Source organism: Nerophis lumbriciformis, linkage group LG25, assembly GCF_033978685.3.
Source record: "Nerophis lumbriciformis linkage group LG25, RoL_Nlum_v2.1, whole genome shotgun sequence".
NCBI lineage: Eukaryota > Metazoa > Chordata > Actinopteri > Syngnathiformes > Syngnathidae > Nerophis > Nerophis lumbriciformis.
Window position 1 is genome coordinate 29,563,013 of NC_084572.2, and position 60,948 is coordinate 29,623,960.

The following is a 60,948-nucleotide window of genomic DNA, read 5'->3' on the forward strand; positions in this document are numbered from 1 at the left end:
TGCCAGAACACTACTGCAACTTCTATGATACTCATCCTCACCACTATGGCGGGAAATAAACAAAGTTTCTTCCAAGTATCATTCACACTGGATGACTAAAGGAAAAGGACTGTCTCGGCATGCTACACACACACCTACAAGCCAACCGCTGAGTAGGGGTGATCGAGCCAGATGTTGATGCAATTGATACCTAATATAGTATTAGTATATAAACCAGTGGTCATCAACCTTTGCGAGCCCAAGATCCCTGGTCTTAGCCAAAAACCAAAGCAAGATCTACCTCTACGTCAACTATAAATAAATATATGTATATATATATATATATATATATATATATATATATATATATATATATATATATATATATATATATATATATATATATATATATATATATATATACATACAGGACTGTCTCAAAAAAATTAGAATATTGTGATAAAGTTCTTTGTTTTCTGTAATGCAATTAAAAAAACAAAAATGTCAATATTCTGGATTCATTACATATTATTTTAATATTGCTGATTATGGCATACAGCTTAAGAAAACTCAAAAATCCTATCTCAAAAAATTAGAATATTTCCTCAGACCAAGTAAAAAAAAATATTTATAACAGCAAAACAAAATCAAACATTTGAAAATGTCAATTAATGCACTCAGTACTTGGTTGGGAGTCGTTTTGCACGGATTACTGCATCAATGCGGCGTGGCATGGAGGCAATCAGCCTGTGACATTGCTGAGGTGTTATGGATGCCCAGGATGCTTCAATAGCGGCCTTTAGCTCATTTGCATTATTGGGTCTGTTGTCTTTCAGCTTCTTCTTCACAATACCCCACAAATTCTCTATGGGGTTCAGGTCAGGTGAGCTGGCAGGCCAATCGAGAACAGTAATGCCATAGTCAGTACACCAGTTACTGGTGCTTTTGGCACTGTGGGCAGGTGCCTAGATCATGCTGGAAAATGAAACCATCATCTCTATAGAGCTTTTCAACAGATGGAAGCATGTAGTGCTCTAAAATCTCTAGAGGCGTCTGACTTGGGCTATGGAAAAGAAGCACTGGACAGTTGCAGAGTGGTCCAGAGCCCTGTTTTCAGACGAAAGCAAGTTTTGTATTTCATTTGGAAGTCAAGGCGCTTTTTTAAAAATATTTTCGCGATCGACTGGTAAACTCCCAAAGATCGACAAGTTGGCGACCCCTGATAAATTAAGTGAGTGTAGCTTAAAAACAGGTGCACTCTATATAGCCCAGAAATTACGGTAGATCGATGTTTTTCTTTTTCTTAATATAACACTTTTTTTGTTTTTATTTTTTTTGTTTTTATTTTGCGGAGTAAGAGCCTGGATAGAGGAAGACTTTGAGGGGAGCCAAGAGTAGTTTTTGCTTTTGTTTACCTATTGTGCACAAGCCCAGTGGACCATAGGACCATTGTTGGGCCACGAGCGCCACCACCTACAGGTCCGGCAAAAAATATTTGTTTCTCTGAAAATATCTGTTCCATATGGGCAACAGCAGTACTCTATACTTTTCCACCACATGTGGCAAAATTACAATCACAAACAAACAAGAAGACTGGAACTAAAGGTGGGTTTCATTTATCTCGGAAGTTGGAAGTCGGAGATGGCAATGACGTCACAGCCGAGTTGTGAGCGTTGCAGTTACGAGGGCGGAAATCAAGATGGCCACATCCAGAAAGGCTATTTTTGCGCTTGCCTTGTCTGACTATGAACAACTTATAGGAAAATATGCACTATTCTTGCAGCCTTAAAACACGCTAAATCATGTGTGTCAAACTCTGGCCCGCGGGCCAAATTTGGCCCGCCGTGTAATTTCACTTGGCCCTTGAGGAGATATCAAATTAACACTAAAGCTGGCCCGACGCGGTAACACCGCATTCACCGCTAATTCTAGCGGGAGTGACTTCAGCTACCCCTCCCAAAAATCGTCAGGTCTGCTTTTCAGCCAGTCCAACGAGTGCTGGCCCAGTCACATAACATGTGCGGCTTCTGCATGCACACACAATTGAATGCAACGCATACTTCATCAACAGCGATACAGGTTACACTGAGGGTAGCCGAATAAAAAACTTTAACACTGTTAGAAATATACGCCACACTGTGAATCCACACCAAACAAGAATGACAAACACATTTCGGGAGAACGTCATAAACAACATAAACACAACAGAACAAATACCCAGAACCCTTTGCAGCACTAACTCTTCCGGGACGCTACAAAGTGTCTGTGTGTGTGTGTGTGTGTGTGTGTGTGTGTGTGTGTGTGTGTGGGGGGGGGGGGGGTGTATTTTGTAGCGTCCCGGTAGAGTTAGTGCTGCAAAGGATTCTGGGTATTTGTTCTGTTGTGTTTATGTTGTGTTTATGTTGTGTTACGGTGCGGATGTTCTCCCGAAATGTGTTTGTCATTCTTGTTTGGTGTGGATTCACAGTGTGGTGTATATTTTTAACAGTGTTAAAGTTTTTTATACTGGCACCCTCAGTGTAACCTGTATCGCTGTTGATGAAGTATGCGTTGCATTCACTCGTGTGTGCGTACAGAAGCCGCACATATCTTGTGACTGTGTCTGAACGATGTTAGAATGGATGAAAAGCGGACGTGACGATAGCTCGTAGAGTACGTTAAAGGCAGTGCATTTAAGGCACGCCCCCAAGACTGTGGTCCGGGTGGACGAGACTGTTGAACACCTTTGTTCGATAATGAAGGTTGCCTCAGCTCAAAGCCTGAGCCCCGACATTAATGAACTAGCATCCAAGAAAAGATGGCAGGTATCTGGCTTGGGCACATCAGATTAGATCAGTGTGTTGCAAACTGAGCAGTTTAAAGTCCTGAATGGTTGGTTTATTCATTGTTATTTTATTTTCAAATGTATTAGCCTGTGGAAAAAGTTAATGTTGATATTTACCTCAGAAGGCTGCAAATAGAAAAGAGGCATTACATTTTTATTTAAATTGTATTTGATATGCCATTGATATTTTTTAATTATTATTATTATTATTTGAAACTCGATTTTGCATGTCACTATAAAGTTATATAAGCCTTGCTTGTTCAATATTCAATGCAAAACTTGTTTGGGTCCCTATTAAAAGGTTAATTTGTTCAACCTTGGCCTGCGGCTTTGTTCAGTTTTAAATTTTGGCGCACTCTGTATTTGAGTTTGACACCGCTGCGCTAGATGAAGTGAAAATACAGACGCTATAGCAAGCAGTGTAGAACGTATGTACACTACAATAATGTTACCATATAGAAACGTCCAACAATACATCGTATACCACTTATTTAGTGCGATAAAAACTAATGAGAAGTGCTAATATTGAACATATATCATTGTTTACATCCAGAGCAGCCATTTTTGAAGCCAATTTGGGATTAGTGAGGATGCTCCGACTTTCAGAGTCAGAAATCCGCCCTCGAGGGGTGTTCAAGTTGAAATTATCACTAGGAACTCGGAAATTCTGACTTCCTAGTACAAATGGAACGCACCATAGAGATGTTACCTAAGCGCAAAAATTATGACTTAAGTGGTGAAGCTATATTTTTCATTTCAACTTTCATCTTATTGACACTTACGTTAAACATATTCATTATTAATTTTGTATGAAATTGTATGTAAATGTATTTTTCGTCAGTTATTTAAGGTCTCTTCTTATGCAGTATATTTGGCTAGTGTTTATTTTTCTAAATAGCCTGAGCTCTAAGCCTAAGGTTTATGTGTCAAAAAAATTAAAAGATCTTGGTGATTGAAACATGGTTTAATATCATTTGCAAAGGTTGTAAACTGTAAGTGGGTTATATATGATTAAAATCAAGAGTCAAATTTTTAATCATTTGTTAATATTTGATTGGGCCAAAGGTCAAGAAGGTTATGAACCACTGCACACATTGTTGTTTTAAAAAATATATATTTGCATTGAATACCTCAAATTGATTACATCATCTGATTTACTACAATACGAGAAACAATTCTAAATGTAATAAGGTAGGACTCATAAACATATGTTATTGTGTTTACTTGCTCACCTGATAATTAATCTGCATCATCTGAATGAATATGGAGAGTGGCAGGCAGAAGATCAGGTCGCTCACCCTCAGCCAGCCGCTGCCCCTCTCTCTGTGTGGGGGCACAGGCGGGATAAACCTCTTCCACGAAGGCTCATCGGAATAAACTACCAGGAAGACATAGCAAAAATATGACATCGGGTTTGTTAAGTAGAAAAAGTGATCACCCACGTTCTCACCTTTTAGTTCACACTCGGACTCTTCTGCTGCGAAACCAGCCATCAGTTCTTCATCGCCCGATGACGCCACATCCATATTAAAGGTTTCAGAGTCAGGGGGGCCGCCGATGACATCATCAGACGACTTCGTATTTGCGCCTTCGAGGTCCTTGTCGGCGCCTGGCTGAGTGTCTTCTTGCTGGTTGGCCTCAGGCACCTCTCCGGGGGCTGCTGTTGGTCCTGAGGAACTTTTTTGCATCAGGGGATGGCCGTAGATGATGTAAAAGAGGAAGCTGTGAAAAACATGCAGGCGATGCATCTTCGGCTGGAAACCCAAAGTCTTTCCCAGTCCTCGCACTACAAGGTGATAGAGAGAGAGAGAGTAAAAGAGGGAACACAACAAACCAAATCAAGATTCCACCATATCACCTCTTGTGGGCTTGAATTCCAGTTTATGGATTTTTTCTTTCAAGCATTCTTCCGTCATCTCGCTGAGGCTCTTCAAAGTTTTACTCGGCTCTTCTTTTGTCACTTCGGGTTCTTTGCCCGGCTGCTGGCTGCAAATACCGACAGACAGAAGAAGAGGTGAAGGTTGGCCGTGTGCCTTGCGTGCACTGCCGTGTGTGACTGCACTTGTGCTCACGATGTAGGGGTGCAGGAGTTGGAGATCATGAAGCGGACTTCCTTGATTGCGGCACACACCAACTTGTCGTTAGGCTGCATGTTTGGATGAACAAATAGCTCAACCTGAGTGGGAAAGAGTCAGAACAGGTAGGGCCGGGCAATTAATCGAAAACATTTTTCAAAACCGACATTTAGACCTTCAAAATTAAGACATCAAATGTGTATTGTTTTTTTTATTATTAATAAACTGTCCCCTTAAAATACACTTTTGGTTGTGTATTTTAAGTGTTCATTTTGTTGACTAAAAATGGAAGTTATCATCAAGGACGTATTTTCCTCTGGCTAAAATAGGACGATAACTAATCAAAACTAGAGATGATAAATGCTTTAAAATGTAATATCGGAAATTATCGGTATCGGTTTCAACCTCCCAATTTTCCCGGGAGACTCCCGAATTTCAGTGCCCCTCCCGAAAATCTCCCGGGGTTACCATTCTCCCGAATTTGTACCGATATCCACCCGGGCAACATTATTGGGGGCGTGCCTTAAAGGCACTGCCTTTAATGTCCTCTACAACCTGTCGTCACATCCGCTTATCCTCCATACAAACAGCGTGCCAGCCCACTCACATAATGTATGCGGTTTTTACACACACATAAGTGAATGCAAGGCATACTTGATCAACAGCCATACAGGTCACACTGAGAGTGGCCGTATAAACAACTTTAACACTGTTACAAATATGCGCCACACTGTGAACCCACACCAAACAAGAATGACAAACACATTTCGGGAGAACATCCGCACCGTAACGCAACAGAACAAATACCCAGAATCCCTTGCAGCACTAACTCTTCCAGGACGCTACAATATACACCCCCCGCTACCACCAATCCCCCCCCCCCATCTCCCGAATTCGGAGGTCTCAAGGTTGGCAAGTATGCTCTAGTATACTCTGGACTGAAGCGGTGTGCCTTCATTGTTTTTGTAGCTGTTGATTTGAGGAATGTTTAAAAAATAATAATAATAATAATGCACTTTGTGAAAGTCAAAGTATAGTATTTTCCATAGTTGTAGTGGGTATTAGGATTATCTCAGGGAGAGCATGTCCCAAATTCCAAGTTGCTGTTTTGAGGCATGTTAAAAAAAATAATGCACTTTGTGACTTCAATAATAAATATGGCTGTGCCTTGTTGGCACTTTTTTCCATAACTGGAGTTGAAGTTGCTCTCTTATTTTGGAAAACGTTGTTTTTGATTGATTGATTGAAACTTATATTAGTAGATTGCACAGTACAGTACATATTCTGTACAATTGACCACTAAATGGTAACACCCGAATAAGTTTTTCAACTTGTTTAAGTCGGGTCCACGTTAATCAATTCATTGTAAAGTTACATTGTTTAATGCATCCAGCGGGGCATTACAACAAAATTAGGCATAATAATGTGTTAATTCCACGACTGTATATATCGGTATCGGTTGATATCGGAATCGGTAATTAAGAGTTGGACAATATCGGAATATCGGCAAAAAAGACATTATCTCTAATCAAAACAAATGAACATTGGCTAAAACAATGACAAAATTAATTGACAATTCATTCAACAAAAAAAAACGAGACAAAAATGTTGACAAAGATGAAATGCATCCATCCATCCATCCATCTTCTACCGCTTATTCCCTTCGGGGTCGCGAGGGGCGCTGGAGCCTATCTCAGCTACAATCGGGCGGAAGGCGGGGTACACCCTGGACAAGTCGCCACCTCATCGCAGGGCCAACACAGATAGACAGACAACATTCACACTCACATCCACACACTAGGGCCAATTTAGTGTTGCCAATCAACTTATCCCCAGGTGCATGTCTTTGGAGGTGGGAGGAAGCCAGAGTACCCGGAGGGAACCCACGCAGTCACGGGGAGAACATGCAAACTCCACACAGAAAGATCCCGAGCCCGGGATTGAACCCAAGACTACTCAGGACCTTCGTATTGTGAGGCAGATGCACTAACCCCTCTGCAATCATATTTAATTTCGTCTTTGGGCAGGTGGGACAAGTTAGGAATTTTTTTAAATTTTTTATTTATTTTTTAATTTAATTTTTTTTGTCATAAAAAAATACAATAATGCGTGCTTACGGACTGTATTGATCTATATTGATATATAATGTAGGAACCAGAAATATTAATAACAGAAAGAAAAAACCCTTTTGTGCGAATGAGTGTGAATGAGTGTAAATGGGGGAGGAAGATGTTTTGGGTTGGTGCACTAATTGTAAGTGTATCTTGTGTTTTTTATGTTGATTTAATAAAAATAAAAAAATAAAAAATTATTTTATTTTAATTTTGGTTGGGGACCACTGTTCTACACCATAGGCGAGCTTGTCCGGCAATTTAATAGGCAAGATACCTGTACAGTGCACTTTAACTTTAATCGATGTCCTCGGCACACTGTTCCGCTTTAAATTGAGCAACTTGACAACCCAAGAGGGGGGGGTCTGAAAATAAACTACCTCTCCCAGAATCCTCTGCGCAGCGCGGGGCCGACAAGGTGTGTGTGGGGTGAGGGGCGGAGGAACCCCTTAGGCATGAAGTTTCCAAGCCAACACAGAACCAGCCGGTCACGTCGCAGCGCAGAGAGAGAAATCACCAAAAAAAACAAACTGTACACCATATGAAATAGAGGAGTAAACTGCAAATCTACTTGACAAATCCTCCATCCATTTTTCCACCGCTTGTCTCTCTCGATGCCGCGGGAGGTCTGGAGCCAATCCAGTCGCACTCGGGCGGAAGGCAGGATACATCCTGGACAAGTCGCCACCTCATAAACCGTCGCCCAGAAAATATATTTGAAGCCAGCGAAGCCAAACATCAGTTTGTGAGGTATTTACATTATTAAAAGTTGAATTGTTTGGTAAGAATTTTTCAGTGTTAGAAATGTATTTAGAAGTTTGCATCAAATATTTATACTTAAACTATTTGACTTTTAATCCCTACTTTGTCGAAATAAATGTACCACAATCAGGCCCAGAACAAATTAACAGTGATAAATGAGGGATTAATGTACAGTGTAACGCTGCACTTGTCCAACTATGTCCCATTCACAACGTAACATTAAGGAGTAGGACAGGAGAACATACACGTTAACAACACTAGCATAGCTATGTGAGCTAAAGTGCTAACATTGCACTAACATTTCACCAGCAACATCATGCTAGGTTAGCAGCTAACTGCTCCGACGTGTGTAGCTGATAGAGATGCGCGGTTTGCGGACACAACCGCGGAGTCCGCGGATTATCCGCGGGTCGGGCGGTTGAAATAAAAAAAAAATAGATTTTTCCGCGGGTCGGGCGGTTGAAATTTAAAAAAATTAGATTTAAATAGATTCAGGCGGGTGGCAGTTAAACCAATTCGGAAATATATATACATAGTTAAATGTTGTTACCCACATACGAAAAACGAGCAGGCACCTGCAGCATATGCCACAACAGAAGAAGAAAAAAAAAAGAGATGGCAACGCCGGCAGCAAACGTGGTACGCGACAAACTAAAAAAGGGAATACTAAAGACCAGGGGAAAAAAAGGCCAGAAAAGTTCAGCGTGGACTCGTTTTTATGAGGTTGTAAATCAAGATGATAGTAATGCTGGCTGCAAGAGCTGCGACGCTGTTTATGTCTACGACAGTCACACAACCGGGACATCTAACATGGTGCATCACATTTGTGCAAAACCCCGAACCTCCACAAACACCCTGAGCATGAGCAGTTTCGTCCGCCGTGATCCCAGAAGAGTGCCACAGGATGTTAAAACAAGATAGAACGTAGCTGCCTGCAGCAGTTTGAGTGGCGCGAGCGCGCTTGGAGGTGCGCGTAGCGCGGCTCCCAGATGATTGCGCACTAGTGTGCGTCTGGGCCGTGACAGCGTGGCACGCATTGAATGTCTCTGCTCCATTGGATCAGTCTCCTTTCTTTAACAGGCAAAAGCTTTATAACCTCACTAATGCCTTGCATCGTCTATATTAGATATATAACAACGGGCGGGTGCGGTTTTGATTAAATGTTAGTTCGGGTGGATGCGGATAGTTGACGACTTTTGTGATGCGGTTGCGGATGAAATAATTGCCTATCCGCGCATTTCTAGTAGCTGACCAATGGACAGTTGGCAGAGCTTTAGTTCAAGACGCTCAGTGAAGACTTGTTTTTTAACAAGTTGGTGGGCGTGTACACGAAGTGGGCAGGTCAGAGGTGTTTTAATGCCAATGAGGTTTTTCCTTCATGATGTCATTAAAAAGCTTAAAAGTTGTTTGAGTGCCTCTTCTCTAGGGATACATTATTTTCATATAATGCAAAGGGTAATTTTGCATAACAGGACTTTAAAGATTACTAGAATATGTAATTCCCCGATGTGCGAGGGCCAAACTGAAATGCTTGAATGTCCAGGGTGAGTGGAGTGTGTACGAAGAGGTTTGTATATTGTTTGTTATTGCCCATTTCATTTCAATGGGGAAAAAGTCCTGGTACTTCCGGGTAATTTGGGAATTTTTCGAACCGGTTGAGAAATGTGGGAGTCGTAGAACTTTGAAAATCGCCATTCATTTGAATGTGAATTTCCTGGAAATTTGGGAATTTTGGGGGAAAAAATATATCACAATTGTCATAGATGATATTAATGGGTGAGTGTTGACATTATTTGAATCGATCTAGAAATATTGACAGAGTAACACTTTGTAATTGAGAATTGGTATTTCGGAATTCCTGGATTTTTGGGAAAACCGGAAATTTGTACGGAAAAAAATAGTAACTTTGATGGTGGTTAAAATGGGTTGAAAATTTGTAGAAGCAGAAGCCTAAAGAAAAAAGGGTGAAAATAGGACTTTGGAAAACCGGGAATTCTGGGGACTCCTGGAAATGTTTTAACTTAAAAAATGGTAGTTTGAATGTGCAGGATGAGTGGAATGTGTTGAAAGTGGAAGAGTTCGAATCGGGTGGGAAATAAAGAAATTGTGCAGGTTTGAAAATGCATTTTCAATAGGGAAAATGTCCTGGAAAACCTGGAATTCTGGGTAATCTGTAATATTTGGGAAGTTCAAGATAGGGTTGCCATTGATTACCGGTCGAGTCGCACATTTTGCTACTGGAACGGTTCCGATCAGATAAAAACTGTGGGCGCTGAATAAGAAGAAGAGTGATAAATTGATAATAGTATTGGTGTGATTGCTTAGGCATCACTTTCACTGCCACGATTTGGTTATCTGTGAAATTTTTGATTAGCACTTATAATAACAATATCGCTGGGTAATGTTCATGTCCATCCATCCATCCATTTTCTACCGCTTGTCCCTTTTGGGGTCGCGGGGGGTGCTGGAGCCTATCTCAGCTGCATTCCGGCGGAAGGCGGGGTACACCCTGGACAAGTCGCCACCTCATCGCAGGGCTAATGTTCATCTCATGAGAGGTAAATGGAGTATTGTTGTTTTGGATGTTTTTTAAGACTTAATGGGCGTAATAATGTACTCCCATTAGCTACATTGTTCGCCACCTCGTACTTTACAACTTAGAATGCATAAAAAAAGGAGTGTTTTTGTCCTATATAGGGATTGTGAATGATAGGAACAATTCCAAAAAAAGTGCAGATCCCCTTTAAAGTACTACACACAACTTTAGTATCAATGTTGTGTGTGACCGTTGGTACCTTCTTGCTGATGCCGTCTTGTATGACGGTGGTGTTGAAAATCCTAATTAGGCCCTCTCTGGACAGAGTGAGGACGAGACGCCGTGCCGTCTTCTTGCAGCATTTTGTCTTCACTCCTTGGCCCTTCTCATCATCATTGATCACCTTCTGTATCCTGGAGATAAGCTTATTTAGCATAATAATCACATGTTGAGGGGACGAGTGCAGACTGACTGAAAAAGGCCTTCTATGATTTTCTTCTTGTGCACAGTCTCGGTAATGATGTTCTTCCTCCTCAGCAAGCGGTAGGTCTCGTGTTTTTTCTGCAAGCGTTTGGATACCTGCAGCCATCAAACAGGTGAGGAGTTCAGTTGCACTTTAGCTCCCAATGCTTGTAAGGAAATAGCAAAGACACCAACCATCTGCTCGGAGACGTTCTCCACAACCACGATGTCCATCGTCGGGTCTGCAGTTTTCTTCTCCAGGCTCTGAGAGCTGGATGCTTCTTCCTCGTCATGCTCACATGGAACTTGCTCTGAAAGGAAAAGGCGGGTTAATTTTTTCAATGAGCCATAGAGGGGAGATGCGTACCTGACGTGCTGGCAGGCACAGCGTCAGGCTGTAGTTGAACCGGGGTTTCACCTGAGTGATGAGAAAAAACAGGATAAAAACATTCATCCAGTAAAGTAAAGCATTGATGAGGTTTAGTACTCACAGTTAACAGGAGCATCTTCAGTCTCAGATGTCGCTTTCTTCTCTGCGCTCTGTCTTCTCTCCCTCAACTCTTCTTGGACTTTCTCTTCATTCGCTTCGTCATCCAAACTCACTTCCCTTCCCGCCTCTTCTTCCTCTTCTACTTCAAAAGTTCTCACTTTTCTTTTCCTTGACTGCTGAGGTTTTTCAACCCTTTTGGCCGCCGACTTCTTTGAGTTCGATGGCGGGCGACGGCTACGGGACGCAGCGTTGGGGGTGCTCTGCGACATCGGTGACGAGTCAAAAAGCTTTGTGCGTTGCCTCTCTTTGGCAAAAAGCTGGAGCTGGTCGTTGCCACCCACACACCTGCCAAAACAACCAGAGTTCTTCTATTTGCCATTATCTGGGTACACTTCACATAGTCTGTACATTTACTGTGCACTGAAATAGTCATTCATGTGTAAATATCTGGCAACACAAGTGAGTACATATCACAGTACACATGAACATGACAACATCACTACTAGATCTGGTGGATGTTTCCTTCCGTCATGATGACATCACTGCTGGATCTGGTTAGATGTTTCTTCCTTCATGATGACATCACGACTGGCGCTTGTGGAAGTTTCCTTTCTTCCTTCCATCCTTCCTTCATAATTACATCATGACTGAAGCTGGTGGATGTTTCCTTCCTTCATAATGACATCACTACTGGAGCTGGGGGATGTTTCCTTCCTTCCTTCCATCATGATGACATCACTACTAGAGCTGGTGGATGTTTCCTTCCTTCATAATGACATCACTACTGGAGCTGGGGGATGTTTCCTTCCTTCATAATGACATCACTACTGTAGCTAGGGGATGTTTCCTTCCTTTCGTCCTTCATGATGACATCACTACTGGAGCTGGTGGATGTTTCCTTCCTTCATAATGACATCACTACTGGAGCTGGGGGATGTTTCCTTCCTTCATAATGACATCACTACTCTAGCTAGGGGATGTTTCCTTCCTTTTGTCCTTCATGATGACATCACTACTGGAGCTGGTGGATGTTTCCTTCCTTCATAATGACTTCACTACTGGAGCTGGGGGATGTTTCCTTCCTTTCTTCCTTCATGATGATATCACCACTGGATCTGGTGGATGTTTTCTTCCTTCATAATGACATCACTACTGGATCTGGTAGATGCTTCCTTCCTACATGATGACATCACGACTGGAGCTGGTGGAAGTTTCCTTTCTTCCTTCCATCCTTCCTTCATAATTACATCATGACTGAAGCTGGTGGATGTTTCCTTCCTTCATAATGACATCACTACTAGAGCTGGGGGATGTTTCCTTCCTTCCTTCCATCATGATGACATCACTACTGGATCTGGTAGATGTTTTCTTCCTTCCTTCCTTCATGATGACATCACTACTGGATCTGGTGGATGTTTCCTTCTTTACTCCCTTTCTCTCTAATAACATCACTGCTGGATCTAGTGGGTGTTTCTTACCTTCCTTCATGATGACAACACTACTGCAGCTAGTGGGTGTTTCCTTCCTTTCTTCATAATGACATCACTACTGCAGCTTGTGGATGTTTCCTATCTTACTTTATAATTACATCACTACTAGAGCTGCGGGATGTTTCCTTCCTACCTTCCTTCCTTCATGATGACAACACTACTGCAGCTGGTGGATATTTCCATCCTTCCTTCATTATTACATCACTAGTAGAGCTGGGGGATGTTTCCTTCCTTCTTCCCTCCATGATGACAACACTACTGCAGCTAGGGGCTGTTTCCTTCCTTCCTTCATAATGACATCACTACTGCAGGGGGGGATGTTTCCTTCCTTCCTTCATAATGACATCACTACTGCAGGGGGGATGTTTCCTTCCTTCCTTCATAAAGACATCAGTACTAGAGCTGGGGGATGTTTCCTTCCTTCCTTCAAAATTACATCACTACTGGAGCGAGTGGGTGTTTCCAACCTTCCTTCCTAATAACATCACTAATGCAGCTGGTGGATGTTTTCTTCCTTCTTTCCTTTATAATGACATCCCTACTGTAGCTGTGGGGTTTTTCCTTCCTTCCTTCCTTTATAATAACCACTGCAGCTGGTGGATGTTTTCTTCCTTCCTACCTAATAATGTCACTACTGCAGCTGGTGGATGTTTCCTTCCTTCCTTCATAACATAATCACTACTGGAGCTGGTGGATGTTTCCTTCCTTCCTAATAACATCACTACTGGAGCTGGTGGATGTTTCCTTCCTTCCTAATAACATCACTACTGGAGCTAGTGGATGTTTCCTTCCTTCCTTCCTAATAACATCACTACTGGAGCTGGTGGATGTTTCCTATCTTACTTTATAATTACATTACTACTAGAGTTGCGGGATGTTTCCTTCCTTCAGGATGACTACACTACTGCAGCTGGTGGATGTTTCCATCCTTCCTTCATTATTACATCACTAGTAGAGCTGGGGGATGTTTCCTTCCTTCATTTCTCCATAATGACATCACTACTGCAGGGGGGGATGTTTCCTTCCTTCCTTCATAATGACATCAGTACTAGAGCTGGGGGATGTTTCCTACCTTCCTTCCTAATAACATCACTACTGCAGCTGGTGGATGTTTATTTCCTTCATAATGACATCACTACTGTAGCTGGGGGATGTTTTCTTCCTTCCTTCCTTTATGATAACTACTGCAGCTGGTGGATGTTTTCTTCCTTCCTTCCTTCCTTATGACGTCACTGCTGCAGCTGGTAGATGTTTCCTTCCTTCCTTCATAACATCATCACTACTGGAGCTGGTGGATGTTTCCTTCCTTCCTCATAACATCACTACTGGAGCTTGTGGATGTTTCCTTCCTTCCTAATAACATCACTACATGAGCTGGTAGATGTTTCCTTCCTTCCTTCCTAATAATTCATTCTCATTATTGTAGATAGTGGATGTTTACTTCCTTCCTAATAACATTACTACTGTAGATATTGGTTGTTTCCTTCCTTCTTAATATCATCACTACTGTAGATATTGGATGTTTCCTTCCTTCCTAATATTATCACTACTGTAGATAGTGGATGTTTCCTTCCTTCCTATTAACATCACTTCTGGAGCTGGTGGATGTTTCCGTCCTTCCTTCCTAATAACATCATTATTGGAGATAGTGGATGTTTCCTTCCTTCTTAATAACATCACTACTGTAGATAGTGGATGTTTCCTTCCTTCCTAATATCATCACTACTGTGGATATTGGATGTTTTCTTCCTACCTCATGTCATCACTACTGTAGATAGTGGATGTTTCTTTCCTTCCTAATAGCATCACTACTGGAGCTGGTGGATGTGTCCTTCCTTCCTAATAACATCACTACTGGAGCTGGTGGATGTTTCCGTCCTTCCTTCCTAATAACATCATTATTGGATATAGTGGATGTTTACTTCCTTCCTAATAACATCACTACTGTAGATAGTGGATGTTTCCTTCCTTCCTAATATCATCACTACTGTGGATATTGGATGTTTCCTTCCTTCCTAATAACATCACTACTGGAGAGAGTGGATGTTTCCTTCCTTCCTAATAACATCACGGCTGTAGATAGTGGATGTTTCCTTCCTTCCTAATAACATCACTACTGTAGATAGTGGATGTTTCCTTCCTTCCTAATAACATCACTACTGGAGACAGTGGATGTTTCCTTCCTTCCTAATAACATCCCTACTGGAGACAGTGGATGTTTCCTTCCTTCCTAATAACATCACTACTGGAGACAGTGGATGTTTCCTTCCTTCCTAATACCATCACTATTGGAGACAGTGGATGTTTGTTTGCTTGCGTTCTTCCTTACCTTCCCCACCAATGTTTAATTGTGTTCAGGAGTGGACAAGACATACTTGTCCACTCCATCGCCTTCATCTTCCTCATCAAGATGTTATCTTGGAAGTGTGCTTGGACTCTTTATCATACTGGAAAACACCGATGTGACCAGTGTCTGCTTCACAATGTCACCGTGCGTGTTGAAATTCATGTTTTTCTCCGATCAACCGCAAATCCGCCGTCACGACAGACCACGACACAGGACCACAATTACAATATCTTGCTACTCAAAGGCACTTGTGCTGCCACATATTTAGTCAATAATGGCTGTGTACTGATTTATGTCCATCTATACTGCCGTATAAGCTGTACACAGACTACTCTAAAGCATATGCAAGTTTATTTTCTATACGTGATCTACACATTCCAATGTCAATTTTAGAAAGATCGACCAAAAATCCAGAAAAGGATGCACACCTGAGGCTGATGAACTTTGTGGTCCTCTGCCGGCCTTCGTCTACCATGAAGCCCTGCAAGGCGCAACAGGTGAGATACATTTGACAGCTAAGGAAACACATGAACAAAAAATACAATAATGTTGAGTAAAAAACTTGATTCTTACTTTGCTGCCTTAACTTTGCTGTTCATTTCTCGCAAACGAGAAATTACACACATTGCATTTCTTCAAAAACAATTCCACCTCGGTTTCCGTACGTCCTATTTTTTCAATGATGCGGTTTTCCACAAGATTTTTAGTTGTTTTTTTCACCCCAGTTTTCATACTGCTTTGGTTATCGTACCTCCAAACATTGCACACAACAAACTAATTATTTGTATTTATTTGTGTATTATTTCACTGAATTATGTCGTTTATTGAGTACAAATACAAAATAATCCACTATGGGGCAAAGGAAGGTTGCGACTACCAGCATTCTGACAAAAAAAAAAAGGTGAGAAAAAAACAGCAAAGTACGAAGGTGGCGCTCTCCTCCCCCTATGCCATCAAGAGTCTTCAATAAAAGGTAAAAAATTATGTCAAATATTCATTTATACATTTCGTTCTTCATTTATATGATTTTTGCATTGAAAACTATAATTTTCTCTATAAAATGTGTTTTGGGTGTCTGGAACCGATTATTTGGATTTACATGACTTCTTATGGAAGAACTGTGTTAGTTTACCATAAATTGATTAACGTGGACCCCGACGTAAACAAGTAGAAAAACTTAATTCGGGTGTTACCATTTAGTGGTCAATTGTACGGAATATGTACTGTACTGTGCAATCTACTAATAAAAGTTTCAACCAATCAATCAAAAGTTTTCGTACAAAATGTTTTTAGACTACTCAGGAAAACGCGGTAAAAATGGTACTTATTATTCAAGTTTGCACTTTCCACACGGCTCTAAGCCAATCGTAATGCGTATCGATGAGAGATTGTCTTTTTAAACTCAAAACTTGAAAAAAAAATGGCACATATCTAACCTTGACGATGTCGTCCCGCTCCATTTTCCGCCAAAGACTGCGAGATTCTAGCTTCCCAATGTGCATCCGTGAACCGAGTGCGGACTGAGAGAGTCCACGATCCCCACTGGACAAAACTGCAGGAGAGAAATGTGTTACCAAGAATCCGACGAGAGCTGCATTGATTTGGTGGCGAGACGCACTGTGATTGTAGGCCTGGGACATTAAATCCTTCTCCATGATTCGGCCCATCGGAGGGTAATCTCTCCTCTTAGAACCGTTGGTTTCGTCCTCTTCGCCATCATCCTCATCTTCTACGATGCTACGCTTTCCCGTGTATGCCTTGCGGTGTTTCAAGCAGCGCACCATCACTTTTTTACCTGACATGATAAGAACAGCTCACAAATAGGTTGTGGATCTACTTTTGTAATTCATTAAACATTTTTGTTTGTGGGATTGGTTTTGTTTTCAAATTTTGATGTATCAGTATTTCAGTTTTTTGCAATTATTAGTGTCATTTGTACTCTATTTTCATATTTTGGTAACTATTTTGGTTTATTTTTGCTTGTCTGAACATTTTCTACAACAATTTTTTACATATCAGTATTTAGTTTTTACATTTGTATTTTTATTTGCGTTAATATTTTTGTGTACATTGTTTCAAGTACCGTAACAGCATTATTTACAATTTTTGATGTATTAGTACTTTACTTTTATCCTTTTTTAAATAAACATTTTGTCTCCAATTTTTGGTTTATTAGTATTTGATTTTTATATTTTCGTAAACATTTTTAATGAACATTTGTTTAGAATGTTTGATATATTATTTGATATACATTTTTATATTTTTTGTTTTTATGAACATATTGTCGACAGTTATTGATGCATAAGAATTGTGTTTTTATATTTTATTAACAGTTTTTAATGAACTTTTTTTTATGAATTAGTATTTTATTTTTAGATTTTGGAAACTATTTTTTAATGAGCATTTGTTTAAAAATGTTTATGTATTAATATTTTATTTTTATATTTTTTGTTTTTATGAACATTTTGTCTACAGTTATTAATGCATAGGAATTGTATTTTTATATTTTGTTAACAGTTTTTAATGAACATTTTTTTACAATTTTTTATCAGTTAGTATTTTATTTTTTAAGAAAAAAGTTTGTCTACAGTTTTTGATGCATCAGTATTTAATTTGTATATTTTTGTAACTATTGGTTTTCTTTGTGTGAACATTTTTGGACAATTTCTTTTAATTGTCAGTATTTAAATTTTTATATATTTTGTCTATTTGTGAGAACTCTGTCTACATTTTTTGAATAACATAATTTATTTGTTATTTATTTGTGTGAACCCTTTGTCTACATTTTTTGAATAACAATTTAATTTTGTTTATTTGTGTGAATATTTTTGTCTACATTTTTTAAAATATCAATATTATATATTTTTGGGGTTAATTTGTAGACATTTTTGTCAGATCAAAGTTAATGTAGCAGCATTTGATTTGTATTTTCTGTAATTATTTTTGTGTGAACATTTTAGTTGATAATTTTTTAAGTAGTAGTATTTTATCTTTTTTGTACAGTGTTGTTTTATTTGTGTGAACATTTTAATCTACAATTTTTTTGAATATCAAATTATTATTTTTTTTGTTCAATTGTGTGAACATTTCTGACTAAAATATTTCAAAAATAAAATTTTACATGAGTATTTATAGAGATACAGTAAAAAAAAATACTTATGAGCAAAACATTGACAAAATCATCTCTGCTAGATTAAGTTTATTTCAAATGGAAGTAGCCAAACTGAATCTGGATTGCATCCAGATTGCACATTTTACTTAACATGTTTAAACTGCATGTGTCAAATCTCATCATATAAGATTATATCATATTGTGTTTATCTAACATTTTCTTACATTGTGTTGCCAAACATTAAAACCCATATTTGACTTAGCATTCGGATATTGTTTACCTAGCACAAATCTTGAAAAAGAGTCAAATGAATGGATCATTGTGCTTTACCTCTTCTATTAACTAAGGACCCGCCCTCGTCCACCAAGTCCTCCAGGGGCATGCTGCAATAATCCACCAGCTTGGCTTTTTCCATGCTTTGAAACACGCGCTTGCACATGTCTTCTGGGACATTCTGCAGAACACGCAAAGCCGTCAATAACACGACACGGGCACGACAACGGTCGCTAAGCAAGAAGGAAAGACGCACCAGGTGTTCCCTAACGGTGACCATGGCCGCCAGTTGGCCGGGTGTCTTCTGCAGGAATTCGGACACGAGCTGCATCAGTAAGTCGTTCTTGGACCTCCTGCAAGGAGCACATGGCCAAGTCAGACATTCTTTAGGTGACAGTTGTGCGCAGCACGCGAGTAGCGCAACATTCCGAAAGACTAATAAAACGATATCCCTATATATCGCGATAGACCCAATAGATATCAATAAAAAATGAAGTCGATTATTTTTTCCTGTTCGTTGGAAGAAAGCGGAAGTGGCAAAGCCAGGTTGGTTGCGTGAACAAAAACACTCGCTCTCTGGTAACCGAGCAACGCAGGAAGTGATAACTGATCAGTGGGAGTGACACGCTAACAGTCAATCAGGTAACAGTAACAACTATCATGTTTGGTTGTGCCATCTTGTTGTCCGGCGGTTGATTCTTTGCATGGAGTGAGAAGAGGAAGTAAAAACAAAAACAAAAAAGGATACGAGAGGAATAGTCACCTGGACAGTATGGCACTTTTGTGGATTTAAAAAAAAATGGACCGTAGTCAGACCAATGAGGTCTGTAAATTATGCAAGGCGCTCGTCCCCATCAAGACCACTAATACTACACCACCTTAGCCGTGCTCACCCTTTAGAGCACAGCTGTAACTTCTTGGCACTAAACCTGCAGAAAATAGTTCTTCTTAGGTTTCTCTATGTTTACATTTTCACACTTTGCACTATTTTCTTACACTTTATTAAGCATTTCTAGCATATTCCTTATTTTTGCACCTTCATTTTAAGATCTTATTGTTAAATGTTCAACGTGATTTTACAATTGTGTTTACATTGGTTGAGTGTTTTCCATGCTTGTGTGGACATTTCCTTTCTTTTCTGCCTTGATAGCTGAGGGGATTATAATCAGAGGAAGGTTACATTTGAAATAAAAATACATTTAATATATATTTCCCCTGGTCCTAATTTTCCATAGGCCATAGAAATATCAATAATTAACAATATTGACTTAAATGTAAACAAAGTAGATTAATACAAATATCAACAGTAACGATTAAGGGGAGTCAAAAAAAAAAAAGATTTTCAGATGAACCGCAATTCTTATTTGTAACGATTCTTAATCGATTAAAACATTTTTTTTTATTATAACTATTATTATTTTGAAACTGTCCTGTCCAGACACTCAGGCAAATCATATTGTTGATGTAGATGATCACATCTGCTGTACAGAGTTACTTTAAAAAAGACAAATGTTGGATATTTCCCTTGTTACCTTATTTGATTTGACTTTATTAAATGTTTGGGTTTTATTTTGTCAATCAAAACCAATTTTCCTTTAAGAAATATAGAAATTGATCAGAGCTGTTTATCTATTTTATGGAGGAATGTAGTTAAGCATAGAAGTGGCACCCACTGTTATTAAAAAAGTATTGACTTTGAATCGAAAGTCGATTCTGCATCGAATCATCAACCCTAAGAATCGAATTGAATCATGTTTTCATTCACAGCCCTAGTAGCGATACAAAGTAAATTATTTAATACTTTTTTTATTATTAAAAATCTTTAGTTGTTATTGTTTACAAATTCAATCCTAGGAAATCATTTAGATATTTAATTGATAGTGTATGCTTGTGAATCTGTGCTATCCATTAAGTAAGACTACTTATTATGTTGAAAGGGGCAGGAAATATAAGATTTTCTTCATCCTGTTCCTTCTCAAGCAAAGGTGTGTAAATATGTGTTTAGTTGCTAAAGTTTAATTGTCTATTGATCAAAAATGCACATCAATGAAGGAGATAAATACAAAAATGAAAAATTTATATTGTTATACCCAGTGTTTCCCCCAGAAAATGTGTTAGTTAAGGTGGTGTTTCCAGGGGGAGGGGTCGTGATGGGGAAGGGGGTGAGTAACTCGGCCTGTCACCATCACGTCTCCACCTCATCGCTGAATGGCGACATACGAGTCCTAATTACCTGAGATACTAAGTATGTCATTATTATGACTAACTAAGTCAAAATAATGACTTACTAAGTCACAATAATGACAAAATATTGTCCTTTTTTGCTGCTTCAACACAAAAAAGGGTCAAGTAAAATAACTTAGTTGTTAACTGTAGGTCAATAATGCTTGTCTTTCTCTAAGACAGGGCTTTGCTGTCCGTAACACACGCATGCACACACACACACCGCACAGTGAGCTAACGTTACGCTAAAAGCTAATTAGCCTTCACCTCAAGGACTGCGAGCGAGCTGAGCTGCCGCTTATGTTTCTAGAACGTCAACGGCTCATAGTGATGTTACGTACTAGTAGTTGACTGGGAGGTGTTTATTATCATTTGGGGAGAGTCCGCTGCCTTACCTGCTAAACACCTTTCTGCTCACCCCGTCTCTCCTCTCTACATGTGCCGTGAGCACTGACTTTATGCGCTCTGAATGCGCACTGCTGATTGGCTGTTACCGCTCTGCGTGTAACCAATCAGATGGTTCTGTTGGTGTGACAATGCTTGGGGACAGCAGCGCAGCAGAGAGACGTACTGCTTGTTAAGACGTTAGTTTAGGCGGTGGCTCTTTGTTGTTAAGGCGGCCGCCTTAACAACAAAGCGCTGCGGGAAACCCTGGTGACACCGTCGTCTTATTATAATTTGGATTCAACTGTATCATTCAACAATGTTGAAAATGTGAAGAATACTGTGGATACTGCCAACACTTGCTATTGGATGGGGACACAAGCACACCATCTGTTTTGAGTGTCGCAGGATATCCACACATTCTTGCCATCTCTGTCGTAGCATAGCTTTCGTCGGTAAAGTGTGCGGAACAAACGTCCAATTACTTGCCACTTTCGCATCTTTGGGCCACTGGTGCAACTTGAATCCATCCCTGTTCGTGTTGTTACACCCTCCGACAACACACCGACGAGGCATGATGTCTCCAAGGTACGGAAAACAGTCGAAAAAACGGAAAATAACAGAGCTGATTTGACTCTGTGTTTGAGAAAATGGCGGATTGCTTCCCGATGTGACGTCACAACGTGACGTCATCGCTCCGAGAGAGAATAATAGAAAGGCGTTTAATTCACCCATTTAGCGTTCGGAAATCGGTTAAAAAAATATATGGTCTTTTTTCTGCAACATCAAGGTATATATTGACGCTTACATAGGTCTGGTGATAATGTTCCCCTTTAAGAAAAAAAACCCTGGCTGTTGCACAAGTGTCTTATGACAGCAATAGACACACTTTTTAAACAGATTTGTGTATTTTGGGCTAACCGAGGAGTCCAGCAGGTGTTCCCAGGTGAATGAGAGGCCTTTTGGGGCCCTATATTGAGACAGCTTGGCGTATTTTTGTGACGGCGAGGAGTCCAGCAGGTGTTCCCAGGGAATGGGAAGCCTTTTGGGGCTCTATTTTTAGACAGTTTGGCGTATTTTGGTGGCCAAGGAGTCCAGGATTTGTTACCGTGGAGTTGGAGCCCACTTGTGGACTAACGTTTGCCCCGGAATGACTTGCAGCGGTAGAGAAGGCCTAAAAAGGCCAAAAGGTCAACCAAAAAATGGTTAAAAATTTCCACTGTGCACAGCTTGAAATTCCACTGAATTTGCATTAAATGCCATCAGTGTGTGAATGTGTGTGTGAATGTGGAAATAGTGTCAAAGCACTTTGAATACCTTGAAGGTAGAAAAGCGCTATACAAGTATAACCCATTTATCATTTATTTATCATTTACCTGATGACGTGGAAGCGTTTGAGCAGGAGATGAATGGAATACTTCTGCTGTCCTGAGGCCGTGCATTGGGTAAAAGCCTGCGTGGAGATCAGCCCGTGTTGGACCAGAGACTTCCTCATGTAGTGCAACTTGCGGGCGTCCACCCTGCGAGACACAGTGTTGTTCAATGAGGACACCATTTGACATTGGACATGATTGCACGTACTTGTAGAATTGATAGGTTTGGACTAATTCGTTCTGGAGCTCCCCCTGCCAGCGCGCCCGGCCAATTCGCTCCAGCATGCAGTAGGAGTAGTCCACCAGTTTGATATCCGGGTCGCTCTCGCTGCCGATCAGCGCTCGGAACCGAAGCGTCTGGGAGGCCACGATGACGAGCTTCCTGCCGTGTCTGCGGGAGGAGACGGGAGTTCATCGGTAGATTTGTTATGTCACGATTTCAAGTTGACAATGAGTCAAAAGGCTGACTTTTTGAACGCCTCGTCCACGCTGACGAGCGGGGCAAGCGACTGGGAGCGGACACGCAAGGTGACGTCTTTCCTCTGGTGGAACAGGGCGCAGGAGCCCTGGATCCCGTCCTTGTTCTCCTGGAGGAGGTGCACCGGGTACACGTCCTTCCTGTCTTCTATGGACCCACTTTCAGGGGCGCGTTTGAACCTGAAAACGTGAAACAACACTCAGGATTAGTCGCAAATCCCGCACTTGCACACCTAAACGTACTACCGTAATACAAAACTCAAAACCAGTGAAGTTGGCACGTTGTGTAAATGGTAAATAAAAAGAGAATACAATGCTTTGCAAAGCCTTTTTAACTTATATTCCATTGAATAGACTGCAAAGACAAGATACTTAATGTTCGAACAGAGAAACATACATTGTTTTGGTGGTTAGGGTCCATCCCCGCACACTCACTTTTGTGGTCCGTGTTGAGCGAGTGTAACATCTGAGTGCTGACACTGCAGCAGTGCGTCTCAGTGAAAACTAGAGATGTGACGTTTGTGAACAAATCGAGTGTTTTGAACGGCTCTTTTAAGGGAACGATGAGAACCGATTCCCTGTTGTGTGCCGTTTTTTAAGCACAAGCAAAATCAGCGTGGGCAGTTGGCCACTCTGCACGTGCCACTGCACATAATTTTATGTGGTCCGCCACTTCAGTTTAGTGTTGCCATGCACATCATTTTAAGTGGTCCTGCAAGTTTATTTATACAGCCCTAAATCACAAGTGTCTCAAAGGGCTGCACAAGCCACAACGACAAAAAGGTAAAATGTATGACTTTTTAAAACGCCGCTGTACGGAGTGGTACACGGACGTAGGAAGAAGTACAGAGCGCCAATGAACCTTAAAGGCACTGCACACAAGTGAATGCAACGCATACTTGGTCAACAGCCATACAGGTCACACTGAGGGTGGCCGTATAAACAACTTTAACACTGTTACAAATATGCGCCACACTGTGAACCCACACCAAACAAGAATGACAAACACATTTCGGGAGAACATCCACACCGTAACACAACATAAACACGACAGAACAAATACCCAGAACCCCTTGCAGCACTAACTCTTCCGGGACACTACAATATTCCCCCCCCCCTTTTTTTTCCTGAGGGAACTCTCCTGAAGGAATCAAGTACTATCTATCTATCTACCTCAAACCCGCCCACCTCAACCTCCTCATGCTCTCTCAGGGAGAGCATGTCCCAAATTCCAAGCTGCTGTTTTGAGGCATGTTAAAAAATAATGCACTTTGTGACTTCAATAATAAATATGGCAGTGACATGTTGGCATTTATTTTTCCATAACTTGAGTTGATTTATTTTGAAAAACCTTGTTACATTGTTTAATGCATCCAGCGGTACATCACAACAAAATTAGGCATAATAATGTGTTAATTCCACGACTGTATATATTGGTATTGGTTGATATCGGAATCGGTAATTAAGAGTTGGACAATATCGGAATATCGGCAAAAAAAAGCCATTATCGGACATCTCTACTCAAGATCCGACTCCCTTCAAAGAGCCATAGATCCCATCTCCAGTGTAAACTCACGTACCTTAGTGTAAACCTGGCTATAGTCTATTAAATAGAAGATCCGGATTGTCGTCATGCTATTATGGCTGCTTCGTTGACAGTTTTGTGAAGTTTGAGCCTTCTGTCTCAAGTATAATCATTCCTTGCGTAAATCCCATGTGTTTTATTAATATTGTAACCTATTTTTATGGGCTTGCCTCTTTGTGATGTTAAGTTCCTGTTATAAGCTGTTATACAGTATATGCCTTGAGCTCTTATTTTGAAGGCGCTGAGAGCGGAAGTGGTGACACGTTGTAGTGGAGCGGAGGTTTTTGAAAAGAGAGGAAATAAAGTGGTCCTCGTGTCCTCTGTGTTTGTTATTTTGTAGTGTTATACAGTATAGGCGAAATATAAAACCCTCGGTTACGTTGTAATGTAACCGAGAGTCACCACTTCCGCTCTTAGCGCCTTCAAAATAAGAGCTCAAGGCATATAATGTATAACAGCTTATAACAAGAACTTAACATCACAAAGAGGCAAGCCCATAAAAATAGGTTACATAATTATTAATATGGTGTCACTTTAAAGTATTATTGGCCATTAGCACGACGCACGTACCTGTCGTAAAGCACAACATCCTCCCTCTCGACGGGCAGCAGGTAGAACGTCAGGTCGCCGTTGTCGACCAGCGACTTCCAGATGAACTCCTTCGTGCTGTCGTCCAGCTTCAGGGGGAACTTCGGCGTCCGGTCTTGGAGTCGTATCCACAAAGTGGGGATGGTAATCCCGTCCAGACCCTCCAAAGCCACTTCGTCCTCCGCCATACTCAGCGGGTCCATGGCTGGTGTCAGCTCGCCAGCTAGCTTGTTAGCTTAGCCGCTATGCTGCCCGGACGTTCGTGTAAAGTTGACCGCTTGGTGAAAAGTGTGATTTATTTAAAAAAATTAAATTAACACTTTTAGGAAAGTGTATTTACCAGTTTACCTACATTTTTTGGTGCGTCAACAAAGCTCATGCCGTTCCTCACGTCGTCTTTGGCATACTACCTCCACAAGATGGCAGTCAACGCGCGGCTTGTGTTCTTCTTCTGTGGTTGTTTTGCTGTTACTATTACTGTCACCTATCGGTAGGAAGTCTGTACTGCGACATTCATTTACATATTGTTGATCGATTGTATCCAACCTATAGCAATATTAATCACAAACCATTCCATATATATTTAAGTTGTACGAGTAATCATATAAACTTTTATAAAATTAGAGCGGCTTTTGTACATATTTAAAAAAAATGTTTTAGTTAGGTGTATAGTTATACACTTTTCCTTTTATGCATATTTGGCTGCTGCATGTGCAGCTCACAGGATCAATGTGTATTTTATCAAATTATGTATAACACAAATTGTGTATGAAGTCTTTCCAACCTTCATTTGTGTTGTAAACATTATTTTTTTAAGTTATTCTAAAAAAAAAATAAAAAAATTATACATATATATATATATAATATATATATATATATTTTTTGAATAACTTAAAAAATAATTAAAAAAAACAAAAACAAACATATGTATATATATATATTTATTATTTTTTGTTATTAAAAAAAAAAATTATATATATGTATATATATTTTTTTAAATAACTTAAAAAAATAATCACAAAAAATAAATATATATATACACATATGTATGTTTTTTTTTTTGTTTTTTTTTTGTTAAAAAATAAAATAAAATAAAAAATAAAATTATATATATATTTTTTTAATTATTTAAGTTATTAAAAAAAAATATATATATATATATTTTTCATAACTTATAAAATAATGTTTACAACACAAACGAAGGTTGGAAAGACTTCATACACATGATTTGTATTATACATAATTTGATAAAATACACATTGATCCTGTTAGCTGCACATGCAGCAGCCAACTATGCATAAAAGTGAAAGTGTATAACTATACACCTAACTAAACATTTTTTTTAAATATGTACAAAAACAAAACAAAACAAACAAACAAAAAAAATATACAGGTAAAAGCCAGTAAATTTGAATATTTTGAAAAACTTGATTTATTTCAGTAATTGCATTCAAAAAGTGTAACTTGTACATTATATTTATTCATTGCACACAGACTGATGCATTCAAATGTTTATTTCATTTAATTTTGATGATTTGAAGTGGCAACAAATGAAAATCCAAAATTTCGTGTGTCGCAAAATTAGAATATTACTTAAGGCTAATACAAAAAAGGGATTTTTAGAAATGTTGGCCAACTGAAAAGTATGAAAATGAAAAATATGAGCATGTACAATACTCAGTTGGAGCTCCTTTTGCCTCAATTACTGCGTTAATGCGGCGTGGCATGGAGTCGATGAGTTTCTGGCACTGCTCAGGTGTTATGAGAGCCCAGGTTGCTCTGATAGTGGCCTTCAACTCTTCTGCGTTTTTGGGTCTGGCATTCTGCATCTTCCTTTTCACAATACCCCACAGATTTTCTATGGGGCTAAGGTCAGGGGAGTTGGCGGGCCAATTTAGAACAGAAATACCATGGTCCGTAAACCAGGCACGGGTAGATTTTGCGCTGTGTGCAGGCGCCAAGTCCTGTTGGAACTTGAAATCTCCATCTCCATAGAGCAGGTCAGCAGCAGGAAGCATGAAGTGCTCTAAAACTTGCTGGTAGACGGCTGCGTTGACCCTGGATCTCAGGAAACAGAGTGGACCGACACCAGCAGATGACATGGCACCCCAAACCATCACTGATGGTGAAAACTTTACACTAGACTTCAGGCAACGTGGATCCTGTGCCTCTCCTGTCTTCCTCCAGACTCTGGGACCTCGATTTCCAAAGGAAATGCAAAATTTGCATGGTTGGGTGATGGTTTGGGGTGCCATGTCATCTGCTGGTGTCGGTCCACTCTGTTTCCTGAGATCCAGGGTCAACGCAGCCGTCTACCAGCAAGTTTTAGAGCACTTCATGCTTCCTGCTGCTGACCTGCTCTATGGAGATGGAGATTTCAAGTTCCAACAGGACTTGGCGCCTGCACACAGCGCAAAATCTACCCGTGCCTGGTTTACGGACCATGGTATTTCTGTTCTAAATTGGCCCGCCAACTCCCCTGACCTTAGCCCCATAGAAAATCTGTGGGGTATTGTGAAAAGGAAGATGCAGAATGCCAGACCCAAAAACGCAGAAGAGTTGAAGGCCACTATCAGAGCAACCTGGGCTCTCATAACACCTGAGCAGTGCCAGAAACTCATCGACTCCATGCCACGCCGCATTAACGCAGTAATTGAGGCAAAAGGAGCTCCAACCAAGTATTGAGTATTGTACATGCTCATATTTTTCATTTTCATACTTTTCAGTTGGCCAACATTTCTAAAAATCCCTTTTTTGTATTAGCCTTAAGTAATATTCTAATTTTGTGACACACGGAATTTTGGATTTTCATTTGTTGCCACTTCAAATCATCAAAATTAAATGAAATAAACATTTGAATGCATCAGTCTGTGTGCAATGAATAAATATAATGTACAAGTTACACCTTTTGAATGCAATTACTGAAATAAATCAAGTTTTTCAAAATATTCTAATTTACTGGCTTTTACCTGTATATATATATATATATATATATATATATATATATTAGTATTATTTTTTTTATTTTTTTTTTACAAGTGACGTCATTCAGTCCCCCAACCGGTTGGGTTGTGCTGCAAATTTGTTTTGTTTTGTTATTAACCTTTTATGAATCATAACCAGCCCCATAAAACGTTAACATGAAAACTATAATACTTAGATTTAAAAACAAAAAATTCCAGCATAAACGAAACAAACGAATGGGACAAGTTTGGGGAGATTTTAACAAGGTTGGTTATGAATTATAAAACGTGAGCAACATAAAAAAAAACTATTATACACCAAAAAAATTTGCAGCACATACTTGGGACGAGTTTGGGGAAATGTTGACAAGATGGCGGGGCGGGTTATGAATCATAAAACGTTAACATAAAAACTATAATAGACAAAAAATATTTTGCAGCACAAAGAAATCGGATAAGTTTTGCGAGATTCTGACATAGTGGGGGTCTGGTTATGAATAGTAAAACATTAACATAAAAACATTAAAAACGATAATGGTTACACACAAAAATGTTGCAGCACAAACGTAGCAAAAACGAAGGGGACAAAGTATGGGGGAGGCTTTGACATGGTGGGGGGTCTGGTAATGAATAATAAAACGTTAATAAATATGATAGTTACCGGTACACAAAATGTTTGCAGCAAAAACGATTGGAACGAGTTTGGGGAGATTTTTGGTTATAAATGAGAAAACGTTAACATAGAAACTATAATCGTCAGACAAAAAATGTTCGCGACACTAACGAAGGGGGGCAAGTTTTGGAAGATGTTGACATGGTTGGGGGTCTAGTTATGAATAATAACACGATAACATGAAAACCATAAAACGTTAACATTAAAATCTAATAGTTTCACACAAAAAATTTGCAGCACAAACAAATGGACAAGATGGGGAGATTTTAACAAAAAACATTGATATAAAAACTACAATAGACAAAAACATTTTGCAGCACAAACCAATTGGACAAGTTTGGGGAGATTTTGACAAGATGGATGACATCACTAGTCAGAACTTTTTTTTTTTTTTAATTACCTTAAAAACTGCAATGGCACGAATGAAAATGTTTGCAGCACAAGCAATTTTAAAAAAATTGGGGAGATTTTAACTTCAACATAGGTATAAAAATCTAATTTTTTGCAAAACATTGTGGAGGGAGAGTGTGATCAGCGTGCCTGCTGGAGCAAAGGTCACCGCCTCTGTCGACGGTGTTGAGGGCGGAGCACCATCGGATAGGGCCGGGGCATGTGCTGACGGCGAGACACAGCTGGCAGGTGATTAGATTTCACTGGTGGTACGTGTTAATCTAATCATCTGTTGTCTTTAACAGTGAGCAGCCGGGAGCAGAGAGAGAGAGAGGATACGGACGTGGCTGGAAAGTCACATTCTGCAGGAGAAAGACTTTGTTAAAGCAATTGACTATTAAAACGGCACGCTTGGCTCCTATGAAGTGTCTGTCAGTGGGACCGCTAATGGGCTCGTTGTCGACATTGTCCTTTTCCTTTTCAATTGGGCGCCAGATGTGGAAGTCGCTTCCTAGCGGTCCCACTGACACACTTCACAGGAGCCAAGCGTGCAGTTTTAAGTTAATTGCTTTAACAAAGTCTTTCTCCTGCAAAACGTGACTTTCCAGCCAAATCCGTATCCTCTCTTTCTCTCTGCTGCTCACTGTTAAAGACAACAGATTAGATTACCACGTACCACCTGTGAAATCTAATCACCTGCCAGCTGTGTCTCGCCATCAGCACAAGCCCCGCCCCGATCCGATGGTGTTCCGCCCTCAACAACATCGACAGAGGCGGTGACCTTTGCTCCTGCAGGAGCGCTGATCACACTCTCCCTCCTTAAATGTTATTGAACTCGTTAGCATGTACTGCAATACATGGGTCCAACACAGCAGTTGTTTATCCATCATCTTTATTATGAAGTACCTTTTGCAAAGAAATGTACAAGTGGAAGCAGCACATCAGTGACACCGTGGATGTGCGGCGCGGGTGAGAAAGGCGTGTGTATGAAATGATAAATGTACATATTTACAGCAGACCGTCATCAGGCGACGACGAGGAGGAGGTGACCGAGCATGTCTGGAAGCTAAAAAATATATATAATAATTACAATAGGCCTAAGTGAGGGGGAAAATAAACAACACGATAAAGAAAAGAGGGGAAAAAAAGCTAAGATAAAAAGGCACTGTGTTTTACACAAACTGACAACACAACATGTTGCAGTTTGCAGACAAACAATACATCAACATGGACATCTGGAAAACATTCCTTACAAAGAACATGCTTGGTGATTATTGAAGTTATTATTTTTTTTATATATAAACAAATCAGTTTAAAAAGTGTCATATCCAAGGATGGGTTTGAAAGTCAGTTTGGGTTCCGTTTGTTTCCCTCCCCAGGACAAAAAATAAGAAGTCACCAGAGGTCCACTTCCTGGTTGGAGAAGCACATTCAACTGCCAACAGTTTAACATGAAACCTTATCGCGCGCACACTCACGCACACACACACACACTCCTCCGTGCTGGCGAAAGTTACATTCACGTCCCAACAGACCACTTGGCATTCAGATTACGATGGGACGACTGGGAATTGACCATTTAGGTAATATTTTGCAAATGTTACCAATATTCCTCGAGTTGGCACAACTTAGCGATAAAACTCACTTCTTAAAAAACATATCGCTCTGTTAACGAACTCGAAATGACAGAATAAAAAAAATAAAATAAAAAAAATAAAGGATTTTGAGCGCAATTCATGGCTGCAACCAGCAGAGGCGCTGCCGATCCAGCCTGGGCGAGTTTGCTGTATGAAGAAGAATAAAACGTCGCTGTCAGGCTAAAGCAGGGGTGTCCAAAGTGCATTGGCCATTTTAAAAGCGTTACAAAACAAACATTAAAAAGTGGAATAAAAGAGCAAACAGGTGAAACGTAAAGAGAAAATGTTGCAATATTGGCTCTAATAACACAAAGCTGCCATGTTCTTTACTTTGAAACTGTCATTGCTCAATAAATAAAAAGTTATAATCGACAAAAACATCTGAATTTTGTTCTAGCGATGTCAGCATTGAAAATAAAAATTATATTTATATGTCTTATTTTTGACACTTTGGATCCCCGGGACCTTTAGTCCGTTTTATTCTTAAAAATGTCATTGTTCCAAAAATAATAAACCAAAAGCAATATACGTGTACCCCGACTTAAACAAGTTGAAAAACTTATTCGGGTGTTACCATTTAGTGGTCAATTGTACGGAATATGTACTGTACTGTGCAATCTACTAATAAAAGTTTCAATCAATCAATATTGTTATGAATTATTTTTCTATTTATGCTCCAATTATTTCACATCAAATATTCCACTTTGAACATTTTTGGGGGGCTAATATTGCATACTTTGTTTTTCCTATTAGGGTTGGGTTTTGACAAAGAGGGCATGACACATAAAAATAGTTTAAACTTTATGTCAACGGATATATCTTAAGTTCATCTCTAGATATTTAAGTGTTAAAATAAAAAATAAAAATATATGTATATATATTTATAGAATAGGGTTGTAAATTTTTGGGCACCACACGATTAGATTTGATTCTTAGGGGCAACGATTCGATTCAAAGTCAATACTTTCATAACATTGGGTGCCAGTTCTATGATTAACTACATTCCTCCATAAAATATATAAACAGCTCATATACATTTCTATATACCTTAAACGAAAACTGGTTTTGTTTAATAAAAGTCTACCCAAACATTTAATAAAGTGGTTGGACAGGACTGATTTTTGGGGAGAATTTTATTTTATTTAAAAAAAAAAATGTTTTTCATCGATTAAGAATCGTTACAAATAAGAATCGCGATTAATACGAGAATCCATTTTTTTGACAGCCCTAATATATACATGACTTATTTTTAACACTTTAATGACTGAGACCCTTTGGGGTCCCCGGGACCTTTAAATGGGTCACAATATTGCATTGTTATTGAAAATTAAAAATATTAAAATGGCCCCCGCATGCTTTCTTTTCAGTGTGCAGCCCGCAGTGGAAAAAAGTTTGGACACCCCTGCAACAAAGCATGCATCTCCAAATGTTAAAATGTGCTTTTTTTGTATACACATTTTTTTGAATAAATTAGTACTAAAATAAATCGTTAATTTAAGCATAACGGATAATTTAGTGTGATGACTTTTTATTTGATGGTTTAGCTTTCACAGTCCGTCCACTAGCTGGCATTCATTTCTTTTCATGCGACTCGCTGCCATGTGGCTTCCCGATAAAGAGAAGGACTTTTGTTTTCTCCACGTCCTGGTTAAAACGCTCAAAATGAAGAGAAAAACCACAACAAGTGTGTGGATTTGAACAACATTCCTCGTTGTGGTCTGTGGTACGGTACTCAAATATGGGACGGGGGGGGACGCGTGGTCGTGTTCTTTGGCTAGTTCAGGCAGATAAATATCAGCGGGCGTCACATTGCCAAGCGTTGGCTGGCTGGCGAGTGTGTAAGAATAAAAAGACGGGAGGAAGTTTGTTGGGTAAGACGAACAAAGAGATCCTGATATGGAAAATGAACAATAGTCATAATAATACCACATGAATAAGTCATAGTACCTGCCGTGTCAGAAGCATACTTGTCCCGTCAAAATAAAAGAGTAGCTTTGGTAAACACCTTGTGTAGAGAACTGTTGAATTGGAGAGATGGCAACGTGACGTCACAGGACTCCGTTTCTCCGAGAGGACCAGCTTCCTTTTCATCATCCGTCCTCGTAATCTCATGGCAAGCTGGTGAGGAACGGAGACGGGAAGGAGGGGGGTGGTCTAAGTGTCTCTGAGCACCGACTGAAGAGATCCTGTGGTCGTGTAGCAGCATGGTCGCGGTCTCCTCCGGAGAACAAGTGGAAGACTTTAGCTCCGCCCCTTTCCCTCCATGGCGGCGTCAGAGTGGACAGACAGGAGGTTTGAAAGGTCCGCAATGAAAGCAAGATAAGACGTGATCTTCCGGCCTGTCTTTGATCCAAACATCCTACACACGCTGCTCCTTCCATTCATCCCACTTTCTTTGCTTTTTCTTCATCTGCAAACGTACTCCGCGTGGCAACGGTCGCCGCACTTTCGCCGCCGCTTCAGTCCACCTTCTCCACCTTGCCGATGATCTTCTCCTCGAAGATGGGCAGTATGGCGTCGTCGTCTCGGACCTCCTCGAACACCACGCCGCAGTCAAACTCGTCGCTGACTTTCTTGAAGTAAAACCTGCGGGCGGGGAGGCAGGCGAGGCGTTGAGGTATTCCCGTTTGTTTGTGCATCCCCCCCGTGACCTTTCACCTCACCTGTAGTGGCCCTTTTTGGTCAGCAGCTCCTTAAACTGGCCCAAAGTCACCACGCGGCCCTTGACAGAGGTCCGGTAGGGGATCGGTTCGCCACAGAAGTAGTAGGCGACCGTCATGTTCTCACACACTTGCCGCTTTCCAGACTTGTGCCTTCAGGGGACAAAAAAAAAATGATGGCAAAAATAGTCACAATTGCTTTGATTGATATTAATTAGAGATGTCCGATAATATCATACTATACATTACCTTTTGCACTATATTAATTTACATTATTATGTGTTGTCAACTTTGTACTTTTTTATGTCATTGCCTGAAATAAATAAATGAATGAAAAAAAATAAGAAAAATGAATATCGGCCTGCCGATATTATCGGCCAATAACTCTTTAAAATTTAATATCGGAAATTATCGGTATCGGTTTCAACCTCCCGATTTTCCCGGGAGACTCCCGAATTTCAGTGCCCCTCCCGAAAATTTCCCGGGGCAAACATTCTCCCGGATTTCTCCCGATTTCCACTCGGACAACATTATTGGGGGCGTGCCTTAAAGGCACTGCCTTTAGCGTCGTCTCCAACCTGTCGTCACGTCCGCTTTCCTCCATACAAACAGCGTGCCGGCCCAGTTACATAATATATGCGGCTTTTACACACACATAAGTGAATGCCATGCATACTTGGTCAACAGCCATACAGGTCACACTGAGGTTGGCTGTATAAACAACTTTAACTGTTACAAATATGCGCCACACTGTGAACCCACACCAAACAAGAATGACAAACACATTTCGGGAGAACATCCGCATCGTAACACAACATAAACACAACAGAACAAATACCCAGAACCCCTTGCAGCACTAACTCTTCCGGGACGCTACAATATACACCCCCCGCTACCCCCCCACCCTCCCACCTGATTCCGTTTTATTGGCTAATTATATGATTTCATCCACGGTTACGTAAATGTAAAAATGCCCTCCTTTTTTTGTTAAGTTTAGAGATTGCTGATTAGGCATAGCTGTGTCAAATCAAAAGTAACAAACATGATGAGATCCCAAACTTCTTATTTTCACTAATTCGCTCACTCATCTGTTTCACCGTCAAACACTAGGGAATTTTTTTTTGTTATATTTTTTATGATCGCGAGAAGCGATAAACCAAATCAAATTAAAAATTTGATTAATCAGCAATATGTTCGAATGAAGCCAAGAGGCATAACAGCGCCACCTTGAGGCCCACCTTGGCTTAGCCTGCTGAAGCGCCGCCCTCCTTCGCTCTTCCTCCAGCCTGCGTCGAGTCTCCTCCAGCTGGGTGAGGGGGTTGGGTGCCGGGTTGGGGGGCATGGCGGGGTCCTGGATGAAAGGGTGCAAGGGCTGCACCTGCGCTGCCGCCGCCGAGTGTGGAGCGATGGCGGGTGACGCTGAGGAAGGGTTGTTGCGCAGCTGGGCCGAGACCCACGGATGGACGGCGCCGGGTCGCTCCACAGAAGTGGGACGCGGCGCCTCGCTGCTGGCTCCCGTCCGCCTGGAGCTGCTGGTGCTACCACTACAAGGGCGGAGGGGAAAGAACGGTCACTCTTGGAAGTGCTAGGTAATAAAAAAAACTGTTATTAATCAATGGTTTGCCAATCCAATACTGATATTAACGTTCAATCCGAGCACAGCACAGCAAAAAGTATCGGGACCATTTTGTCTTACGTCTAAAAGCGCTCCTGCAGCGTGTTCATTTGTGCTAAGCTGGACAGTCAGTTAACATCTAAATGTCCTCCAATAAACACACAAGGTTGGTCCTTTCTTCTATTTTAGTCAAGTTATTTACAAAAGGTAAACATGGTAGGTTAGAGGCTCCTAGGAACTAGCAGCTACACAACAGCTAAGCACACAATAGCACACAAGCTAGACATGTAATACGTGTCCTTACTTAATTGAACATTATTGCAGTCTAAAACAGCACATTTGTCAAAATAAACAAATATGAAATCATTATAGTTGCATATTACTTACACATACAAAGTCTCCAAGGCAGTAGCATATTACAAAGTATTCAGTAACGAGCGTGTCCGTATCAGTCAACTTACTGCGTCATGAGCTTAATTTACTTAATGTTTGTGGTCACTAGGTGTCGACAAAAAACAATTACCACTTCACTTCTACTTAAGAAAGCCTAAGCACATTCTAGACGGTTGTTGATAAATGGGTTGGTGCTTATCATACCTAACATTGTTCTGAGTAATTTTACAAATAATCCATAACACCACATGTATGTATGAATGATTCATGCTCATATTGTATCGGATCTACATTTTGGAAGACCCCACAAAGAGGGTGGAAGGGGTATTTTTTTTCATCAAACATAAATTAGGGTTGCCCTAATTTACCTCTTTTTTTCTTCCAAAGATTATCTTTAGATTTACAGGTACCATGTCTGCAAGCATTATATTATTTTTTTCGTAGTGATACTTTATAGTAAAGAACTTTATTTCAAGTGTGGTGTTTTATTTTATTCCAATGGATGACCATTCAGCATCTTTCTAGAAATATTTTTGCAATACGTACTAGAGATGTCCGATAATGGCTTGTTTGCCGATATCCGATATTGTTCAACTCTTAATTACCGATTCCGATATCAACCGATACGATACATACAGTCGTGGAATTAACACATTATTATGCCTAATTTTGTTGTGATGTATATTGTAGCGTCCCAGAAGAGTTAGTGCTGTAAGGGGTTCTGGGTATTTATTCTGTTGTGTTACGGTGCGGATGTTCTCCCGAAATGTGTTTGTCATTCTTGTTTGGTGTGGGTTCACAGTGTGGCGCATATTTGTAACAGTGTTAAAGTTGTTTATACGGCCACCCTCAGTGTGACCTGTATGGCTGTTGACCAAGAATGAATGCATTCACTTGTGTGAAAAGCCGTAGATATTATGTGATTGGGCCGGCACGCAAAAACAGTGCCTTTAAGGCACGCCCCCAATATTGTTGTCTGGGTGGAAATCGGGAGAAATTCGGGAGAATGGTTGCCCCGGGAGATTTTCGGCAGGGGCACTGAAATTTGGGAGTCTCCCGGGAAAATCGGGAGGGTTGGCAAGCATGACTGGGAGACGCAACTGCTCTGTACTTCTCCCTACGTCCGTGTATCACTCTGTACAGCGGCGTTTTAAAACGTCATAAATTTTACTTTTTGAAACCGATACCGATAATTTCCGATATTACATTTTAAAGCATTTATCGGCCGATAATATCGGAAGTCCGATATTATCGGACATCTCTAATACTTACCCATGTGAGCTTTTTCTCTGCCTGTCGCCCTCCATCATCCACTGGAGGATCTTCTGGTTCCTCTCCAAGTCATCTAGAGGTACCTGGGTATCCACGCCACGCCCGCCCTCGTCGCCCTTGCCCGACGTCTCCAATGGCTTTTTGCCACGTCGTGACAGCGTGCTCCCTTTACTACTGCAAAGCAAACAGGAAAGCATTAGCGTCACACAAAGGTTTCTGGCGAGGGGGGGGTAAAGAGCACACGGCTTCTATGGCCTACCAGTAACCCATTCCATCCAGGATGCTGGCTCCGGCCCCGTCGGCGTAATTTCGACTTCTCGCTGCGTACTGACTAGCTGGCTCTCCATTCCAAATGAAGTTGGGCTGCGACCTGGAGCCCGTCTCCTCCTGGCCTTCTCTTCCTCTGTGGTGGTACAGCTGCTTGTGGTGATGGATACCTGAGACAACATTGGTAGCAAGATAAATTCACACTTTCATGACAATTAATAAAATGATACTTGAAGCATTGTCTGTACCGCTATATACAAGTACAGCGGAACAAGAACCAATTCAATTCATAAATTAAGGTTGCTATGTAATATTAGTAGGGGTGTAACGGTACGTGTATTTGTATTGAACCGTTTCGGTACGGGGGTTCCGGTTCGGTTCGGAGGTGTACCGAACAAGTTTCCACACGGACATATTAAGTAGCGTAACGCACGTTGTGTAAACAATGCACACCGAGGCACAACACACGGCATGCTAGCAGCTAACGGGCTACGATAGACTGAGCATACGTCCTCTTTTCACCGGACATGTCCTCTTTTGCGGAGCTGTCAGGGCGGAGTTTCTTAAATGCCTCAAATGTCTGGCGTTTTGAGTTAGGGTTGCGTGTATTTTCAATGTACGTTCAGGGTTAAGAAGGGGTTAAAAACATAACAAATTGTGCGCGCAGCAGCATTCATGAGGGAAGGGCAGAGACGGAGAGAGCGAGATAGTTATGATAAACGCGCATGCGTCGCCAGACTCTGCTTTTTATCCATAGATTTAATTTTTTATTATCTACAGCAGAGGTGTCAAAAGTGTGCCCCGGAGGCCATTAGCGGCCCACAGCTAATGTTTTAAAGGCCCACGGCACATTCTAAAAATACTATTAAAAAAATAAACAAAAACATAACAAAAGTGAAATAAAAAAGCTTAAAGGTTAAATGTAATTTACAAAAAGTTGCAATGTTGACTAATAAAACAAAGCTGTTTTTTTTTTCTTTCAAACTGTCATTGCTCAAAACATAATATTGAATCAAAATCAATGTTATTATGAATTATTAACCTATCCAAGGTTCCGATTAATTCACATCAAATATTCCACTAAGAAAAATATTTTTGGTGGAAGATTTTGCAAATTTGGTAAATAAATAACCAAAAATTTATATTTTGTTGTTTTCTTACTGTACCGAAAATGAACCGAACCGTGACCTCTAAACCGAGGTACGTACCGAACCCAAATTTTTGTGTACCGTTACACCCCTGAATATTAGAATTATTACTTCTGGAGAAAATTAAAACAGGCACCTTGTAATATCTTACCTTTGACCCCAGAAGCAGGCAGACTGTGACCTCCCCCTCGGTGAGGCGGGTAGTGAGGCGGACCGACTCCGCCGTCTGGCGACCGCGACGTCTTGGGAGGCGTCTGCCGGCCGCACACTCCTAAGGTGCCGCTGTTGGTTGCCCCCGGTGACTGGCACCCCGGCGTTTTCATCACCCGCTGCACGTGCTCGTCCAGGATGGACTCCGGGTCGTCGTCGAGGGAATCCTCCATGGCGACCAGGCCGCCGTACGTGGCAACGGCTCCCGTGTTGGCAGTGTTCTCAGAGTAGTGAGCGCCGTAGAGAGGGGGGAACGACGACGGGAGGGGAAGTGGTATGCTGTGGGAAGACATTGAGGTGATGACGGAGACGTCGGCGTCGTCGCCCTCCTCTTCCTGTTAGGGGGGAGAAAACAGGAAGTCACATGGGATACAACAATTCGTCGACATTGTCGCGATACAATTTGTCGTCGGCAATAGTCAGTGACGCCATCACGTGTTTTTCGGGAGCATGTCAGCACGGCCCCTAGCAACAACATCGCTGGTGAAAACTTGCAAAGGTGCAAATGGGTACCCAATCTGGTACTTTGTGGCACCGTACCAATTAAGTTGGTACGGCCATGTTGCCTCCAGCTGGTCTCACACTCACCAGTCGTACTCGCTTCAGCCTCTCTTCCAGTCGCTCCTCGGCCTCCCTTTCTCTGAGAACCATCTCCAGCTTCCTGATGAGGTCCGCTGCAAACCTCTCAGGCTCTACGTGGATGTCCTTTGGCATGCGATACGTGCGCTGCATGGCACACGCAAGGACAAATTGCGTTAGCTCGTTGAAACTATTTGGGATACCAAACACGGCGTGTGCTAGGGCTGGGTGATATGGTCTTTTTTTAATATCTCTATATTTGTAGGCCATATCGCGATACACGATATATATCTCAATATTTTGCCTTAGCCTTGAATGAACACTTGATGCATATAATCACAGCAGTATGATGATTCTATGTGTCTACATTAAAACAATCTTCTTCATACTGCATTAATATATGCTCATTTTAAACTTTCATGCAGAGAGGGAAACCACAACTAAGTCAAAAGTGTATTTATTAAACAGTTATTAAGCAGTGGCACAAACATTAATTTAATTTCAAAACAGAAAGTGCAAGATTGTCAGAGACATTTTAAAACAAGCTATAAGTGCACTTTTGTGCATGTCGTCACTAAGACGACATAAAAAAACAACATTAAATTAAAGTGCACTTTTTGTACAGAACGCCACTACAATAGTTTAAAACAAATAAAGTGCACTTTTGTGCATGATGTCACACAAGATATTTCGATAACTGTCAAATAAAAATGAGCTGCATAATAGGAAATCAAATAGTGTATGTCCTTTGCTATGTGGTAGGTTCCTGCGGACGTTATCTCCTTCTGTTGTTGACTATTTTTTTCATACGGTGTTGATGTGGAAATGGTTAATTGGGCATTTTGTTGGTGTGGCACCGAATGGAGATGTTGACATGCTGAGTTTCAAGCACTCTTCATTCTCTAGCGGGTGACTTTTCAAATGATGCTGCATATTAGCAGTAATGCTACTTTTTGTAGCAACGCTTTTGCCCCACACTTGACATATTACTTGTCTGTTCGACACATTCCCGCTTGAAGCCAAACCACCGCCAGACGATGGACCCCCTGCTGTTTTTCTTGGGAATTAATTCTTCCTTCATTTGTTACCAGATTCGCACCTTCTTTCTCTCGTATTACCACTCGCACCACAGCTAACGTTACCCATGCCGCTACCTCTCTGCTCCGCGAGGGCGTATACGTATGTGACGTATGTAAGAAGGTGCGCTTGTTTTATGTCTCTGTGAGAAGCAGAGACAACAAAGAGCGAGAAGAGCCTGCAGTGTAATGCCCGCAGCTAAAAGCAACTGCGTGAGAACGTATACTCGAATATCACGATATAGTCATTTTCTATATCGCACAGAGACAAACCCGCGATATATCGAGTATATTCGATATATCGCCCAGCCCTAGCGTGTAGAACTCACAGGTATATGAGGTAGGGGCACACGTCCGTTAGCTTTGGCACTTTCATGCATCTCCTTGCGATGCTGCTTCCGATATCTGTAAGGAGGAATACCATCTCTGCGCACACAAGGACGAAAATCCAACAATCAAGGAGCGAGCAAACAGTGATAAAGTTGTTGAGAAATGTGAATGCTGACTTACACGCTGCTGTCGGTCAGCGACAGTGTGTCGGCGTCGCTAGACATGCTCTGCTGCTCACTGTCGTTGGCACTGGTGGCGGGGGCGCGGGCGTAGCCCACGTTGGCGTAGTACGGGTTCACCGGCTCTCTCCAAGGTCTGACAGTGGATGATTCCGAGACAAACATTTTTTAGACATCTTGACGACTCACGGAGTTTAACCAGTTGGTGTCTTGCTGAACAAAATAATCGCAATGATTTTGCATCCCACCTGTACTCCCTGCTGTCCTGCCGCCTCCTGCCAGTCGACGTTCTCTGCGGTACCGTCTTCATCAGCAGGCTTTGGGTCAGCCTTCCAGCCGGTGTGTCTCCACACTCTTCTTTCTCTTCCTCCGCTTCCATCGCACTGCCTCCGCACCTAAAAGCAGACACATTAGGAGACTTGAGCACAGCATTGATACAATCTTCGGGGATAGGACGTCAGAGGACGAAATAACTCTTACCTCCACTCCTCGTCTTCGGTCAGGGTGGGTAAGCAGCCAGGGAGGGGCTTAGCAGGACCGGACGATGGGCTCTGGTCGCTAGGGTTGAGCTTGGGGCTCTCCCCTCCTGACCGCGTGTATTCCAGGTACAGGTCCGACTTGAGGAACAGAGGGTAGGTGTTCTCCTCCATCATAGCCTGGATTTCCGTCTGGGCCTGTGACACACACCACAGTCACGTCACGTAAAATTTTGAGACTGAACAGATCTTGAGAAATGTTATATACTGTAATCAAGGCTGGGCGATTAAACAATATCAATATATATATTGCGACAAACACGTACCGTATTTTTTGGACTATTAGTCGAGGTTTTTTTCATAGTTTGGTCGTGGGTGCGACGTATACTCTGGAACGACTTATGTGTGAAATTATTAACATATTACCGTAAAATATCAAATAATATTATTTAGCTCATTCACGTGAGCGACGAAGAAAATGTCCACAATCGTCACACACACAACAGCAATCGTCACTCACACGCCAACCAATAAGAATTCGGCGGGGGCGGGTCATGGCAGAAGTGCATTGTGGGTTTTGGAATGCTAACTGCTATATGCTATACGCTACTGCCGGAGCTATTAAAATAGATCACAGCAACATTGGCGGTAACTTATAAAAACTGAGAAGGACTGAACTAAAATGGCACCGAAAAGGAAATCATATACTGCAGATTACAAGCTGGACGTAGTGAAATATGCACCAGAAAACGTCGATCGAGCAGCAGAAAGAATGGACGCTAGCGGCGCATACCAGGAGCGACACCGTGGAGGAAGATTTCATGGGATTTAGCGATCGGGAGTGACAGATTGTTTGGTAAACCTTTAGCATGTTCTATATGTTATAGTTATTTGAATGACTCTTGCCATGATGTGTTGCGTTAACATACCAGGCACATTCTCAGTTGGTTATTTATGCCTCATATAACGTACACTTATTAAGCCTGTTGTTCACTATTCTTTATTTATTTTAAATTGCCTTTCAAATGTCTATTCTTGGTGTTGGATTTTATCAAATAAATTTCCCACAAAAATGCGACTTATACTCTAGTGCGACGTATATATGTTTTTTTTCTTCTTTATTGTGCATTTTCGGCCGGTGCGACATATACTCCGGAGCGACTTATAGTCCGAAAAATACAGTACTCAATATAAAAAAATGTGTTAGACAAAGCGTTCAATATTTATTTTTCTTTTATGGTAGAAGAAACCATAAGTTGCAAAGAAAGGTTGGTTGCATGAACAACGCCTTTGTTCATGCAACGCAACGCAGGAAGTGATCACTGAAAAGTGGATGTGACACGCTAACAGCCAATCAGGTAACAGTATCAACTAGTTTGGTTGCACCATCTTGTTGTCTCGCCGTTGATTCTAGCACAGAGTGAGAAGAAAAACTAATGAGGAGTGCTGTAAATTTGCAAATCCAAATTTATTAGATAAAATCCAACACCTAGAATAGACATTTGAAAGGCAATTTAAAATAAATAAAGAATAGTGAACAACAGGCTGAATAAGTGTACGTTATATGAGGCATAAATAACCAACTGAGAACGTGCCTGGTATGTTAACGTAACATATTATGGTAAGAGTCATTCAAATAACTATAACATATAGAACATGCTATACGTTTACCAAACAATCTGTCACTCCTAATCGCTAAATCCCATGAAATCTTCTTCCTCTGTGTCGCTTCTAAACAACTCTGCCAACACCAAAGGTAGACAATGTGCTGCTTCCTCTTCTATCGGTACGTCGCTTACGTCAAAGTCATCGTCAGTTGCAGTTCCAATTATTCCAGCCTTTCTGAATCCGGACAGGATGGTTTCGGTTGTCACTGAAGCCCATGCTTTGTCGATCCATCCAATGACATCCACAAAAGTTGCAATATTATTTGATATTTTACGGTAATGTGTTAATAATTTCACACATAAGTCGCTCCAGAGTATAAATCGCACCTAAACTATGAAAAAATACAGTACTTACAGTGATACAGTTTTTAGCCATATGGCCCAGCCCTATGTTGAAGCGGGATTTTTACCCCCATTTCTCATACAATGTTTGCAGAACATTTGGCGCAGATAGCACACAAAATGTCTTCCTCTGAAACAGTAAAGAAGCTGCCTGATGTAGGAAAAAATGAGTGCTGGATTTGCTCACCCAAACCCACAGCACAGTACAGGTAATCCTGCCTAATTGGAATATTTAAAAAAAATCTGAGATATTCTTTATGTATGATGTCCTAATTCCTCATTTCGGTCTGATATTTATCAGTCTGATATTTATAGTGCATTTCTATTTACATTTGAATTTGATCCAAATAAGTAGTGTTTGGCAGAGAAAATTTGTGTTTCCCAAGCTTTTATCTGTTAATGTATGTTGAAACATTTGGACTGCCATAAGTAGATTTGGTGCTACCGGTTAATTCTTAATGTTTATACAACTTTACTCAGATACGCTTATTTTAAAACCTTTTACTTCGGAACTCCCATATTCACTTATACTTTTCCCCACTAACGTTACAATCGGTAACTTTTGGTGCAGAAACACTGCCAATTGAGTTTTTTTAATGCTTTGAGATATACTTTAAGCATTAATGACTACTTATTTCGTTGACGATCTGATATCATAATAGACGGAATTACAGCTGTTTAGCATCTGACTGAGCTACACATGAGCTATAATGGCTGACCTCCGCAATATTCCGCAAATTACTTTTAAAAAGTAAATATTTTTTAAAAGGTACTCGTTACGTTCCCCCCAAAAAAGTAATTGAATTACTAACTGGATAACTCTTTAATAAATGTAATTACTAGATAGAGTAATTAATGCATTACTTGAAAAAAATAAATAATATCTGGCATAATGCGGTTGAGACGTTTCATGACAGAACAGTATGTGTGTGCGCCTTTAAAAGGCAGTGCTTGTTGCCAAGTGACTGTGACAGCACCGAGAGCGCGCTCAGAAAGAGCAGCATTAGCTCAGCTGTGTTTCTTAGCTTAGCAGCAGCAATTTGTATGGCAGTGACAGCAGCTCTGTTGAATCATTTCACTGTATTTTGTTAGCGCTGGTTAATAAAGAGATTAAATGTGCTTTGATGGCTGTAGTCTCCTTATCCACTAATGGGGTATTGTGAGATTGCAAACTTGTCACTTCAATCCTTGATTTGTTGTTCATTATTCTCTCGTAGTAGTAGTGTGTACGTACATACATGTGTGTTTGCTGTGTGATGTTGTAGACAACTTTAGGCTTGACCGTAGTCAGAAAACACAATTTATGTAAAAATGTATAAAATATAAAAACCTCTAAATGATCATAGTTCAAAAAGCGGCATGACTCATGTTGAACAAAGGGCAACCACAACAAAACATTGAGATGTCTGCCAAAGAGTATTATAAAACAATGCAAACGTTCAGCAGTCCAAAACCACATCAGTTCAAGCTGCATTCCTGCAGAGAATCTTGCTTTGATTTGCTCAACATGACAGCTGGGATACGCCTTTAGTCGCACTATCGGGAAATGAACCACTCCATTTTCAAGAACAACACTCGAAAAAATACAAACCCCTGTCAAGCAAGACAGACCTGTAATCTGTTTTAAAAAAGTTTAAATAAACAGGCCTCAAATTTAAACTTTTTAATGTCAAGGCAAGTGTTGCCTTAAAGGAGGGCTTATTTTATTTCGAAGCAGGGGCTCCAAAGCATGCATGCATATATTATATATATACATACATATATATATATATATTACAGTTTTTTTTATTCATTATTATTATAAACGTGTCAGCTTTTTGTCATTTCATGATGCCTTGATCTCTATTTTTACATTTTGATAGAGGGAGGTATTTAAAAAAAAAAAAAAAGTTTTTAAGTTATACACATTTATATGTACATGTAGATGATGTGTTGGGACAGATCCATTAAGAGTTTCAGCAGAAATATGTCATATAGGAATTAACTATACACAATAACACATTAACAAAATGCTGTGTCACATGAATGTTTTTTTAAGTAATATCTTTGTGACATGAAAAAAAACAAGTAATGTAAAAAAAAAACCTTGTATTTATTTTTTGATATCAATATAAAACACAAAGTACTTTGGCAAATGAAGATGAAGTCTTAATAAAAAAGCTGTGTTCTTCTCTCCTGGTTTAGTACAACAGTTTGGCCAACAAAAATAAAGAGCTCTCACATCGAATACACAATCTTCCCAGCCTTAATTTAATTCGATGAGATGACAAAACATTTGAGCTAGTATTGATGTTATTTAAACACTGATACAGTTTGCAGTTAAATAAAGGACAAGTGATCATCCCAGTAAACAAACTAAAGACTTTGCGACAACGTTCACGACACATCGCCTGCTGCATGTTTCCTCTCATCATTAACTCTCAGTCACAGCAGCTGATGGACGCTGTATTGACAAAATAAGAGTAACATCAAATAGTTTTCTCCTTCGCTGTATACTTTTAGTGTGGGGACAAGTGCGTCTGTCTCCAATATTGTCCACACCTGTCTCCATCTAAACACAGCAATGCGTTCTTAACCGCATGCCGGGAAGCGAGGGAAAATGACATTAAACCAAGTGCTTGGCTCTGTTTACTCCGAGGGGAAATCTCCCGAGCAAAGGCTGTGTCGTTGGTCCGCCATGATTATCAAGCCAAACGATGCTAGTGCGCATAAATGACGGGGTTTCTGTAATTAAAAAATTAGACGTATTACTAACCGTCTGGAATTTTATCGCGAATTATCATTATAACATTTACTGTTATATCTAGGGATGTCCCGATCCGATATTAAGATCGGATCGGCTGCCGATATTTGCCAAAAATTGCGTATCGGCAAGGCATGGGAAAATGCCGATCCAGATCCAGTTTAAAAAAAAAAACTCCGGTCCGTGTTTTCCAACGCACCTATTTAAATAATACATTCCACTTTTTTGCTGCTCCGTAATTTCCGTTCCGCATTTTCCAGCCCACCTTCAACACATCCAAAATTCTCACGCAATTGCTTTTAGCTGCTGGCATTACACGACAGGCTCTTCTCACTCTTTCCTGTGTCTCCCTCACAGACAGCGAGCGCACCTTCTTACACACGTCACATACTGTCACGTCATACGTCACATACGTATCGTCCTCTCCCAGCAGAGAGCGAGGTAGCGGCATGGCTAACGTTAGCTGTGATGCTAGCGCAGCCGCTAAGGTGCGCGCCTGCTCAAGCGTCCTCTGCGCACGGCAAATCTATGCCACGCACAAAATCAAATAAAAAAATAAGCGCTTAACAATTTTCGACACACGGACACGACAGAGACAACAGTTTTCGTCATCATTGTTCAAATATTGTGACGTCTGTCGAGACGCTTATCTCCATTCGGTGCCACACGTCCAGACTCCACACTATCAAAATGGCAAAAAGTTCCACATCAACACCGTATGAAAATATTAGTGATTTTTTTAGTTGTGATTTCCTTCTCTGCATGAAAGTTTAAAAGTAGCATATATTAATGCAGTATGAAGAAGAAATTTTTAATGTAGACATGCAAGCCTTGAAAGAACATTTTGAAAATCAAGACTGCATTTCCTGCAAATGGGTGCATTTCTACCCTATATTTTAACTTTAGATTTATTCTCATATCAAACTCTTTTGGCTGTCTTTTTGACACTTACATCCGGCGCCCCCCTCCACACCCTGGATTATAAATAATGTAAATAATTCAATGTGATTATCTTGTGTGATGACTGTATTATGATGATAGTATATATCTGATAGTATATATCTGTATCATGAATCGATTGTAGCTGAGATAGGCTCCAGCGCCCCCCGCAACCCCGATGGGAATAAGCGGTAGAAATTGGATGGATGGATGAATCAATTTAAGTGGACCCCGTCTTAAACAAGTTGAAAAACTTATTCGGGTGTTACCATTTAGTGGTCAATTGTACGGAATATGTACTTCACTGTGCAACCTACTAATAAAAGTCTCAATCAAAACACATAGAATCATCATACTGCTGTGATTATATGCATCAAGTGTTCATTCAAGGCTAAGGCAAAATATCGAGATATATATTGTGTATCGCAATATGGCCTTAAAATATCGCAATATTAAAAAAAGGCCATATCGCCCAGCCCTAGTTCAATGATGGCATTTCTGTTTGTCATGTATAATTTTGTCTATTTTGTGTTTATCCTTGAATAAACAGGTCAGTTTCTTGCTACCAACCATTGTGTATTATTCAAACTCCCCTAATTCAGCTGGCTAGTTGTTATCAAGAGTACTAAAACCCTTTTCAACATGATTCTGACAACTAAGTAGGCTAAATAACTTTAAACTTTAATACATGCTCGGATAGGCCAGTATCGGTCAGTATCGGTATCGGTCAGTATCGGTATCGGATCGGAAGTGCAAAAACAACATTGGTATCGGATCGGAAGTGCAAAAACCTGGATCGGGACATCCCTAGTTACATCCCTCCTCCATTAACAAGTAAAAAGTCAAGAGCGGTCACCGCATGTTCTTACTGCGAATGTTGGTCAATTTTTTAGGGCATTACGGCAAATGACATGGCGGTCGCGGCTTTTGCCGTGGTTAAATCTGATACCTGATTAAAACTATTAAACCAAATAACATATTGCGGGAATCATTTTTAATCGAGAATCGTGTTGAATCGGGAATCCATTCTGAATCAAAACGTTAGGCGCCTAAAAAGTCACACCCCTAAATTTTGTATCGTTTCATGACTTGATCAGAGAGAGCATCCTCAAAGATTAACGCCACAAGTGGACACAGGGAATTCAGTGATGGCAGCCATAGAATCATAAACTGAATTTACTACAAAATCATTAATGAGCACATGAGTTATTTCCTGGCTGTTGAGTACAATATGTGCAAAGCAACAATGCATCATCCACAATAACGAGTAAAAAAAGAAGAGGGAAATTAGGCCAGAAAATGAGCTCTCATCTTTTGAGACTTGGATCCCAAGTACCTCAACTAGGGGTGTATGGATAAACTGTATTATAATATCATATAATAATTGTAATATCAAGATCTGATAGCTCAGTTACAGCTCATTTTATTACCTATTCTGTGTTATATGTGTTTTATGTTGCACGATTGCACCAAGAAAAATTCCTAGTTTGTGAACCCGTTCTCAAACAATGGCAATAAAAACTATTCTGATTCTGATTAATGATAAAACTCCCAACGGTTATGTTGTAATGTGGTGTCCGCAGGCCAAATGATACGAAGACAGTCTTTCAGTTTGTTGGAAGTGTGGCGTGTTAATTGACAAAGCATGTCTTAAACACGTGTAAAACCAATCAAAGGTACAAAGCAAAGAATCTACTCACTCAAATCAAGGAAGGAAAGCATGTGTTTTGGCATCAGCACGTCTAAATTGTTCACAACAAAATTGCACCCGCACACTCTTTTATATGACTTCCCATACCACCTGGCATGTGCTACTGTTGCCCATAGATTTTCTTACAGTTCTTCACGTCAAACAGTTAGCCTACAATAGCGTGTCATCATAGTGTTAAAATAAAAGGAACCCAAAGATACAGTTGCTATCTAACCCTCATATCTCTCTGAACCAAACCTAAGATTAATCTAAATAGTAAAACTACCCCCGGTGAGTTGGTATGATCGGATGTTGTCTGTGATGACATCATCAACCTCACAAAACCAGGAAATACCTGGCGGCTCCGTCCCAAACATTTCTGAAGATGAGCTGCCACCACACTTGGCAACAGTTAAATTAATACATTTATCTGATACAAATGAAACCAGTACTCTTATAAATGCTAGCAAACCAATAACATAATGACGTGAATTAGACCTGTTGAGACGAGTACCAAGTTCATGCACTCTGTCACAGGTTAGTATCAGTATTTTAAATTAAAATGGACAAACCGTAATTGATAACTGCACTTAAACTCACGGAATGAGAGGCGCCAGCTCGCTAGCTTAAATGCAAACATGAAAACAAGAGACAATGTCTTTCCTCATTAAGAAACTATATATGCCAATTTAAAAACTATATAAACACTTTACTGTCTGAGTAACTAAAATTTTCAATTGTGCACATTGAACATACAAGATGTGCTCTCTTAGAACAGAGTGATCGATCTACGAGAATATGGGACCGAGTTGTTTTTGTGGTGCGTTCAAGGACCGCTGAACAGAGTAGGACGCCACAATGTCCCCCAGAAATAATAAATAACAGATTTCATTTCTTACGCACTTTTTATTTAAATTTAACTACGTGCTACAGCACAAACCAAGATTTAATACAATAAAAGCTTGGCCCTTAAAACAGATAAAATACTAAGACACTATCAAAGAAACACAAAACATGCAAAATAGTGGCTTTTCTAACATAACAGTCTGTCTATTTTAGTTGTTTAAAAAATAACTTAGTCAACAATGAAAGTCAACAATACCGCGATAATAAAAATAACCCTGATAATTTTGGTCCCAATAACCGTGACGTGACATTTTCATTAAGCTTGCACCAAAAATGTATTCACATCCAAATTGTGATTCTTATATATTCCGATTCTAAATCAGTTCCTAATTTCCAAAAATCCAAATAAGAATACATTTAAAAAAAATGCTTTTTAGGCCATCTTCATGCAACGAGAATAATATTTTCTAACCTGTAATCTGTGTTGAAAAAGTTTAATTAAAACTATTAAACCAAATAACACATTGCTGTTGCATTGATGTTCAAAGCTAGAAATAAAGTTCTTCCGAAGGACTTAAAAAAGTTATTTGTGTTCACGTCTGAAGATGATAATCACAGAAGGCCGTATGATTTTAAACATCCAAGAATGCGAACAAATTTGAAACAATGTGCTTGTCTGTTGTTGGTGTGAAAGCACAGAATTCTCTAAAGAAAGACTTAAAAAGTTGCAAGAATATCTTTGAATTTAAAAAGAGTTACAAAAAGAGACAACTGGAATTCTATCAAACTGATTTTTGATGATTCAGATTGGACGTGTAATTGTGAAAATGCTTAAACGAAAATTAAAAAGTATGTTGGAGTTCGGGTGTTGGTGGAGGGAACAGTTATAAAGTCATCTAAAATAATTTGTGTTAAAAAGGGGGTAGATAAATATGAGAATAGTATTCTTCCATCTGCTCATTTCTGATCATAGAAATGCATAAGAAACAAAAAACAATGAAAGGGTCAACTGTACGTGGCTTGTATAGATGCATTTTCATGAAAGGAATAAAATTAATGATGATTGCGAGAATCGTGAATCAAATCTGGGAATCAAATCTGAATCGAATAGTCACCCCAAGAATCTGAATCGGATCGAAACGTTAGGCGCCCAAAAAGTCACACCCCTATATGCTGTATCGTTTCATCACATGTTTGATGCGACATATGTCAAACATTTACAGTGATGAACTTACTTTTACGCTCTAAAGGTTTTATGATAGTGACAATTTGACCCTGAAACAGATTACCGTATTTTTCGAAGTATAAGTCGCACCGGAGTATAAGTCGCACCTGCCGAAAATGCATAATAAAGAAAGAAAAAAACATATAAGTCGCACTGGAGCCCGGCCAAACTATGAAAAAAACTGCGACTTATAGTCGGAAAAATACGGTCGCACCGGAGTATAAGTCGCACCTGCCGAAAATGCATAATAAAGAAAGAAAAAAACATATAAGTCGCACTGGAGCCCGGCCAAACTATGAAAAAAACTGCGACTTATAGTCGGAAAAATACGGTACGTCTATTGGCATTTCTCCTAAAAGGAGAACTTGTTTCTAATTTGGAACAGTAGCTATGTGCACATGGACACAATTAATCGGATTAAAAACCTAACCGGAACAAAAGATGCTTCATGTAAACACGCCATTCGGAATATTCTGACCCAATAACACACGTTCGGATCACAATTTCATTCAGGTCGACGACACGGGTGGTTTATTCTGATGCGCATGAAAACAATTCTTCCGAAGTTCGGGTCAAAATTATCCTAACTGCGCATGTGTTTGATGTCAGCTATACTTCTGTAGTGCAGGGCGGACTAAATTTAATAGTCTCACTCTCGGAATGAAGCGATTGTCTTGCTGCTGTCTCCCCCCATTCAACATGTACAGAAGTTGCGTTATATACAGGTAAAAGCCAGTAAATTAGAATATTTTGAAAAACTTGATTTATTTCAGTAATTGCATTCAAAAGGTGTAACTTGTACATTATATTTATTCATTGCACACAGACTGATGCATTCAAATGTTTATTTCATTTAATTTTGATGATTTGAAGTGGCAACAAATGAAAATCCAAAATTCCGTGTGTCACAAAATTAGAATATTACTTAAGGCTAATACAAAAAAGGGATTTTTAGAAATGTTGGCCAACTGAAAAGTATGACAATGACAAATATGAGCATGTACAATACCCAATACTTGGTTGGAGCTCCTTTTGCCTCAATTACTGCGTTAATGCGGCGTGGCATGGAGTCGATGAGTTTCTGGCACTGCTCAGGTGTTATGAGAGCCCAGGTTGCTCTGATAGTGGCCTTCAACTCTTCTGCGTTTTTGGGTCTGGCATTCTGCATCTTCCTTTTCACAATACCCCACAGATTTTCTATGGGGCTAAGGTCAGGGGAGTTGGCGGGCCAATTTAGAACAGAAATACCATGGTCCGTAAACCAGGCACGGGTAGATTTTGCGCTGTGTGCAGGCGCCAAGTCCTGTTGGAACTTGAAATCTCCATCTCCATAGAGCAGGTCAGCAGCAGGAAGCATGAAGTGCTCTAAAACTTGCTGGTAGACGGCTGCGTTGACCCTGGATCTCAGGAAACAGAGTGGACCGACACCAGCAGATGACATGGCAACCCAAACCATCACTGATGGTGGAAACTTTACACTAGACTTCAGGCAACGTGGATCCTGTGCCTCTCCTGTCTTCCTCCAGACTCTGGGACCTCGATTTCCTCGATTGCCTGAAGTCTAGTGTAAAGTTTCCACCATCAGTGATGGTTTGGGGTGCCATGTCATCTGCTGGTGTCGGTCCACTCTGTTTCCTGAGATCCAGGGTCAACGCAGCCGTCTACCAGCAAGTTTTAGAGCACTTCATGCTTCCTGCTGCTGACCTGCTCTATGGAGATGGAGATTTCAAGTTCCAACAGGACTTGGCGCCTGCACACAGCGCAAAATCTACCCGTGCCTGGTTTACGGACCATGGTATTTCTGTTCTAAATTGGCCCGCCAACTCCCCTGACCTTAGCCCCATAGAAAATCTGTGGGGTATTGTGAAAAGGAAGATGCAGAATGCCACACCCAAAAACGCAGAAGAGTTGAAGGCCACTATCAGAGCAACCTGGGCTCTCATAACACCTGAGCAGTGCCAGAAACTCATCGACTCCATGCCACGCCGCATTAACGCAGTAATTGAGGCAAAAGGAGCTCCAACCAAGTATTGAGTATTGTACATGCTCATATTTGTCATTTCCATACTTTTCAGTTGGCCAACATTTCTAAAAATCCCTTTTTTGTATTAGCCTTAAGTAATATTCTAATTTTGTGACACACGGAATTTTGGATTTTCATTTGTTGCCACTTCAAATCATCAAAATTAAATGAAATAAACATTTGAATGCATCAGTCTGTGTGCAATGAATAAATATAATGTACAAGTTACACCTTTTGAATGCAATTACTGAAATAAATCAAGTTTTTCAAAATATTCTAATTTACTGGCTTTTACCTGTACTGTTTAGTTTGTTGCTTTCAAACAGCAACTAGCAAAAACAAAAGTACGGAGTACTGTCATGTCTCGATGTAACAAAAAAGGAATGGATCCAGTTGACGTCTTAAGTCGTTTTATTCATGACCTAACAGCTCCTCCAAGTGCTAACTGCCAGCCTCAGGCACATATCCCAACATGGAGGGCACAGAACAGCTGCGTTTCAAAAAGAGAGGTATAACAAAAAGTAGCGAACAGAAGGAAAAATGTATAAATAAATAACGTGACAATGTCGGACAAGCAGAAATGCACAGAGCCATGTTTGTTTACAGCGGAGGTCACTGCTTCTTCGTCTTCTACTTCCGTTTCAGGTATGTGCTGCGCATGTCAAAATAAAGTATTCTGATTTAAGGTGTGATGCATGAAAATGCAGGCCATAATTGGATCTTTTTTTTTCAGGGTCCACGTACACAGTAACATTCTAATCCGAATTCGGATCAGATCAAATCAATTTTGCTTATATACACATGGCTAATGAGATATTGTGTGCGCTACAATGTAAAAGTAAACGTACCTGCTCAAACATGGCGGGGTCCGGATGCGGCTTCCCCACGCAGTCTCGGATGAAGCTCTTGGTGGCCGGCTTGATCTGCCTGGAGACGATCCCGCTTCCGTCCACAATGTACTTCCTATAGATGGCCTTGGCCAGCTTGGCCCGCTTCTCCTGGCTGGTCTTACGGAACCCCGAGCAGGCGAACCAGAAGTCCAGGAGGTCCGCACAACCTTCCTGGCACAGGAAGTTCCGAAACAGCTGGATTCCTTCCTGGTCGTCCAGGAGCGAGTGAAGGGACTCGGCCCACTTCAGGTAAGGCGGAGTGGGCGAGGCCGAGCCCTCTGGTTCGTAGCCCAAGTCCAGGTCGGGGCGACGGGGGGTCGCCGAAGAGGAGGAAGGCGTGTAGCTTGAGGAATCCCCCATCTTGGCGGACAACGATGACAGGGGGAAGCCAAGTGTCTGAGATAGGCCGCCTGGACGGGTGACCGCCGACTGGACCGGGGGGTCCACGTCAGAGCCCTCCTCGCCGGGGACCGGCGGCCGTGGCGCATCCTCCGTGAAATGGGCTGGGCCGCTGAGAGAGGCCACCACCCCGCCGCCGCCACCCCTGAACCCAATCCCATGTAAGTCCCTGACAACGCTCATGTCTCTGGTTGCACACGGCAGAGGTCAGACGTCCTCCTGCAGCAATGATTCTGCAGACAAACAATTCTCCCTGTGATGGCAGACAAGAATAGAAGTCGGTGTCACAAAGGAAATAATGGAGGGACGCCGTCAGTCTATTATTGTGGTGTATTATTTGGACCAGCACAATGTGATAAACAGACTGGGAGAACATTAAGAAAATGAGTTCAGAACTAAAAACAATGCTAAGCAATCAAGCAGTTTACAGTAACAGTTGCTTTTTAATAGCATTGACTCAAACTAGTGTTTAACAACCTGCTTGGACTTCAAGTCAACAAGCAAGCTTTGAAAAAAAGTAGCACAACAAGCTATTGAAGACAACATTTCACAAGGTAAGCAAACAAATGTTAATCACATGCTAGCAAGAGTTAGCCGAATCGTTCATCATAAAAAGGATACAAAGTGGATTAAAAATGATAGTTAAAACGTGCATCAACTAAAAGTTTTACTAAAAAGAGAAGTTTTCCAAATGTTTCTTAAAAGTTTCAACATCACAAAGGGACTGGTGCAAATTGTTCCAGAGTCTGGAAGCTATAGTCTGGAATGCCAGGTCTCCACGGGTTTTATAACAAGTTTTCGGGATCTTTAGAAGACCGGCCTGAAGACCGAGGCTGCGCCCTTAAGAGTCGGGGCAGTACTGAGGGGCTCCACCATGCAACACATGGAATGTCAGGACAAAATTTTTAAATTCAATGCGGAATTTAACTGGAAGCCAATGAAGACTGGATAAAACAGGGGTAACATGGGCTGTTCCGGTCAAAAGTCTGGCAGACGCATTTTGTCCAATCTAAATGAGTCAAAATGAGGTAAATATTAGGAAAGTTCAATCAATCGATATTTATCACAACTGCCTCAAAGGACTTCACAAACGTCAACGACATCCCCTGATCTAAACTCATATCTGAGCAAGAAAAAAACTCCAAAAGCCCACGATGGGAAAAATTAAAAACTTGGGAAGGGGCCGCAGATGTGTGGACCCCACCCCCTCTAGGGTGACCGTCTGCAATGGATGCAGAGTGCATACAAGTTATTAAGTTACGACATTTTTAATAAAAACAGGTCACACCAAAACCTTGAACCCAATTGACTTTGTTTTTAAGAAGTTGACCCGAAATGAGTGTGTTTACATGTATTTGTCATAGGAAAGTGATACTTATGTCACCGGAATCGTCTTTACAAGACCTGTCTGATAACTCCATCCATCCATCCATTTTTCTACCGTTTGTCCCTTTTGGGGTCGCGGGGGGTGCTGGAGCCTATCTCAGCTGCATTCGGGCGGAAGGCGGGGTACACCCTGGACAAGTCGCCACCTCACCACAGGGCCAACACAGATAGACAGACAACATTCACACTCACATTCACACACTAGGGCCAATTTAGCGTTGCCAATCAACTTATCCTATTTATTATTTACTTTTACTTTTCAAATGATATCTCAATTCTGTACACCGCTGCTGGAATTTTTTATTTTCCTGAGGGAACTCTCCTGAAGGAATCAATAAAGTACTATCTATCTATCCCCAGGTGCATGTCTTTGGAGGTGGGAGGAAGCCGGAGTACCCGGAGGGAACCCACACAGTTATGGGGAGAACATGCAAACTCCATACAGAAAGATCCCGAGTCCAGGATTGAAGTCAGGACCTTCATATTGTGAGGCACATGCACTAAGCCCTGCACCACCGTGCTGCCCTGTCTGATAACTCCATCCATCCATCTTCTACCGCTTGTCCCTTTCGGGGTCGCGGGGGGTGCCGGAGCCTATCTCAGCTGCATTCGGGCGGGAGGCGGGGTACACCCTGGACAAGTCGCCACCTCATCGCAGGGCCAACACAGATAGACAGACAACACTCACACTCACATTCACACACTAGGGCCAATTTTGTGTTGCCAATCAACCTATCACCAGGTGCATGTTTTTGGAGGTGGGAGGAAGCCGGAGTACCCGGGGAGAACATGCAAACTCCACACGGAAAGATCCCGAGCCCGGGATTGAACTCAGGACCTTCGTATTGTGAGGCACATGCACTAACTCCTGTACCGCAGTGCTGCCCTGTCTGATAACTCGCTTCATGTAAATCATTTCATTTTTACAATGTTACGAATGCAGCTGAGATAGACTCCAGCACCCCCGCGACCTCGAAAGGGACAAGCGGTAGAAAATGGATGGACGGATATACATACTTACATAAACTCTCAGTCCTCCTGCTTGCTTGTCACATTTAATTTTTTTTTTTACTTTTTCTGAAATTGTAGAAAAGTCTGGGCCATATCTATGTTCTGAACTTGATTCTAAAAATTATTTTGCATTCTCCAGTAAACAAATCTAACAACAAGTGACAGTTAGAGATGTCCGATAATATCGGCAGGCCGATATCATCGGCCGATAAATGCTTTAAAATGTAATATCGGAAATTATCGGTATCGGTTTCAAAAAGTAAAATTTATGACTTTTTAAAACGCCGCTGTATGGCATGGTAAACGGACGTAGGGAGAAGTACAGAGCGCCAATCACATAATATCTACGGCTTTTCACACACACAAGTGAATGCCATTCATACTTGCTCAACAGCCATACAGGTCACACTGAGAGTGGCCGTATAAACAACTTTAACACTTGTTACAAATATGCGCCACACTGTGAACCCACACCAAACAAGAATGTCAAACACATTTCGGGAGAACATCCGCACCGTAACACAACAGAACAAATACCCAGAACCCCTTGCAGCACTAACTCTTGAAGCAGCTTGGAATTTGGGACATGCTCTCCCTGAGAGAGCATGAGGAAGTTGAGGTGGGCGGGGTTGGGGTGTGTGGGGTGGGGGGTACGTGGTAGCGGGGAATGTATATTGTAGCGTCCTGGAAGAGGGGCGGTATAGCTCAGTTGGTAGAGTGGCCGTGCCAGCAACTTGAGGGTTCCAGGTTCGATCCCCGCTTCTGCCATCCTAGTCACTGCCGTTGTGTCCAACCCCGCCCACCTCAACCTCCTCATGCTCTCTCAGGGAGAGCATGTCCCAAATTGTGACTTCAATAATAAATATGGCAGTGCCATGTTGACATTTTTTTTCCATAACTTGAGTTGATTTATTTTGGAAAACCTTGTTACTACATTGTTTAATGCATCCAGCGGGGCATCACAACAAAATTAGGCATAATAACCATACTTGCCAACCCTTCCGATTTTTCCGGGAGACTCACGAATTTCAGCGCCCCTTCCGAAAGTCTCCCGGGCAACCATTCTCACGAATTTCTCCCGATTTTCACCCGGACAACAATATTAAGGGCGTGCCGTGATGGCACTGCCTTTAGCGTCCTCTACAACCTGTCGACACGTCCGCTTTTTCCCCATACAAACAGCGTGCCGGCCCAGTCACATGTTGTATGCGGCTTCTGCATACACACGAAAGTGACTGCAAGACATACTTAGTCAACAGCCATACAGGTCACACTGAGGGTGGCCGCATAAACAACTTTAACACTGTTACAAATATGCGCCACACTGTGAACCCACACCAAACAAGAATGACAAACACATTTCGGGAGAACATCCGCACCGTGACACAACATAAACACAACAGAACAAATACCCAGAACCCCTTGCGGCACTAACTCTTCCGGGACGCTACAATATACACCCCCCCAACCCCGCCCACCTCATCCTCCTCATGCTCTCTCAGGGAGAGCATGTCCCAAATTCCAAGCTGCTGTTTTGAGGCATGTTGAAAAAAATAATGCACTTTGGGACTTCAATAATAAATATGGCAGTGCCATGTTGGCATTTTTTCCCCCATAACGTGCGTTGATTTATTTTGAAAAACCTTGTTACATTGTTTAATGCATCCAGTGGGGCATCACAACAAAATTAGGCATAATAATGTGTTAATTCCACGACTGTATATATCGGTATCGGTTGATATCGGACTCGGTAATTAAGAGTTGGACAATATCGGCAAAAAAAGCCATTACCGGACATCTCTCGTGACAGTTGCTTACTTTTTTATTGGCAGTTAAACTTTGTTAGCAGCGTTCAAATATCGCCTTTCTGTTTAGTTCGGAGTTGGAAAGATAGCGTGGAAAAAAGTGGCAGAAGAAGCCGGGGAGGAGAAGAGTCGTGCATCGGAGACTTTTACAAATGTTAAATAGTTGTGTGTGCAAGCTGCTGTTTTGAGGCATGTTAAAAAAATAATGCACTTTGTGACTTCAAAAATAAATATGGCAGTGCCATGTTGGCATTTTTTTTCCATAACTTGAGTTGATTTATTTTGGAAAACCTTGTTACATTGTTTAATGCATCCAGTGGGGCATCACAACAAAATTAGGCATAATAATGTGTTAATTCCACGACTGTATATATCGGTATCGGTTGATATCGGACTCGGTAATTAAGAGTTGGACAATATCGGCAAAAAAAGCCATTACCGGACATCTCTCGTGACAGTTGCTTACTTTTTTATTGGCAGTTAAACTTTGTTAGCAGCGTTCAAATATCGCCTTTCTGTTTAGTTCGGAGTTGGAAAGATAGCGTGGAAAAAAGTGGCAGAAGAAGCCGGGGAGGAGAAGAGTCGTGCATCGGAGACTTTTACAAATGTTAAATAGTTGTGTGTGCAAGCTGCTGTTTTGAGGCATGTTAAAAAAATAATGCACTTTGTGACTTCAGAAATAAATATGGCAGTGCCATGTTGGCATTTTTTTTCCATAACTTGAGTTGATTTATTTTGGAAAACCTTGTTACATTGTTTAATGCATCCAGCGTGGCATCACAACAAAATTAAGCATTATAATGTGTTAATTCCACGACTGTATATATCGGTATCGGTTGATATCGGAATCGGTAATTAAGAGTTGGACAATATCGGCAAAAATAGCCATTATCGGACATCTCTAGTGACAGTTGCTTACTTTTTTATTGGCAGTCAAACTTTGTTTGCAGCGCTCGACTATCGCCTTTCTGTTGAGTTCGGAGTTGGAAAGATAGCGTGGAAAAAAGTGGCAGAAGAAGCCGGGGAGGAGAAGAGTCGTGCATCGGAGACTTTTACAAATGTTAAATAGTTGTGTGTGCATGCTGCTGTTTTGAGGCATGTTAAAAAAATAATGCACTTTGTGACTTCAATAATAAATATGGCAGTGCCATGTTGGCATTTTTTTCCATAACTTGAGTTGATTTATTTTGGAAAACCTTGTTACATTGTTTAATGCATCCAGCGTGGCATCACAACAAAATTAGGCATAATAATGTGTTAATTCCACGACTTTTTATATCGGTATCGGTTGATATCGGAATCGGTAATTAAGAGTTGGACAACATCGGCAAAAAAAGCCATTATCGGACATCTCTAGTGACAGTTGCTTACTTTTTTATTGGCAGTCAAACTTTGTTAGCAGCGTTCAACTCTCGCCTTTCTGTTGAGTTCGGAGTTGGAAAAATAGCGTGGAAAAAAGTGCCAGAAGAAGCCGAGGAGAAGAATTGTGCATTGGAGGCTTTTACAAATGTTAAATAGTTGTGTGTGCAAGCTGCTGTTTTGAGGCATGTTAAAAAAATAATGCACTTTGTGACTTCAAAAATAAATATGGCAGTGCCATGTTGGCATTTTTTTCCATAACTTGAGTTGATTTATTTTGGAAAACCTTGTTACATTGTTTAATGCATCCAGCGTGGCATCACAACAAAATTAAGCATAATAATGTGTTAATTCCACGACTGTATATATCGGTATCGGTTGATATCGGAATCGGTAATTAAGAGTTGGACAATATCGGCAAAAAAAAGCCATTATCGGACATCTCTAGTGACAGTTGCTTACTTTTTTATTGGCAGTCAAACTTTGTTAGCAGCGTTCGACTATCGCCTTTCTGTTGAGTTTGGAGTTGGAAAGATAGCGTGGAAAAAAGTGGCAGAAGAAGCCGGGGGAGGAGAAGAGTCGTGCATCGGAGGCTTTTACAAATGTTAAATAGTTGTGTGTGCAAGCTAAGCTCGGCAGCTAGCCTAGAAAGGCTTTGAAGTGAGCATCTCATTCATGTTGGCCTGCAGAGGAAGGTGGGGGATGGGCAACTACACAAACTAACTCCACAACCACATAAAACGGCCCGAGCGTGCAAAGACACCTCCAAAACACGGACGCACTCTCCAAAAAGTACTTTCCGCCGGCGTGGGGAGCTCCGGTGCTCCTTTGCCACTCGCTAAACTTCCCCCAAAACCCAGCCTGGAGCGAGATAAAAGAAAAAAGAAGAAAGCGACAGAGGGCACGTTTCCCACTCTCTTTAGCCTGCTAGCTTAGCTTAGCTTAGCATTGCTAACGAGCTAGCATGCTAGCACAGTGTGTGTGTTTCTTTCTGGCTTTCGGAAAAGTCCGCGTCCTACCGTCTCTGAGAGGCCGACCCCCGTGTTGCGCCGCATTGGGGACACAGGCGCCGAGTGTGTACTCCGAGCGGCCGCATAGGGAAGGCTGGATCGGGTTAAATTGGTGAAGGAGACGTCTTTTAACTCGCCATGGTGGCTCTCTGTCTGCACAGCAATAATACGCGTGCGTGACCGCGCGCGTACGCGCACGCCGCGCAGGGTACAACTGCAACGTATGGAACGTTAGGGGGCGTATACACACTACATAGCTCAATGTTTTCATTTTTAAATAATACTTTGACTATAAATACCAACAGTAAGTTAAATACATTTGTAATACATATTTATTCACGATTAATATAATTTATTTGATTAAAAAGTTAAAGTATTAATGATTGTCACACACACACTCGGTGTGGTGAAATTAACCTTTGCATTTGACCCATCCCCTTGTTCCACCCTCTGGGAGGTGAGGGAAGCAGTGAGCAGCAGAGGTGGCCGCGCTCTGGAATCATTTTTTGGTGATTTAACCCCCAATACCAACCCTTGATGGTGAGTGCCAAGCAGGGAGGTAATGGGTCCCATTTGTATAGTCTTTGATATGACTCGGCCGGGGTTTGAACTCACGACCTACCAATCTAAGGGCGGACACTCGAGCCACAAGGT

General features: G+C 41.0%; 2 protein-coding genes across 2 annotated transcripts in view; both read right to left on the reverse strand.

The window, feature by feature from the left end:
• The window catches only part of LOC133621789 (general transcription factor 3C polypeptide 1), a 50,361-nt gene extending 24,844 nt beyond the window's left edge, over positions 1-25,517 (reverse strand). Inside the window, exons 1-19 of the mRNA XM_061984150.1 lie at positions 25,444-25,517; positions 25,074-25,368; positions 22,910-23,098; positions 22,650-22,832; positions 22,445-22,588; positions 18,718-18,814; positions 18,519-18,642; positions 16,695-16,871; positions 16,513-16,628; positions 15,505-15,557; positions 11,241-11,584; positions 11,117-11,167; positions 10,945-11,060; positions 10,760-10,866; positions 10,547-10,700; positions 4,876-4,979; positions 4,662-4,789; positions 4,254-4,589; positions 4,036-4,181 (exon numbers count right to left, since the gene is read on the reverse strand). Of these exons, the coding sequence (XP_061840134.1) occupies positions 4,036-4,181; positions 4,254-4,589; positions 4,662-4,789; positions 4,876-4,979; positions 10,547-10,700; positions 10,760-10,866; positions 10,945-11,060; positions 11,117-11,167; positions 11,241-11,584; positions 15,505-15,557; positions 16,513-16,628; positions 16,695-16,871; positions 18,519-18,642; positions 18,718-18,814; positions 22,445-22,588; positions 22,650-22,832; positions 22,910-23,098; positions 25,074-25,294 (2,790 nt within the window). The 5' untranslated portion in view covers positions 25,295-25,368; positions 25,444-25,517. The remainder of the gene's footprint in view (positions 1-4,035; positions 4,182-4,253; positions 4,590-4,661; positions 4,790-4,875; positions 4,980-10,546; positions 10,701-10,759; positions 10,867-10,944; positions 11,061-11,116; positions 11,168-11,240; positions 11,585-15,504; positions 15,558-16,512; positions 16,629-16,694; positions 16,872-18,518; positions 18,643-18,717; positions 18,815-22,444; positions 22,589-22,649; positions 22,833-22,909; positions 23,099-25,073; positions 25,369-25,443) is intronic.
• A 5,685-nt stretch (positions 25,518-31,202) lies between these two features.
• Positions 31,203-60,458, reverse strand: LOC133621790 (axin-1-like). The gene is made up of 13 exons (XM_061984151.1): positions 60,304-60,458; positions 53,283-53,976; positions 40,964-41,157; positions 40,732-40,878; positions 40,485-40,619; positions 40,304-40,400; positions 38,908-39,045; positions 38,261-38,654; positions 36,954-37,131; positions 36,695-36,868; positions 34,653-34,958; positions 33,418-33,567; positions 31,203-33,340 (listed from the first exon to the last, which is right to left on the reverse strand). Exons 2-13 carry the CDS (start codon positions 53,904-53,906, stop codon positions 33,214-33,216), a joined length of 2,664 nt encoding a protein of 887 aa, XP_061840135.1. The 5' UTR covers positions 53,907-53,976; positions 60,304-60,458; the 3' UTR covers positions 31,203-33,213.
• Between the last annotated feature and the right edge of the window lie 490 nt (positions 60,459-60,948).

Excerpts from the sequence above, each read along its gene's own strand:
- LOC133621790 (XM_061984151.1), bottom strand. The coding sequence starts at position 53,906 with ATGAGCGTTGTCAGGGACTTACATGGGATTGGGTTCAGGGGTGGCGGC. Across the intron at positions 36,869-36,953 it reads CTGGATGGAATGGGTTACTG|TAGTAAAGGGAGCACGCTGT; the intron begins GTAGGCCATAGA and ends TTTGCTTTGCAG. Across the intron at positions 34,959-36,694 it reads CAGAGAAAAAGCTCACATGG|TGGTAGCACCAGCAGCTCCA; the intron begins GTAAGTATTAGA and ends CCGCCCTTGTAG.